Below are 72,089 nucleotides of genomic sequence, written 5' to 3'. Positions count from 1 at the left end.
CGGAGAGTGTCTCGACGTCGACGGAAGCCTCGACGTCGACGGAGACAGTTCAGATGTCACCAGACTAGCAGCCTTCGAGCCCGAAGGGCCGCCTCTCGACGCCGACTTACTTTTGCGCGGCGGAGACTCTTGATGGTGGGATGAATCCCTTGACGCCGAAGTTCTCTGCCTCTTCGCCGGCATCCTCGACGTCGACGGCGAACCTCTTGGACTCCTGGTCTTCTTGGAGCCCGGGGAGCTGGTATGTCGCCGTTTCTGTACTTGCGTAGCTGAAGAAGGTGGTCTTGATGAGGAATGCTCGCCTTCACGACGGCTTCGTTCCTTCTCCAGTCTTGCATGCAGTTTAATGCGCTCTCTGTCCCTCAGAGTGCGCTTTGAGAACTTCTGGCAGTGGGGACACTGGTCAGGATCGTGTTTTGATGGTAAACACACAATACACACCGAGTGTGGATCCAGCAGTGCCATTTTATTACCACAAGAAGGGCATTTCCTAAATAAAGGAGACATTCTGACTGGAAAAAAATTGGAAAATTCACTGGAACCAGCAGAATTAGCCCTTATAAGCCAGAAAACGTCGAAAAAAGCTAGAAAAAGCTGTAATTCAAAATTTCAGTCAAAAAACTGAAGAGCTCAAGCTCCAGGATCCTCACAGAAGGAGCCGGAAAAAAGAACTGGCCCAACTGTCACCTGTAGTGCATCATGGGAGCAGGGGGTCACGGGCAGGCCTTAAAGGCACGGTCCCCCTACTCTAATGCCTTAAAGGCAAGGTGTCAGTTTTCTTGGATTCTTGATACTCTACTGCAGCCTACTGGCGAATGCCTACAATTACATGTTGCTTTATGGCAATAAAGCAGTGCTGTGTTATAATTTGCCTGATGCTTCCTTTTTTCCTTACGGGTTACGGGGGCACTACTATGCAAAAATATGTAATTTACAGCATTGCCATGTTTTGAACATTATTAGGCTGCATTTATATGTTTTCACATATGTATATATATATATATTTATATATATGTATTTTCTATATGCTCCGGGATCCCGCACATGGGCGGGGATTATTCATAGATTATGACTATTGATGAGTATCCCCTGGATGAGAAGCCAGTCTTATCAGAACCAGGGGTGCAGCTCTGGTATTGTGGGAAAACAGCCTTGGATGTCGCAGAGCTCCTATCCAGGGTAGCCTTTTAATCAGTGCATTCTTTGGGCCCCTAACATGTGGGGGGTGCGCAGGGCTGTAAGGCTTCTCTGGCTTCTTGTGCTATGTAATACTTTACAGACATTGTGTCCAATTAACACCTCACATGTACAATCCGTAATTCGCAAACGGATCCTCGACGAATCGAGCAATGGCTGTCGATGTGGTAAAGCTAACAAGCATTGACTATGCCAATAGGTCTTGCCGAATAAGATACTTTAGAGGAGTGAAGAGTAGTGTTATTAAGTAGCTTAAGGTGTTGTGAACTGTGTTGTAGAGGGAGTATAGGGCCACATGCATAAACATTTGGATTTGCATTTCCTGTATATCGATTTTTAAGGAATCGCAAATCCTAATGCATGTATGAATCGCAAAACAAATTACAATTCCTTATTACCCATTAGCGATCCGCGAATTGCAAATAGCTATTAGATAATGTTACTCCATTCATTCCTATGGGCCTATAGATCCAAAGGAATGAATAGCAACGCATTTGAAAATTGCGATTACCAAATTGGTAATCACAAATTGCGAATGCAATTCCGAGGGTGCAAGGGGGCCTAAGGCCCCCCTGTTGCACCACCACATCAAAAAGGTAAGTGTGTACATGTGGTGCACACGCCACATGTCACTTTGAAAAATGCACTTTTGTGCATTTTTTCAAAGAATGAGAAAATTTCCATCAACTTCAAGTTGATGGTAATTAGCGTTTCCTAAATGCACAGTGTGCATTTAGGAAAGGCTTAATGCATTGCCTTTAGGAAATCGCAAATTGCGATTCCCTAAATTCATTTGCAACTTAGGTAATCGCAAAAAATTGTGATTACCTTATTTGCAAATGGAAATGGCTTCATGATTCAGAAACGAGCTCTGGCCATTCGCAAACGGGCCGATTTGCGAAAAAAGTTTGATGCATGTGGTCCATAGTGTTGCAGAGTAGACTATAGTATTACAATTGAATATAGTGCTGTGTAGCGTATACTGTAGTAGTGGAGAGGGTGTGGTGCAGAGCGTTGTAAAGTACAGTGAGTAGAATGGAGTATATTGTTATATACTGTAGGAGTACAGAGTTTTATAATATAGTGAAGTAAAGTGATATGTAGTGGATAGATGGAGTTGTGTACATTGTTGAATAGTGGATTATTGCAGTAGCCCCCAATCTGCCCCCCAAAGCCCACTAGAAACCAGGGGATTTTTTTATTGACATTGGGGTGTGGGCTGGCCAAAAAGGGCATGGCAATGCCATCTCCCCTCCCCCCAGAGAAATGGTAGTCTTTCCACCCCCAGGGGGCAGACAGGGGCAGTAGCCCCCAATCTACCCCGAGGGGGCAGAAAGCCCACTAGAAACCAGGGATTTTTTTTTATTGATGTTTGCGTGGGGGCTGCACAAAATGGTCATGACAATGCTCCCACCCCAGTGAAATTCCAGTTTTTCTGCCCCACCGGGGGCAGATGGGTCAGTAGACCTTAATCTGCCCACTCGGTGGGGGGGGGGGCAGATAGCCCATCAGAAACCAGGGATTTTTTTTATTGATGTAGGGGTGGGGGCTGCCCAAGATGGGCAGGGAATGTCCCCACCCCCAAAAATTGCAAGCCTTTCTTCTCCCCCCAGGGGCAGATGGGGGCAATAGCCCCTGATCTCCCCGGGGGGCAGAAAGCCCACTAGGACTCAGGAATATATATATGTTTTTAATTCAGGGATGAGGTCAGTTGAGAATGGGCATGCCAATACTCTGACCTAACCAAAAAAATGCCAGTTTTTCTGCCCCCTTGGGAAACCTAGCAAACCTATGCATTTTTTAAAACTAGACACCAGGGGAATCAAGGATGGGGTGACTTGTCTGGCTCTCACCAGATTCTGTTACCCAGAATCCCTTGCAAACCTCAGAATTTGTCAAAAAACATTTTCCTCACAGTTGTGGTGGAAAGTTCTGGAATCTACATGGATCCATAAAATTCCACCTACCCCGCATTCCCAAAAGTCTTATGGGAAAAATGGTACCTCACTTGTGTGGGTGGGCCTAGTGCCCGCGGATGGAAACGGCCCAAAACGCTACGTACATGGACACTGTTAGACCTGGCACCATTGGCATGCGTCTCCCTTCCATCTTTCGCTGGTGTCTCCTCTGTTTTTGCTGGTATTAGATGCTCTGGGCGCTGTGCCACTGCCATTCAGTGCCACAGTGCGAATGCTCCCTGTGTAAATATGACATGTGAATTGGTATACCCATGATTGGCTTATTTGGTTTACCTGTTAGTCCCTAGTAGCGTGACCGGTGTGTGCCCAGAGTAGACCAAATGCTGCTGGTGGGCCTGCAGCGCTGGTTTGCGCCACCCACAGAAGCAGCTTGTAAAGTGTGTGTCAGACCTGCCACTGCAGAGTCTGTGTGCTGTCCACAACTGCCATCTTGGCTGTGAAGTGCACCCACTTCCCAGCCCCTGTACCTTCCCTTGGCATCATGTAAGTCACCCCTATGGTAGGGTGCATTGTATGTGTAAGGTAGGACATGCCTTGGTGTGTGTAGCATGTCCTGGTAGTGAATTACACCCAGTTTCGTTTTTCACTACTGTAAGGCTACCTGTTCTCCATAGGCCAGAATGGGCAGTTTGACTATTACACTCTATAGTCCTAACTAACCCCAGGAACATGGTAGAAAAACAAATTTAGTATGCCTGAGCTCAGAATATTAAAATACATCTTTTATTGAAGGTTATTTTTATATTCTGTGTTTGAAAATACCACTTTTAGAAAGTAGGTATTTTCTTGCCTAAGCCTTCCAGTGTGCTCTGCTGTTATGTATATTGGCTGTCTGGTTTTGGAGGGACAGGGCAGGCTGAGTCAGACCTGGGTTGAATAGAGAGATCTGCATTTGGAGTATGGGGAGGGGTAGCTCCTTGACCTGAATAGGGCTGTGCCTGGCAAGGTGAATGCTGGCTCCACCTCCTACTGTGCATCTGATGGCAGACCCCCTCTTCCTGAAAGGAAGGATGCAGCCTGGTAAACAAAATGCTCCAGGACTGGGCAGAACTGGTTCTGGCTGGGTTCAGTGACTTGTAGCTTTTGAGAACAAATACTTTTGGGGTATAAACATCTGTGCTGAACCCCCTACAATTTGTATTGCTCCTGGACATCAAGAAGAACCTCTGTTCATGTAACTGAAGGAATCTGCAGGAGGTGACTATCCTTGTGCTTGTGTGCTGTTTCCTGGATTGGCCTGCAGTGGTTACTATTGGACTTGGAAGAAGAGGGAAAAGGACTTGAGAGAACTTTTATTTAGCTTGGTAAAGCAATCACCCAAGGGCTAGAAGAGAGCTAGCCTCCTGCTGAAGTCTCAGGCACACCAGACTTCACCACCAGCCTCCTGATTCCTCACAGCGAGGATTTCTATCTGCAGGTGAGGCTCCTGTGAGTTCCAGGGCCTCTAGTTCTACTACAGAGAAGAGAGTGCTGAAATCGTCGCTAACGCCCGTTTGCGAAATACCGCAGCCAAAAGCGCTCGGAAAATCATCGCGCTGCTGCCGCTGAGTGCTCGCAACCAAAGATCAACTAATCGCACGTTTGCGGGCCGCCAAGTGCTCGCTAACTCCTAGAGATCATCGCATCGAGATCGTCGCTTCACGACATCGCAGCGCGGACGCTGGGCGTCCGCCATTTTCATCGCATCAGGATCGTAGCTCCCTCGCGGAGCGCCATTTCTTCGCATCGCAACCTGTCGCGTCGCATTGTCTCCTCCCTCGCAGCAAGGAGTCATCGCATCAACGGCCTAGCATGCAGAAGTTTGTCGCATCGTCTCCGCACGTATCAGCAGATCGGCGCATCAGCCTCCATAGCGGCAAGGATTCAACACATCGCCAGCCTCTCGTGTGCAGAAAATCATCGCTACAGCTCCTTTGTGACATTTTGGTTGTTTTGCTACGAAATCCAGGTACTTTGTAAGTAAAAGGGTCGCAGAGACCACTGCTTAGAACTGAACTCCTCTTTGCACACTTTGAACTATTTTTGCATCATTTCAAGAATAATCCTATTTTACAGTATTGTGGCTTTTTACCGTTATGGATCTTGTTTTAAGTCTATATATAAAGATACTTTTCTTCACTGTGTTACTGTGTATGGTCATAAATGCTTCACACACTGCCTCTGAGATAAGCCTAGCTGCTCGTGCTACCTTACCACAGGGTTGAGCAGGGGTTATCAAAGGGTATAGCCCTCTTACTCTGACTTAGGAAGAAGGGTCCATATTTGGACGGTGGCCAGCCATTGCCAACTAGAGACCCCCATTTCTAACATTGGTGGTCAGCGGTGAGGATCTGGACTTGCATTTATGATCGCATACAGTAATTATAGTGTACACTACTAATGCGTGCAGACCATAACGCAACCACATACGTTTTGAGTTTTTTTTAAATTCTATTTTTGATTGATATTGCCAGTTATTGCTACAATGGGCAAGCCCAGATCCAATGCCTCGGAGGATCTCTACTGGGAGGAAGAGAAATTAGAAACCTACACTTCCAAGCAGCTCATATATTTCTGCAAGCAATTCACAGTCCCCATCACAGGTCTCACTAGAAGGGAGGAGTATTACAAGGAGCTGAAGGCCTGGCTAGAAGCCAGGGATGCCCCTAGGAATGTGGGAGAGCCTGTGGAGGAGGGAGAGAATGCAGTAAAGCAGCAGGGGGAAGTAGTAGATTTGGTGGGAGATAAAGCAATTTCCAGCCCGGGCACTAGGGTGTCCGCAAGGGGTCTGTCCCCAGAAGAGATGGAGGACAGGGAGAGAGATAGGCGGCATAATATGGAGATGGCTACGCTTAAAATAGATGGTCAGAGGGACCTAGAGAACAAAAAGTTAGAATTTGAGATTATGAAGATGAAACTTGAGCATGAGAGAATATTGAGGGAGTTGGAGATTAAAGCAAAGTGTGTAGACATCTTCCCCTCTGGTGGCAGCATACCTGTAGTGCATACTGAGAGTAGAGTGTATATACCCAAGGAGGTTATTAAGGATTTCCACAAAAGTGAAGATATTGGGCAATGGTTTGCAGCTTATGAATTAGCCATGGTGTCCCACCGGGTCCCTGAGAAGGATTGGGGAGCGGGGTTGTGGGGACGCTTTGTGAGTGAGGGGAGGGATACCTTGTTGGGCCTTCCCCCAGAATGTAGGATGGTTTATGCCCACATGAAAGAAGCTTTGATTACCCGCTATGGTTTGACCCCTGAGATGTATAGGCAGAGGTTTAGGACCTGCAAGAAGCTAGAGGGTACCACGTGGGTTGAATGTTTGTCTCTTTTTTGCAGAGCTGGGTAAAAGGTAGCAAAGTAGAAACTTTTGAGCAGCTTTATGATTTGATTGCATGGGAGCATTTATCTAGTAACTGTTTTCCTGAGCTACGCCAGCACCTGATTGATTGTAAGCTGACTAACCCTAGGAAGCTTGCTGAGGAGGCAGACTGCTGGGTGAGCAAGGGTCCAGTGGGAGACTTCGCCAAAGGTAGGCAGGGTCCCCAGCAGAGAAGTGGGGGGGGGGGGACAGGGGTAAACCAAGGGAGTTCCACAGAGGGACCTAAAGTAATTCCCAAGGGAACCAAGCAGTGGTGTCCCAGTCTCCGCAAGATAAGAAGCCAGTGCATCCCGGCAGGTAGGCCTGTTTAGAGGGGGGCCCCTCACTTGTTATAAGTGTGGTCAAGTGGGCCACAGGTACTTTGATCCCCAGTGTCCTCAGAAGGATACCAATGCACCACCCCGTGCACCACCCCGCCAGCTTGTTCGTGTAGCCCTGGGAGGGGAGGAGATTGGTGCCCAAGGTGAGTGGGATCCCGTAGAATTTACCCTTGTCTCATTAGGAGACTTTGAGATGGTCCCTAAGCCTGCACTGCCTGAAGACACTCAAAAGTACAGGCAGTGGGTGACCAACAATGGCCATAGAGTGGAAGCTCTAAGAGACACAGGAGCCAGTGTAACTGCTATCAGCTCCCAGTTGGTGTCCAAAGAGCAGGTTGTCCCTCATGCATTCTACCCAGTAGTGTCCGTAGACAACTGAGAGCCAATGTGAGGTGGCTCAGATTCCCTTTGAGTGGGGGGGGTCTCAGGAACTCTTCATGTGACTGTGAGGCCCGCCATGCCTGTAGACTGTCTGTTGGGAAATGATTTAGAGAACTCCCCATGGGCTACGGTGGAGAGGAGATCTCACTTAGAAATGTTGGGTCTGCCCGAGTGGGCGTGTGCTACCACTCAGTCCATGGCAGCCAAGAAGGGTGTTGAGAAGGACCTGGAGCCTGAGAGTATGGCCCAGATCCCTGCCTTACAGAGAAGGGGCAGGTGCGCAGGAAGCCGGCCCCCTTGGTTCCCACGGCCCAGGAGGGAGCAGACCCTGAGGGGGATGCCCTGGAGCCTACCGGGGAGCAGATCCCCGAACTGGGGGACCTGCCTGAGCTGACCCATTGGCAGCAGGAAGGAGGACCCACCAGGGAGGAGTTGTGTGAGCAGTAAAGAGTTTGCCCTTCTCTTGAGGGTATGCGGCGACAGGCTGCAGCCCAGGCAGCAGGTGACATGTCTGGTTCACATCTGATTTATTGGGAGAACAGTCTCCTGTATAGCGAGCCTAAGGCTGCTGAGCCGGGGTCAGCCCGTGTGCTGGTGGTACCCTACTGGGGTTGGCTCATGACATTCCATTGGCAGGACATCTGGGGCAGACCAAGACCTTTGAGATGCTGGCTACCCACTTTTATTGGCCCCAGATGCGCAAGAGCTCAGACACTTATTGCAGAACATGTGAGACTTGCCAGGCAAGTGTGAAGAGTGGGGGGGAGATCAAGGCCCCACTCCAGCCCTTTCCAGTTGTTAGTACCCCATTCGAGCGAGTGGGCATTGACATTGTGGGGCCTCTGGAACCCAAGACAGCCATGGACAACAAGTACATCCTGGTCTTGGTCGACCATGCCACCCGGTACCCTGAAGCCATCCTGCTCAGGACAGTGACTGCCCCCGTGGTGGGACGTGCACTGATGGGGATCTTCTCCTGTGTGGGGTTCCCCAGAGAGGTGTTGTCTGACAGGGGGACCAACTTCATCTCCCACTATATGAAGTCTCTGTGGAAGGAGTGTGTAATGGTCTGGTTGAAAGGTTCAACCGGACCTTGAAGGGCATGATGATGGGCCTAGAAGAGCCCCTGAGGCATAAGTGGGACGTCCTCTTGCCATGCCTGTTTGCCTACCGTGAGGTGCCACAGAAGTCCTTACGGTTCAGTCCCTTTGAACTGCTCTATGGCCATCCGGTAAGAGGGCCTCTGAGTCTGGTCAAGGAAGGCTGGGAGCAATCTCCCAGGAAACCTCCCCAAGATGTATTTAGCTACATGTTGGCCTTCAGGAACCAGACTCAGCGTTTCAGAAAAATAGCTGAGCCAAATCTGGAAGCCAGCCAGGAGGAGATGAAACGCTGGCACGACCAGAATGCCACTCTGGTCCAGTTTCAACCTGGTCAGAAGGTTTGGGTACTGGCCCCAGTGGAGCCTTGTGCACTCCAAGACAAGTGGACAGGTCAATTTGAGGTGGTAGAGCACAAAAGTCCATTTACCTACTTGGTGGACTTTAAGTCTCCCAGGAACCCCCTGTGGGTCCTGCATGTGAACCGCCTGAAGCCCCACTTTGAGAGGTCTGAAGTGGGCATGCTTCTTGCCATAGATGCAGGGATGGAGGAGGAGAGTGAGCCTCTTCCTGACCTCCTGTGTGCAGGAGAGACGGATGGGTCAGTGGAGGGTGTGGTCCTCTCCACCACACTGACCCCTGAGCAGCAGAAAGATTGCCACCAGCTGTTGGGGCAATTTCCTGATTTGTTTTCCCTGGTGTCCGGTGTCACTGATTGGTGCGTCCATGAGGTAGACACCAGGGACAGTCCTCCTGTTAACCACAAGGCTTACAGAGAGACTGACAGGGTCAGGGCCTACGCTAAGGAGGAAGTCTCCAAAATGTTTTCCCTAGGGGTGATTGAGTCCTCTAGCAGCCCCTGGTCCAGCCCCGTGGTCTTGGTACCAAAAGCTGCAGCGCCTTGTGACACTCCTGAACTTAGGTTCTGTGTGGACTATCGAGGTCTCAATGCGGTCATGAAGACCGACGCGCACCCCATTGGGCAGATTGGGCAGGGATCTGTGGTGTACTTGGGACACCAGGTGGGGAGTGGCCAGTAAAGTGCACCAGGAGTGCCCAGGGCTTGTAAATACAAATGATGCTGGTGGGCTTGCAGCACTGGTTGTGCCACCCACCGAAGCGACCTGGTAAAATGTGTCTAAGGTCTGCCACTGCAGGACCTGCGTGCAGTCTGGTACTGTCATGCTGACTGGGCAAGTGAACCCACTTGCCAGTCCCTAAACCTTCCCTTAACTTCATATTAGTCACCCCTATGGTAGGCCCAAGGGCAGGGTGCATTGTAAGCATAAGGTAAAACAAGCCCTGATGTGTGTGGCATGTCCTAATAGTGAATTACAGCCATTTTCGTTTTTCACTATTGCAAGGCTACCTGTTCTCATAGGCCAGAATGGGCTGTTAGAATTGTTACATTCTATGATCCTAACAGACCCAGGGAACATGGTAGAAATTCGAGTTTAGTATGCCTGAACTCAGAATAATAAAATATATCTTTTAGTAAAGTTTATTTTAATATTCTGTGTTTGCAAATGCCACTTTTAGAAAGCTGGTATTTGCTTGCCTTACCATTTCAGCCCGCCTCTGCTAGGATGTGTATCTGCTGTCTGGTTTCTGTGAGTGACAGGGCTGGGGAATTCCAGGAGACAGGCTGGTGCAGCCCAGTGGTGAATAGAGAGATTTACATCCAGATGGGTGGGAGGAGTACACCTGTACTCTGAATAGGGCTGTGCTCTGCCACCACAATGCTGGCTCCACCTCCTGTGGAGCGGCTGATGTCTCTGCCCTGCACTCTGAATGGAAAGTCAGAGACATATCAACAAAGTGCTCAGGAACTGGTTTGGACACCCCAGAGGAACAAAGGAATTAGGAGTATAAGTATTGGGACCCTGCTCCCAAGAAATTAGATCCTGCTTGACAAGAAGAACCTCTGCCTGAGGAGAAGGAACTGGGAAAGCTGTAAGGAGGAGTACTGTCCCTGACCTGGGGGATTGGCCTGCAGTGGTTGCCTTGCTGCTGAAGGAGAGGAGAAAGACTACAAAAGACTTTATTTCAACTTGTGCTTAAAAAGATCTCCAAGGGCCTGAGTAGAGCTGGCCTCCTGTTAAGAAGTCCCAGGAACAAAAGGACTTCGCCCCCAGCTTCCCCCTGAACTCTGCTGTGTGAGTTCTGCCCCTCCTAGAGTGCTGGAGCCAGTTTTGGGGCCTCTGGGAGCTGTGCCTGCTGTGGGAAGCTGGCCAAGAAGAAAGAAACCAATGATCTCCACTTTTTCATGCACAGCCGGCTTAGCGAGAAAATTCCCGTCGCACCACTCGTTAATTTTATCGCTGAAGACATCGTCACAGAGCCTGCTGCCACTGAGCTCGATCAGCGCTGGAAAAATCGTCGCCCCGCTCGTTAGCGGACCGAGTTTGATCGCTACCAGCCCAGATCCCCGCTCTGCCTGTTAGTGGGCAGAATTCTATCGCTGCGAACATCGTTGCAGAGCCTGCTGCCGCTGAACCCGATCAGCGCTGGGAAAATCGTCGCCCCGCTCGTTAGCGGGCCGAATTTGATCGCTACCAGCCCAAGATCCACACTCCGCCTGTTAGCGGGAAGAATTCTATCGCTGCGAACTTCGTCGCAGAGCCTGCCGCTGCTGTGTGAAATCGTCGCAGAACAAGCCAAGATCATCGCACCGCTCGTTAGCGTGAGTAATTTTATAGCTGCGAAAATCGTCGCAGAACCCAACCAAGATAACTGCTGGTGAAGTTGTCGCCCCGCTCGTTAGCGGGCCGAAGTTTGTCGCATTGTGCCTTAGCGAGTACATTTCTACCGGATAAGCTACACCTTGATTTTCAACCCTGGAGTGCCGCTAGGAACTTTTTATCGCATCATAAGGTACTGTGGGTTAAAACAGATGCTAAGGTGAATTATTTTGGCACTAACCTAGGAACTCTTTCTGAAATCATATTCTTGAACTGGGTATGTCATTTTGGTCGTTATTTGGTCTTGTGCTAAGTCTTTATATAAAAGATCACTATTTTTTATATAAATCTAGTGTGGTGTCCATTTGTGGTGTTGTCACTGAGTTACTGTATGTGGTCACAAATGCTTAACCTATAACGCTCTGAGAAGCCTTGTCTGCTCGCGCCAAGCTACCTAGAGGGTGAGCAGGGGTTGTGTTAGGAGTGTAACCCCTTACCCTGACTAGAGGAGAGGGTCCCTGCTTGTCACAAGTACCTACCTGTGCCAACCAGAGATCCCCAATTCGAACATTGGTGGTCAGCGGTGAGGATCCTGAATTTGCATTTGTGATTCATGTACAGTGATTGGTGAACACCACATAGTGAGTTCAGACCATAACGCAGCTACATACCTTTTGATTTTTGGTTGCCAACCAGAGATCCCCAATTCTAACAAGCGCAAAAGTCCAGTTACCTACTTGGTGGACTTTGTCTCCCAGGAACCCATTGCGGGTCATGCATGTGAACCACCTGAAGCCCCACTTTGAGAGGTCTGAAGTTTGCATGCTTCTTGCCACAGATGCTGGGATGGAGGAGAGGGAGCCTCTTCCTGACCTCCTGTGTGCAGGAGAGAAGGATGGGTCAGTGGAGGGTGTGGTCCTCTCCACCACACTGACCCCTGAGCAGCGGAGAGATTGTCACCAACTGTTGGGGCAATTTTCTGATTTGTTGTGCCTGGTTTCACTGATTGGTGCGTCCATGAGGTGGACACCAGGGACAGTCTTCCTGTCAAGCACAAGGCTTACAGAGTGACTGACAGGTTCAGGGCCTACATTAAGGAGGAGGTCTCCAAAATGTTTGTCCTAGGGGTGATTGAGTCCTCTAGCAGCCCCTGGTCCAGCCCCGTGGTCTTGGTACCAAAAGCTGCAGCGCCTGGTGCCACCCCTGAACTTAGGTTCTGTGTGGACTACCGAGGTCTCAATTCGGTCACGAAGACCGATGCGCATCCCATCCCCAGAGCTAATGAGCTCATAGATCGGTTAGGGGCTGCCCGGTACCTCAGCACGTTTGATCTGACATCAAGGCAGATCGCCTTGACTGAAGGGGCAAAGGAGAGGTCAGCATTCTCCACACCAGATGGGCACTACCAGTTCCGAGTGATGCCCTTTGCGATGAAGAATGCCCCTGCCACCTTTCAGAGGTTGGTCAACCAGGTGTTGGTTGGGCTGGAAGATTTCAAGGCAGCCTACCTGGATGACACTGCAGTGTTTAGTTCCTCCTGGGAGGACCACTTGCGCCTCTCCTCTGGGAAGTGTTGATGGCGCTGCGCAGAGCAGGCCTCACAATCAAGGCCAGTAAGTGCCAGATTGGGCAGGGTTCTGTGGTGTTCTTGGGACACCAGGTTGGGAGTGGCCAGGTGGCACCCCTGCAGCCCAAGATTGAAACCATTCCGGCTTGGGAGCCCCCCAAGGTCCCAGACCCAGGTGAGGGCATTCTCAAGACTCACGGGTTACTACAGGAGGTTTTTCAAGGGGTATGGCAACATTGTTGCACCCTTGACTGAGCTGACTTCCAAGAAGCAGCCAAGGATTGTGAACTGGACTGACACCGGTCAGAAAGCTTTTGATGCCCTCAAGACTGCCATGTGTACAGCACCCGTACTCCAGGCGCCCAATATTGCTAAGGAATATATTGTCCAGACAGACGCTTCAGAGCATGAGGTGGGGGCCATTCTGTCACAGAAAAATGAGGAGGGACTAGACCAACCTGTAGCCTTCATCAGTAGGAGGTTACTTCCACGGGAACAGAGGTGGAGTGCAATTGAGCGTGAGGCATTCGCTGTGGTCTGGGCACTGAAGAAGCCGAGACCATACCTGTTTGGGACTCACTTCCGGGTTCAGACAGACCACAGGCTCCTCAGATGCTTGATGCAGATGAGGGGTGAGAATCCCAAGTTGTTGAGGTGGTCCATTTCCCTACAGGGTATGGACTTCACGGTGGAACACCGTCCTGGTACAGAACACGCCAATGCTGATGGTCTGTACAGATGTTTCCACCTTAGTGATGAGAACTTCCAAGGGGATGGGTAGTTCTCCCCACATTTCAGCTGGAGGGTACCACGTCAATGGTGTTAGACCTGGCACCATTGACGTGGGTCTCCCTTCCATTTTTCGCTGTTGTCTCCTCTGTTTTGCTGGTATTAGATGCTCTGGGCGCTGTGCCACTGCCATTCAGTGCCACAGCGCCAATGCTCCCTGTGTAAATAGGACATGTGAATTGGTATACCCATGATTGGCTTATTTGGTTTACCTGTTAGTCCCTAGTAGCGAGGTCTGTGTGCGCCTGAGAAAATTCGATTTTCGATCGTGATCGAATCGACCCGCCATTTTGTGCTCCACCGCCATTTTGTGTTGCCCTCACTTAGGCCGAAAAGCGTTACAACAAACAAATGATGGACGGAATACTGACAATGCATACATTCTCCCCCAGTCAAGAGATCTGGGTTAAATCCATCGTTCTTTTGCCCACTACACCACCCCAGTTTGGACATGGCCATATGCAAATCAGTCTTGACCCTGTGCCTCATGGGAACAGTCCAGCCCGAACTGCCAAGCTATGTCTTCCCTGGACCGGAATCAAGCATCCTAGGACCGGTTTCTGGCTATCAGCCGTCATCAGCCAGGATAGCTTGACTCCAGTGGCGTAGTGAGCACGGGTCCCACGTCTGGGAATACCCATACCACTTAGGGCGAAAAGCGTTACAACAAACAAATGATGGACGGAATACTGACAATGCATACATTCTCCCCCAGTCAAGAGATCTGGGTTAAATCCATCGTTCTTTTGCCCACTACACCACCCCAGTTTGGACATGGCCATATGCAAATCAGTCTTGACCCTGTGCCTCATGGGAACAGTCCAGCCCGAACTGCCAAGCTATGTCTTCCCTGGACCGGAATCAAGCATCCTAGGACCGGTTTCTGGCTATCAGCCGTCATCAGCCAGGATAGCTTGACTCCAGTGGCGTAGTGAGCACGGGTCCCACGTCTGGGTGGTGTAGTGGGCAAAAGAACGATGGATTTAACCCAGATCTCTTGACTGGGGGAGAATGTATGCATTGTCAGTATTCCGTCCATCATTTGTTTGTTGTAACGCTTTTCGCCCTAAGTGGTATGGGTATTCCCAGACGTGGGACCCGTGCTCACTACGCCACTGGAGTCAAGCTATCCTGGCTGATGACGGCTGATAGCCAGAAACCGGTCCTAGGATGCTTGATTCCGGTCCAGGGAAGACATGGCTTGGCAGTTCGGGCTGGACTGTTCCCATGAGGCACAGGGTCAAGACTGATTTGCATATGGCCATGTCCAAACTGGGGTGGTGTAGTGGGCAAAAGAACGATGGATTTAACCCAGATCTCTTGACTGGGGGAGAATGTATGCATTGTCAGTATTCCGTCCATCATTTGTTTGTTGTAACGCTTTTCGCCCTAAGTGGTATGGGTATTCCCAGACGTGGGACCCGTGCTCACTACGCCACTGGAGTCAAGCTATCCTGGCTGATGACGGCTGATAGCCAGAAACCGGTCCTAGGATGCTTGATTCCGGTCCAGGGAAGACATGGCTTGGCAGTTCGGGCTGGACTGTTCCCATGAGGCACAGGGTCAAGACTGATTTGCATATGGCCATGTCCAAACTGGGGTGGTGTAGTGGGCAAAAGAACGATGGATTTAACCCAGATCTCTTGACTGGGGGAGAATGTATGCATTGTCAGTATTCCGTCCATCATTTGTTTGTTGTAACGCTTTTCGCCCTAAGTGGTATGGGTATTCCCAGACGTGGGACCCGTGCTCACTACGCCACTGGAGTCAAGCTATCCTGGCTGATGACGGCTGATAGCCAGAAACCGGTCCTAGGATGCTTGATTCCGGTCCAGGGAAGACATGGCTTGGCAGTTCGGGCTGGACTGTTCCCATGAGGCACAGGGTCAAGACTGATTTGCATATGGCCATGTCCAAACTGGGGTGGTGTAGTGGGCAAAAGAACGATGGATTTAACCCAGATCTCTTGACTGGGGGAGAATGTATGCATTGTCAGTATTCCGTCCATCATTTGTTTGTTGTAACGCTTTTCGCCCTAAGTGGTATGGGTATTCCCAGACGTGGGACCCGTGCTCACTACGCCACTGGAGTCAAGCTATCCTGGCTGATGACGGCTGATAGCCAGAAACCGGTCCTAGGATGCTTGATTCCGGTCCAGGGAAGACATGGCTTGGCAGTTCGGGCTGGACTGTTCCCATGAGGCACAGGGTCAAGACTGATTTGCATATGGCCATGTCCAAACTGGGGTGGTGTAGTGGGCAAAAGAACGATGGATTTAACCCAGATCTCTTGACTGGGGGAGAATGTATGCATTGTCAGTATTCCGTCCATCATTTGTTTGTTGTAACGCTTTTCGCCCTAAGTGGTATGGGTATTCCCAGACGTGGGACCCGTGCTCACTACGCCACTGGAGTCAAGCTATCCTGGCTGATGACGGCTGATAGCCAGAAACCGGTCCTAGGATGCTTGATTCCGGTCCAGGGAAGACATGGCTTGGCAGTTCGGGCTGGACTGTTCCCATGAGGCACAGGGTCAAGACTGATTTGCATATGGCCATGTCCAAACTGGGGTGGTGTAGTGGGCAAAAGAACGATGGATTTAACCCAGATCTCTTGACTGGGGGAGAATGTATGCATTGTCAGTATTCCGTCCATCATTTGTTTGTTGTAACGCTTTTCGCCCTAAGTGGTATGGGTATTCCCAGACGTGGGACCCGTGCTCACTACGCCACTGGAGTCAAGCTATCCTGGCTGATGACGGCTGATAGCCAGAAACCGGTCCTAGGATGCTTGATTCCGGTCCAGGGAAGACATGGCTTGGCAGTTCGGGCTGGACTGTTCCCATGAGGCACAGGGTCAAGACTGATTTGCATATGGCCATGTCCAAACTGGGGTGGTGTAGTGGGCAAAAGAACGATGGATTTAACCCAGATCTCTTGACTGGGGGAGAATGTATGCATTGTCAGTATTCCGTCCATCATTTGTTTGTTGTAACGCTTTTCGCCCTAAGTGGTATGGGTATTCCCAGACGTGGGACCCGTGCTCACTACGCCACTGGAGTCAAGCTATCCTGGCTGATGACGGCTGATAGCCAGAAACCGGTCCTAGGATGCTTGATTCCGGTCCAGGGAAGACATGGCTTGGCAGTTCGGGCTGGACTGTTCCCATGAGGCACAGGGTCAAGACTGATTTGCATATGGCCATGTCCAAACTGGGGTGGTGTAGTGGGCAAAAGAACGATGGATTTAACCCAGATCTCTTGACTGGGGGAGAATGTATGCATTGTCAGTATTCCGTCCATCATTTGTTTGTTGTAACGCTTTTCGCCCTAAGTGGTATGGGTATTCCCAGACGTGGGACCCGTGCTCACTACGCCACTGGAGTCAAGCTATCCTGGCTGATGACGGCTGATAGCCAGAAACCGGTCCTAGGATGCTTGATTCCGGTCCAGGGAAGACATGGCTTGGCAGTTCGGGCTGGACTGTTCCCATGAGGCACAGGGTCAAGACTGATTTGCATATGGCCATGTCCAAACTGGGGTGGTGTAGTGGGCAAAAGAACGATGGATTTAACCCAGATCTCTTGACTGGGGGAGAATGTATGCATTGTCAGTATTCCGTCCATCATTTGTTTGTTGTAACGCTTTTCGCCCTAAGTGGTATGGGTATTCCCAGACGTGGGACCCGTGCTCACTACGCCACTGGAGTCAAGCTATCCTGGCTGATGACGGCTGATAGCCAGAAACCGGTCCTAGGATGCTTGATTCCGGTCCAGGGAAGACATGGCTTGGCAGTTCGGGCTGGACTGTTCCCATGAGGCACAGGGTCAAGACTGATTTGCATATGGCCATGTCCAAACTGGGGTGGTGTAGTGGGCAAAAGAACGATGGATTTAACCCAGATCTCTTGACTGGGGGAGAATGTATGCATTGTCAGTATTCCGTCCATCATTTGTTTGTTGTAACGCTTTTCGCCCTAAGTGGTATGGGTATTCCCAGACGTGGGACCCGTGCTCACTACGCCACTGGAGTCAAGCTATCCTGGCTGATGACGGCTGATAGCCAGAAACCGGTCCTAGGATGCTTGATTCCGGTCCAGGGAAGACATGGCTTGGCAGTTCGGGCTGGACTGTTCCCATGAGGCACAGGGTCAAGACTGATTTGCATATGGCCATGTCCAAACTGGGGTGGTGTAGTGGGCAAAAGAACGATGGATTTAACCCAGATCTCTTGACTGGGGGAGAATGTATGCATTGTCAGTATTCCGTCCATCATTTGTTTGTTGTAACGCTTTTCGCCCTAAGTGGTATGGGTATTCCCAGACGTGGGACCCGTGCTCACTACGCCACTGGAGTCAAGCTATCCTGGCTGATGACGGCTGATAGCCAGAAACCGGTCCTAGGATGCTTGATTCCGGTCCAGGGAAGACATGGCTTGGCAGTTCGGGCTGGACTGTTCCCATGAGGCACAGGGTCAAGACTGATTTGCATATGGCCATGTCCAAACTGGGGTGGTGTAGTGGGCAAAAGAACGATGGATTTAACCCAGATCTCTTGACTGGGGGAGAATGTATGCATTGTCAGTATTCCGTCCATCATTTGTTTGTTGTAACGCTTTTCGCCCTAAGTGGTATGGGTATTCCCAGACGTGGGACCCGTGCTCACTACGCCACTGGAGTCAAGCTATCCTGGCTGATGACGGCTGATAGCCAGAAACCGGTCCTAGGATGCTTGATTCCGGTCCAGGGAAGACATGGCTTGGCAGTTCGGGCTGGACTGTTCCCATGAGGCACAGGGTCAAGACTGATTTGCATATGGCCATGTCCAAACTGGGGTGGTGTAGTGGGCAAAAGAACGATGGATTTAACCCAGATCTCTTGACTGGGGGAGAATGTATGCATTGTCAGTATTCCGTCCATCATTTGTTTGTTGTAACGCTTTTCGCCCTAAGTGGTATGGGTATTCCCAGACGTGGGACCCGTGCTCACTACGCCACTGGAGTCAAGCTATCCTGGCTGATGACGGCTGATAGCCAGAAACCGGTCCTAGGATGCTTGATTCCGGTCCAGGGAAGACATGGCTTGGCAGTTCGGGCTGGACTGTTCCCATGAGGCACAGGGTCAAGACTGATTTGCATATGGCCATGTCCAAACTGGGGTGGTGTAGTGGGCAAAAGAACGATGGATTTAACCCAGATCTCTTGACTGGGGGAGAATGTATGCATTGTCAGTATTCCGTCCATCATTTGTTTGTTGTAACGCTTTTCGCCCTAAGTGGTATGGGTATTCCCAGACGTGGGACCCGTGCTCACTACGCCACTGGAGTCAAGCTATCCTGGCTGATGACGGCTGATAGCCAGAAACCGGTCCTAGGATGCTTGATTCCGGTCCAGGGAAGACATGGCTTGGCAGTTCGGGCTGGACTGTTCCCATGAGGCACAGGGTCAAGACTGATTTGCATATGGCCATGTCCAAACTGGGGTGGTGTAGTGGGCAAAAGAACGATGGATTTAACCCAGATCTCTTGACTGGGGGAGAATGTATGCATTGTCAGTATTCCGTCCATCATTTGTTTGTTGTAACGCTTTTCGCCCTAAGTGGTATGGGTATTCCCAGACGTGGGACCCGTGCTCACTACGCCACTGGAGTCAAGCTATCCTGGCTGATGACGGCTGATAGCCAGAAACCGGTCCTAGGATGCTTGATTCCGGTCCAGGGAAGACATGGCTTGGCAGTTCGGGCTGGACTGTTCCCATGAGGCACAGGGTCAAGACTGATTTGCATATGGCCATGTCCAAACTGGGGTGGTGTAGTGGGCAAAAGAACGATGGATTTAACCCAGATCTCTTGACTGGGGGAGAATGTATGCATTGTCAGTATTCCGTCCATCATTTGTTTGTTGTAACGCTTTTCGCCCTAAGTGGTATGGGTATTCCCAGACGTGGGACCCGTGCTCACTACGCCACTGGAGTCAAGCTATCCTGGCTGATGACGGCTGATAGCCAGAAACCGGTCCTAGGATGCTTGATTCCGGTCCAGGGAAGACATGGCTTGGCAGTTCGGGCTGGACTGTTCCCATGAGGCACAGGGTCAAGACTGATTTGCATATGGCCATGTCCAAACTGGGGTGGTGTAGTGGGCAAAAGAACGATGGATTTAACCCAGATCTCTTGACTGGGGGAGAATGTATGCATTGTCAGTATTCCGTCCATCATTTGTTTGTTGTAACGCTTTTCGCCCTAAGTGGTATGGGTATTCCCAGACGTGGGACCCGTGCTCACTACGCCACTGGAGTCAAGCTATCCTGGCTGATGACGGCTGATAGCCAGAAACCGGTCCTAGGATGCTTGATTCCGGTCCAGGGAAGACATGGCTTGGCAGTTCGGGCTGGACTGTTCCCATGAGGCACAGGGTCAAGACTGATTTGCATATGGCCATGTCCAAACTGGGGTGGTGTAGTGGGCAAAAGAACGATGGATTTAACCCAGATCTCTTGACTGGGGGAGAATGTATGCATTGTCAGTATTCCGTCCATCATTTGTTTGTTGTAACGCTTTTCGCCCTAAGTGGTATGGGTATTCCCAGACGTGGGACCCGTGCTCACTACGCCACTGGAGTCAAGCTATCCTGGCTGATGACGGCTGATAGCCAGAAACCGGTCCTAGGATGCTTGATTCCGGTCCAGGGAAGACATGGCTTGGCAGTTCGGGCTGGACTGTTCCCATGAGGCACAGGGTCAAGACTGATTTGCATATGGCCATGTCCAAACTGGGGTGGTGTAGTGGGCAAAAGAACGATGGATTTAACCCAGATCTCTTGACTGGGGGAGAATGTATGCATTGTCAGTATTCCGTCCATCATTTGTTTGTTGTAACGCTTTTCGCCCTAAGTGGTATGGGTATTCCCAGACGTGGGACCCGTGCTCACTACGCCACTGGAGTCAAGCTATCCTGGCTGATGACGGCTGATAGCCAGAAACCGGTCCTAGGATGCTTGATTCCGGTCCAGGGAAGACATGGCTTGGCAGTTCGGGCTGGACTGTTCCCATGAGGCACAGGGTCAAGACTGATTTGCATATGGCCATGTCCAAACTGGGGTGGTGTAGTGGGCAAAAGAACGATGGATTTAACCCAGATCTCTTGACTGGGGGAGAATGTATGCATTGTCAGTATTCCGTCCATCATTTGTTTGTTGTAACGCTTTTCGCCCTAAGTGGTATGGGTATTCCCAGACGTGGGACCCGTGCTCACTACGCCACTGGAGTCAAGCTATCCTGGCTGATGACGGCTGATAGCCAGAAACCGGTCCTAGGATGCTTGATTCCGGTCCAGGGAAGACATGGCTTGGCAGTTCGGGCTGGACTGTTCCCATGAGGCACAGGGTCAAGACTGATTTGCATATGGCCATGTCCAAACTGGGGTGGTGTAGTGGGCAAAAGAACGATGGATTTAACCCAGATCTCTTGACTGGGGGAGAATGTATGCATTGTCAGTATTCCGTCCATCATTTGTTTGTTGTAACGCTTTTCGCCCTAAGTGGTATGGGTATTCCCAGACGTGGGACCCGTGCTCACTACGCCACTGGAGTCAAGCTATCCTGGCTGATGACGGCTGATAGCCAGAAACCGGTCCTAGGATGCTTGATTCCGGTCCAGGGAAGACATGGCTTGGCAGTTCGGGCTGGACTGTTCCCATGAGGCACAGGGTCAAGACTGATTTGCATATGGCCATGTCCAAACTGGGGTGGTGTAGTGGGCAAAAGAACGATGGATTTAACCCAGATCTCTTGACTGGGGGAGAATGTATGCATTGTCAGTATTCCGTCCATCATTTGTTTGTTGTAACGCTTTTCGCCCTAAGTGGTATGGGTATTCCCAGACGTGGGACCCGTGCTCACTACGCCACTGGAGTCAAGCTATCCTGGCTGATGACGGCTGATAGCCAGAAACCGGTCCTAGGATGCTTGATTCCGGTCCAGGGAAGACATGGCTTGGCAGTTCGGGCTGGACTGTTCCCATGAGGCACAGGGTCAAGACTGATTTGCATATGGCCATGTCCAAACTGGGGTGGTGTAGTGGGCAAAAGAACGATGGATTTAACCCAGATCTCTTGACTGGGGGAGAATGTATGCATTGTCAGTATTCCGTCCATCATTTGTTTGTTGTAACGCTTTTCGCCCTAAGTGGTATGGGTATTCCCAGACGTGGGACCCGTGCTCACTACGCCACTGGAGTCAAGCTATCCTGGCTGATGACGGCTGATAGCCAGAAACCGGTCCTAGGATGCTTGATTCCGGTCCAGGGAAGACATGGCTTGGCAGTTCGGGCTGGACTGTTCCCATGAGGCACAGGGTCAAGACTGATTTGCATATGGCCATGTCCAAACTGGGGTGGTGTAGTGGGCAAAAGAACGATGGATTTAACCCAGATCTCTTGACTGGGGGAGAATGTATGCATTGTCAGTATTCCGTCCATCATTTGTTTGTTGTAACGCTTTTCGCCCTAAGTGGTATGGGTATTCCCAGACGTGGGACCCGTGCTCACTACGCCACTGGAGTCAAGCTATCCTGGCTGATGACGGCTGATAGCCAGAAACCGGTCCTAGGATGCTTGATTCCGGTCCAGGGAAGACATGGCTTGGCAGTTCGGGCTGGACTGTTCCCATGAGGCACAGGGTCAAGACTGATTTGCATATGGCCATGTCCAAACTGGGGTGGTGTAGTGGGCAAAAGAACGATGGATTTAACCCAGATCTCTTGACTGGGGGAGAATGTATGCATTGTCAGTATTCCGTCCATCATTTGTTTGTTGTAACGCTTTTCGCCCTAAGTGGTATGGGTATTCCCAGACGTGGGACCCGTGCTCACTACGCCACTGGAGTCAAGCTATCCTGGCTGATGACGGCTGATAGCCAGAAACCGGTCCTAGGATGCTTGATTCCGGTCCAGGGAAGACATGGCTTGGCAGTTCGGGCTGGACTGTTCCCATGAGGCACAGGGTCAAGACTGATTTGCATATGGCCATGTCCAAACTGGGGTGGTGTAGTGGGCAAAAGAACGATGGATTTAACCCAGATCTCTTGACTGGGGGAGAATGTATGCATTGTCAGTATTCCGTCCATCATTTGTTTGTTGTAACGCTTTTCGCCCTAAGTGGTATGGGTATTCCCAGACGTGGGACCCGTGCTCACTACGCCACTGGAGTCAAGCTATCCTGGCTGATGACGGCTGATAGCCAGAAACCGGTCCTAGGATGCTTGATTCCGGTCCAGGGAAGACATGGCTTGGCAGTTCGGGCTGGACTGTTCCCATGAGGCACAGGGTCAAGACTGATTTGCATATGGCCATGTCCAAACTGGGGTGGTGTAGTGGGCAAAAGAACGATGGATTTAACCCAGATCTCTTGACTGGGGGAGAATGTATGCATTGTCAGTATTCCGTCCATCATTTGTTTGTTGTAACGCTTTTCGCCCTAAGTGGTATGGGTATTCCCAGACGTGGGACCCGTGCTCACTACGCCACTGGAGTCAAGCTATCCTGGCTGATGACGGCTGATAGCCAGAAACCGGTCCTAGGATGCTTGATTCCGGTCCAGGGAAGACATGGCTTGGCAGTTCGGGCTGGACTGTTCCCATGAGGCACAGGGTCAAGACTGATTTGCATATGGCCATGTCCAAACTGGGGTGGTGTAGTGGGCAAAAGAACGATGGATTTAACCCAGATCTCTTGACTGGGGGAGAATGTATGCATTGTCAGTATTCCGTCCATCATTTGTTTGTTGTAACGCTTTTCGCCCTAAGTGGTATGGGTATTCCCAGACGTGGGACCCGTGCTCACTACGCCACTGGAGTCAAGCTATCCTGGCTGATGACGGCTGATAGCCAGAAACCGGTCCTAGGATGCTTGATTCCGGTCCAGGGAAGACATGGCTTGGCAGTTCGGGCTGGACTGTTCCCATGAGGCACAGGGTCAAGACTGATTTGCATATGGCCATGTCCAAACTGGGGTGGTGTAGTGGGCAAAAGAACGATGGATTTAACCCAGATCTCTTGACTGGGGGAGAATGTATGCATTGTCAGTATTCCGTCCATCATTTGTTTGTTGTAACGCTTTTCGCCCTAAGTGGTATGGGTATTCCCAGACGTGGGACCCGTGCTCACTACGCCACTGGAGTCAAGCTATCCTGGCTGATGACGGCTGATAGCCAGAAACCGGTCCTAGGATGCTTGATTCCGGTCCAGGGAAGACATGGCTTGGCAGTTCGGGCTGGACTGTTCCCATGAGGCACAGGGTCAAGACTGATTTGCATATGGCCATGTCCAAACTGGGGTGGTGTAGTGGGCAAAAGAACGATGGATTTAACCCAGATCTCTTGACTGGGGGAGAATGTATGCATTGTCAGTATTCCGTCCATCATTTGTTTGTTGTAACGCTTTTCGCCCTAAGTGGTATGGGTATTCCCAGACGTGGGACCCGTGCTCACTACGCCACTGGAGTCAAGCTATCCTGGCTGATGACGGCTGATAGCCAGAAACCGGTCCTAGGATGCTTGATTCCGGTCCAGGGAAGACATGGCTTGGCAGTTCGGGCTGGACTGTTCCCATGAGGCACAGGGTCAAGACTGATTTGCATATGGCCATGTCCAAACTGGGGTGGTGTAGTGGGCAAAAGAACGATGGATTTAACCCAGATCTCTTGACTGGGGGAGAATGTATGCATTGTCAGTATTCCGTCCATCATTTGTTTGTTGTAACGCTTTTCGCCCTAAGTGGTATGGGTATTCCCAGACGTGGGACCCGTGCTCACTACGCCACTGGAGTCAAGCTATCCTGGCTGATGACGGCTGATAGCCAGAAACCGGTCCTAGGATGCTTGATTCCGGTCCAGGGAAGACATGGCTTGGCAGTTCGGGCTGGACTGTTCCCATGAGGCACAGGGTCAAGACTGATTTGCATATGGCCATGTCCAAACTGGGGTGGTGTAGTGGGCAAAAGAACGATGGATTTAACCCAGATCTCTTGACTGGGGGAGAATGTATGCATTGTCAGTATTCCGTCCATCATTTGTTTGTTGTAACGCTTTTCGCCCTAAGTGGTATGGGTATTCCCAGACGTGGGACCCGTGCTCACTACGCCACTGGAGTCAAGCTATCCTGGCTGATGACGGCTGATAGCCAGAAACCGGTCCTAGGATGCTTGATTCCGGTCCAGGGAAGACATGGCTTGGCAGTTCGGGCTGGACTGTTCCCATGAGGCACAGGGTCAAGACTGATTTGCATATGGCCATGTCCAAACTGGGGTGGTGTAGTGGGCAAAAGAACGATGGATTTAACCCAGATCTCTTGACTGGGGGAGAATGTATGCATTGTCAGTATTCCGTCCATCATTTGTTTGTTGTAACGCTTTTCGCCCTAAGTGGTATGGGTATTCCCAGACGTGGGACCCGTGCTCACTACGCCACTGGAGTCAAGCTATCCTGGCTGATGACGGCTGATAGCCAGAAACCGGTCCTAGGATGCTTGATTCCGGTCCAGGGAAGACATGGCTTGGCAGTTCGGGCTGGACTGTTCCCATGAGGCACAGGGTCAAGACTGATTTGCATATGGCCATGTCCAAACTGGGGTGGTGTAGTGGGCAAAAGAACGATGGATTTAACCCAGATCTCTTGACTGGGGGAGAATGTATGCATTGTCAGTATTCCGTCCATCATTTGTTTGTTGTAACGCTTTTCGCCCTAAGTGGTATGGGTATTCCCAGACGTGGGACCCGTGCTCACTACGCCACTGGAGTCAAGCTATCCTGGCTGATGACGGCTGATAGCCAGAAACCGGTCCTAGGATGCTTGATTCCGGTCCAGGGAAGACATGGCTTGGCAGTTCGGGCTGGACTGTTCCCATGAGGCACAGGGTCAAGACTGATTTGCATATGGCCATGTCCAAACTGGGGTGGTGTAGTGGGCAAAAGAACGATGGATTTAACCCAGATCTCTTGACTGGGGGAGAATGTATGCATTGTCAGTATTCCGTCCATCATTTGTTTGTTGTAACGCTTTTCGCCCTAAGTGGTATGGGTATTCCCAGACGTGGGACCCGTGCTCACTACGCCACTGGAGTCAAGCTATCCTGGCTGATGACGGCTGATAGCCAGAAACCGGTCCTAGGATGCTTGATTCCGGTCCAGGGAAGACATGGCTTGGCAGTTCGGGCTGGACTGTTCCCATGAGGCACAGGGTCAAGACTGATTTGCATATGGCCATGTCCAAACTGGGGTGGTGTAGTGGGCAAAAGAACGATGGATTTAACCCAGATCTCTTGACTGGGGGAGAATGTATGCATTGTCAGTATTCCGTCCATCATTTGTTTGTTGTAACGCTTTTCGCCCTAAGTGGTATGGGTATTCCCAGACGTGGGACCCGTGCTCACTACGCCACTGGAGTCAAGCTATCCTGGCTGATGACGGCTGATAGCCAGAAACCGGTCCTAGGATGCTTGATTCCGGTCCAGGGAAGACATGGCTTGGCAGTTCGGGCTGGACTGTTCCCATGAGGCACAGGGTCAAGACTGATTTGCATATGGCCATGTCCAAACTGGGGTGGTGTAGTGGGCAAAAGAACGATGGATTTAACCCAGATCTCTTGACTGGGGGAGAATGTATGCATTGTCAGTATTCCGTCCATCATTTGTTTGTTGTAACGCTTTTCGCCCTAAGTGGTATGGGTATTCCCAGACGTGGGACCCGTGCTCACTACGCCACTGGAGTCAAGCTATCCTGGCTGATGACGGCTGATAGCCAGAAACCGGTCCTAGGATGCTTGATTCCGGTCCAGGGAAGACATGGCTTGGCAGTTCGGGCTGGACTGTTCCCATGAGGCACAGGGTCAAGACTGATTTGCATATGGCCATGTCCAAACTGGGGTGGTGTAGTGGGCAAAAGAACGATGGATTTAACCCAGATCTCTTGACTGGGGGAGAATGTATGCATTGTCAGTATTCCGTCCATCATTTGTTTGTTGTAACGCTTTTCGCCCTAAGTGGTATGGGTATTCCCAGACGTGGGACCCGTGCTCACTACGCCACTGGAGTCAAGCTATCCTGGCTGATGACGGCTGATAGCCAGAAACCGGTCCTAGGATGCTTGATTCCGGTCCAGGGAAGACATGGCTTGGCAGTTCGGGCTGGACTGTTCCCATGAGGCACAGGGTCAAGACTGATTTGCATATGGCCATGTCCAAACTGGGGTGGTGTAGTGGGCAAAAGAACGATGGATTTAACCCAGATCTCTTGACTGGGGGAGAATGTATGCATTGTCAGTATTCCGTCCATCATTTGTTTGTTGTAACGCTTTTCGCCCTAAGTGGTATGGGTATTCCCAGACGTGGGACCCGTGCTCACTACGCCACTGGAGTCAAGCTATCCTGGCTGATGACGGCTGATAGCCAGAAACCGGTCCTAGGATGCTTGATTCCGGTCCAGGGAAGACATGGCTTGGCAGTTCGGGCTGGACTGTTCCCATGAGGCACAGGGTCAAGACTGATTTGCATATGGCCATGTCCAAACTGGGGTGGTGTAGTGGGCAAAAGAACGATGGATTTAACCCAGATCTCTTGACTGGGGGAGAATGTATGCATTGTCAGTATTCCGTCCATCATTTGTTTGTTGTAACGCTTTTCGCCCTAAGTGGTATGGGTATTCCCAGACGTGGGACCCGTGCTCACTACGCCACTGGAGTCAAGCTATCCTGGCTGATGACGGCTGATAGCCAGAAACCGGTCCTAGGATGCTTGATTCCGGTCCAGGGAAGACATGGCTTGGCAGTTCGGGCTGGACTGTTCCCATGAGGCACAGGGTCAAGACTGATTTGCATATGGCCATGTCCAAACTGGGGTGGTGTAGTGGGCAAAAGAACGATGGATTTAACCCAGATCTCTTGACTGGGGGAGAATGTATGCATTGTCAGTATTCCGTCCATCATTTGTTTGTTGTAACGCTTTTCGCCCTAAGTGGTATGGGTATTCCCAGACGTGGGACCCGTGCTCACTACGCCACTGGAGTCAAGCTATCCTGGCTGATGACGGCTGATAGCCAGAAACCGGTCCTAGGATGCTTGATTCCGGTCCAGGGAAGACATGGCTTGGCAGTTCGGGCTGGACTGTTCCCATGAGGCACAGGGTCAAGACTGATTTGCATATGGCCATGTCCAAACTGGGGTGGTGTAGTGGGCAAAAGAACGATGGATTTAACCCAGATCTCTTGACTGGGGGAGAATGTATGCATTGTCAGTATTCCGTCCATCATTTGTTTGTTGTAACGCTTTTCGCCCTAAGTGGTATGGGTATTCCCAGACGTGGGACCCGTGCTCACTACGCCACTGGAGTCAAGCTATCCTGGCTGATGACGGCTGATAGCCAGAAACCGGTCCTAGGATGCTTGATTCCGGTCCAGGGAAGACATGGCTTGGCAGTTCGGGCTGGACTGTTCCCATGAGGCACAGGGTCAAGACTGATTTGCATATGGCCATGTCCAAACTGGGGTGGTGTAGTGGGCAAAAGAACGATGGATTTAACCCAGATCTCTTGACTGGGGGAGAATGTATGCATTGTCAGTATTCCGTCCATCATTTGTTTGTTGTAACGCTTTTCGCCCTAAGTGGTATGGGTATTCCCAGACGTGGGACCCGTGCTCACTACGCCACTGGAGTCAAGCTATCCTGGCTGATGACGGCTGATAGCCAGAAACCGGTCCTAGGATGCTTGATTCCGGTCCAGGGAAGACATGGCTTGGCAGTTCGGGCTGGACTGTTCCCATGAGGCACAGGGTCAAGACTGATTTGCATATGGCCATGTCCAAACTGGGGTGGTGTAGTGGGCAAAAGAACGATGGATTTAACCCAGATCTCTTGACTGGGGGAGAATGTATGCATTGTCAGTATTCCGTCCATCATTTGTTTGTTGTAACGCTTTTCGCCCTAAGTGGTATGGGTATTCCCAGACGTGGGACCCGTGCTCACTACGCCACTGGAGTCAAGCTATCCTGGCTGATGACGGCTGATAGCCAGAAACCGGTCCTAGGATGCTTGATTCCGGTCCAGGGAAGACATGGCTTGGCAGTTCGGGCTGGACTGTTCCCATGAGGCACAGGGTCAAGACTGATTTGCATATGGCCATGTCCAAACTGGGGTGGTGTAGTGGGCAAAAGAACGATGGATTTAACCCAGATCTCTTGACTGGGGGAGAATGTATGCATTGTCAGTATTCCGTCCATCATTTGTTTGTTGTAACGCTTTTCGCCCTAAGTGGTATGGGTATTCCCAGACGTGGGACCCGTGCTCACTACGCCACTGGAGTCAAGCTATCCTGGCTGATGACGGCTGATAGCCAGAAACCGGTCCTAGGATGCTTGATTCCGGTCCAGGGAAGACATGGCTTGGCAGTTCGGGCTGGACTGTTCCCATGAGGCACAGGGTCAAGACTGATTTGCATATGGCCATGTCCAAACTGGGGTGGTGTAGTGGGCAAAAGAACGATGGATTTAACCCAGATCTCTTGACTGGGGGAGAATGTATGCATTGTCAGTATTCCGTCCATCATTTGTTTGTTGTAACGCTTTTCGCCCTAAGTGGTATGGGTATTCCCAGACGTGGGACCCGTGCTCACTACGCCACTGGAGTCAAGCTATCCTGGCTGATGACGGCTGATAGCCAGAAACCGGTCCTAGGATGCTTGATTCCGGTCCAGGGAAGACATGGCTTGGCAGTTCGGGCTGGACTGTTCCCATGAGGCACAGGGTCAAGACTGATTTGCATATGGCCATGTCCAAACTGGGGTGGTGTAGTGGGCAAAAGAACGATGGATTTAACCCAGATCTCTTGACTGGGGGAGAATGTATGCATTGTCAGTATTCCGTCCATCATTTGTTTGTTGTAACGCTTTTCGCCCTAAGTGGTATGGGTATTCCCAGACGTGGGACCCGTGCTCACTACGCCACTGGAGTCAAGCTATCCTGGCTGATGACGGCTGATAGCCAGAAACCGGTCCTAGGATGCTTGATTCCGGTCCAGGGAAGACATGGCTTGGCAGTTCGGGCTGGACTGTTCCCATGAGGCACAGGGTCAAGACTGATTTGCATATGGCCATGTCCAAACTGGGGTGGTGTAGTGGGCAAAAGAACGATGGATTTAACCCAGATCTCTTGACTGGGGGAGAATGTATGCATTGTCAGTATTCCGTCCATCATTTGTTTGTTGTAACGCTTTTCGCCCTAAGTGGTATGGGTATTCCCAGACGTGGGACCCGTGCTCACTACGCCACTGGAGTCAAGCTATCCTGGCTGATGACGGCTGATAGCCAGAAACCGGTCCTAGGATGCTTGATTCCGGTCCAGGGAAGACATGGCTTGGCAGTTCGGGCTGGACTGTTCCCATGAGGCACAGGGTCAAGACTGATTTGCATATGGCCATGTCCAAACTGGGGTGGTGTAGTGGGCAAAAGAACGATGGATTTAACCCAGATCTCTTGACTGGGGGAGAATGTATGCATTGTCAGTATTCCGTCCATCATTTGTTTGTTGTAACGCTTTTCGCCCTAAGTGGTATGGGTATTCCCAGACGTGGGACCCGTGCTCACTACGCCACTGGAGTCAAGCTATCCTGGCTGATGACGGCTGATAGCCAGAAACCGGTCCTAGGATGCTTGATTCCGGTCCAGGGAAGACATGGCTTGGCAGTTCGGGCTGGACTGTTCCCATGAGGCACAGGGTCAAGACTGATTTGCATATGGCCATGTCCAAACTGGGGTGGTGTAGTGGGCAAAAGAACGATGGATTTAACCCAGATCTCTTGACTGGGGGAGAATGTATGCATTGTCAGTATTCCGTCCATCATTTGTTTGTTGTAACGCTTTTCGCCCTAAGTGGTATGGGTATTCCCAGACGTGGGACCCGTGCTCACTACGCCACTGGAGTCAAGCTATCCTGGCTGATGACGGCTGATAGCCAGAAACCGGTCCTAGGATGCTTGATTCCGGTCCAGGGAAGACATAGCTTGGCAGTTCGGGCTGGACTGTTCCCATGAGGCACAGGGTCAAGACTGATTTGCATATGGCCATGTCCAAACTGGGGTGGTGTAGTGGGCAAAAGAACGATGGATTTAACCCAGATCTCTTGACTGGGGGAGAATGTATGCATTGTCAGTATTCCGTCCATCATTTGTTTGTTGTCTTTTCTGCTTTTCCTGCAGCATCGTGTCAAAATAAGCCTTCTGCCTCTATTTACAAAGCTGGTGTTAGGACTGGCCGAGTACACTAATCCCCGTCTGGTTTTTCTAATCCCTGTCTCAACTATCTGTTGGTTCACACTATTCTCTTCTGACTTTATCTTATCGTCTGGCCTTGTTATGTTATGAGAATTTCTATAGCACGCGAATCACCCGGGGGCATCTCGGCGCTTGCTTGTCGTTACTGAAAGAGAGGAAGGAGGGAAGGGCACTACGTTCAGCTTTACAGAGTCAGGAATAGAAAGGTTTTCAGTTTTTTCCTAAATACAGCGAGAGAGGGGCATTTCAGGATGGCGATAGAAAGTGAATTCCAGTAGCGCGGAGCAAGACTAGAAAAGGACTTAGCCCCTGAGCGGGCGCGGCAAACTCTAGGGGTCTTTAGCAATTCCATGGCATTGGACCGTAAGTTAAAGATTGAGGTCTTGTTTATTAATTTGTTAGTCAAGTATTTGGGGCCCAAGCCGTTCAGGGCTTTTTACGTGAGACAGCAGGTCTTAAACTGGGCACGCTTCCTAATTGGCAGCCAGTGGAGCTCTGATAAGATGGGGGCAGAAGGTGAGCTGGCAGGGCGATAAAGAATCATTCGGGCAGCCGTGTTCTGGATGACCTGTAATTTTCTTAGCAGGGAAGGACCGAGTTCGGCAAGCATCGCGTTGCCGTAATCAAGACGACAGATCACCATTGCCTGTACTAGCGTTCTACGGTGTTTAGTGGGAAGATAAGGGAGCATCTTTCGCAACAATTGCAGGCTGTAATAACAGGAGCTAGTGATTGTGGCAGCATGGTCTTTCCTAGAAAGTGCCTGGTCTAGTGTGAATCTTAGGTTCTTCACACTTTTCTTCGGAACCGGGGCACTTCCGAGATCCTTAGACCACCATTCTGTGGACCAGGAAAGAGGCTTTTCCTACAAGCAGGATCTCCATCTTGCTTGGGTTCAGCTGGAGGAGATTCTCTGTCATCCAGTTGGAGATTGCAGACATACCTTCTGCGAAACGTAGGTTTTCTAATGAGGCATTAGGGTCGATTTAAAAAAAAAGTTGGGTATCGTCCGCGCATGAGACAATCTCAAACCCGCAGGATTCCACTATTTTGACTAACGGGGACATATAAAGATTGAACAAAGTAGGACTTAGGCAAGAACCCTGAGGGACACCTTTGTCCAGGCCATGTTTGCTTGATCTAAATGGCCCTAGCATAGTTGTTTGGTTTCTTTCTATCAGGAAGTTTTGGAGCCACTTCAGGGCTTGATCTTGAATGCCACAATATCTCAGTCTTTCTAGCAGTTTGGAATGTGATAGCGTGTCAAATGCAGCGGAGAGATCTAGGAGGACCAGAATGGCTGATCCTCCCGCATCTATTTCTAGCCTCAGGGAATCTGTGACCGCAAGGATAGCAGTTTCCGTACTGAAACCCGGTCTGAAGCATGATTGAGAAGGATGTAGATGTTCGTTCACTTCGAGATAATGGCTCAGCTGTTTGTTTATGGCTGCTTCCAGTGACTTAGCCAGCAAAGGGAGTAGTGATACAGGCCGGTAATTAGCGAGGGTAAGGGGGTCTGCCGTTGTTTTTTTCAAGATGGGGCGGACAAAGGCTTCCTTCCAACTCGGAGGGATAGTGCCTGTTTCTATGGAACTATTGAAAATCGCTCGGACTTCTGAGGCACAGCATGGTGCTATTAGGGCCATAACCCTCGGAGGGCATAGGTCACCGGGTGACCCTGACTTAGCCGATGAGAGCAAGGAGTGTACTTCCGTGACAGTAGACGGTGCAAATTGTCTAAGCTTGCTCGAAGGTTGTGACTTCGGTTCGGCACAGCTTGAGAGTAGGGTGTTGGTGTAGGTTTGTGTAGGAGCAAAATTTGCGTAGATCGGGTTGATTTTTTCCTCAAAGTGGATTGCTAATGAGTCGCATAGGGTTTGCGACTCTGTTTGAGGCAGTCTACACGCCTGAGGATTAACAAAGTCTTTGACTATGGTGAAAAGGGTTTTTGAGGAGTTGGACGCTAGGTCGATTTGTTTTAGTATAAACGCTTTCCTGGCTGATTTTATATTCTGGTGGTAATTTGTCAGAGAAAGTTTATACATCCTTCGGTCCGAAGGAGTTTGACTGGTTCTCCAGGATCTCTCTAGGACTTTGCATCTTGATTTTTCTGACCTAAGCTCTTCTGTGTACCATAGGGCAGATTTACGTTGTTTGGCGGGACCAAACTTTTTTATAGGGATTAGAGCGTCAAATACTATGGTAAGTTTGGTCGAAAAAAACTTCAACAGCTCTGACGTGTCTGCGCCTGAAGGTAGAGGCGCCGAGGGTAGGGCGTTGTAGGCAGCCGTAAAGGCTTCTAGCGATAGGTTGTTCCAGGGTCTCCGACATTGAGAGGAGCGAGGTTCCGCTTTAGTTAGAATAGTGGGGTTATGTTGTTGAAGAGTAAAAGGGACCATAAAATGTTCAGACCATGTTAGAGGAAGGGGGGAGAGAACAGTGAGATTCGTCATAGAAGAGAAGATCAAATCAAGAGCGTGGCCTGCTCTATGCGTGGGGGCATTAGAGAGGAGAGAGAGGCCGTCCTCGCTGTCCTCTACTCTTATTCTCTCGTTTCACAACTGTCCTCCAAAACACATGAACGTATCTCGCCACCTGCAAACCAGTTACAAACAAGTTAATACCTTAACCTGTGGGAGGGATGGCAAACACCGTTGGAGGAGAGGTTTCTTCGAGTTACCTGAAACTTTATTTTCAAACCTTTCCTATTGGTTCTGTTCTGTTTTCTAACCTTTCCTATTGGATGTTTTAGGTGTGTTTTCTGGTTAATGTATATGTCTTCTACACCAATATAAGATTGTGCGCCACGGAGTGAAGTGGCAGTCTCCTGAGAACATACCGTGTGTGTACTTCTAGGACAACTGTACTAGCTGCAGCTAATAAAATCTGATCTTTTACGCCGACAGAGTGTCCCCGTGTCTCTGTGTAGCTGAGCAGGAGAACCTAGGAGATTAAGGCGTACCCTGCGCCGCCAGACCCAAAAGGTTCTGGTTCTTCAACTGGCGCCCATTGTGGGGTGGCTTCAGAGGTAGTGGTTCTGACTGAAGGTCGTGAGGAACCCCGCATGAAAATTCTGGAGGAATCGCGAGCCACGTCAAGCGACCCCTGTATGTCGAAAGTGGCCCGAAGGTCTTTCGCAGCGTGGTTACTCCTTCCTGACGGCTACTGACGACTGCTGCCCTGACTGCCGCCCTGCCTTGGCCCTCTTTCGATGATGTATGGTAAGGCGAGACAATAGACGGGGTCTCTGTTGGTGTAAGAAGACATCCTTAGTTAAGTATTTGGTGGCTCGCTCCCACAATTTTGGTTCTTTGTTCCTTTGTTTCCTTTGGTCCTTAGATTCGACTATTGCAATAGCCGAAGCCGAGGGGCAAGTGCATTTGTGCTGCGTAAACTGAGTTTGCCCCCTTGATGTTTGTGAACAGTCCGGTGAAATCACGAGATGCCTGGTCTGACTACGTTTGGAAAGCTTTGTTGCTTTGGTTGTAATAGGGATTCCCAGATTGAGGACTCGTCCGATTCCTTTGGTTGGAACTCCCACTTATGAGCTCTATTCTAAACATGGTGTTGGCCCCATTGCCTTTAATGAGGCATGGATCCGATACACGAAGAATGATGGTGTTTTAAAATGGCCAGAAAATGGTAGTTTTGAGCCTGATATATTAGATAATTTAGAAGCAGTTCTATTCAAAAGAAAAGCCCGGCCGGCAATGATTGACTCTTTCCGCCTTTGGCGTAAGGAAGCCAAACAGAGGACAATTAAGCAAGAAAAACGAGATAAGAAAGCACAGGGTATGACCATTATACAGGCTGCTCAACAATTTAAAGATGATGAGGTCGACAATGCGATGGAAATTTCAGAGAGACAGCATCGTATGGCGATAGATAAATGCTATCCGATGTTGCCAGCTTCCTCTTCCGATAAAAGAAAGGTCTCAGAGGAAGATCCCTTGATGTCTCACTTATTGAGATTGCCTCCGCCCTATGAACAAGGTGCTAATGCACCCCAGTTGTTACAGCCTGTTCAGCCACCAGTTGCGCCTCCGCTTGCTCCGGCTCTTCCACATTTGCCCCCTCAAGTATTGCCGCCTCTACCGGCCTTACCTTCGACTCCTTTGCCTTCATCTTCTTTGCCTTCCGCTCCTCTGGTAATTACCGATTTCCTTTCCGTTAGTTCGCCTAATACTTTGTTACCTATTCTTATGTCCAATTCTCCGTCTATGCGTAAACGACTCACAGATACGGTCTCTGGTCTTTTATCACCTTTCTTTGAAGCGTTAAATGTGTCCCAGCTTCCGAAGAACAAGAAATGTTAGACTCTCTTGCCCGTAAATGGATTGAAAAGGGTCCTCGGTATAGTGTACCTGACATTATGCCTACCATCTCACAGTGGAATGCGCCTACGCAGAGATATGTCTTCAATGCTATGTGTGATACTCTAGTCAAAGGATGGGAGGATATGGATTTGGGTTCAGTTCCTCAGGGTCTGTTAGACATTCAGGCTGACTTTGATAAGGCTCTCATTGTGGGTTCTAAGGTTGAGGACGCTGTAAAGACACTTGTTACCTTTAGAACCTTATTTTCCTCACAGACTTTTCTAGATTCCGATCCTTCAATTAGGTTAACACTGAAACATTATCGAATGAGAGAGGTTCCTCCAGTGTGGAGAGAAGAGGTTGCGGGAGTTGGTGGTAATCAACCTATTCCTGCTAATTTCCAGCGTATATGGGTACATGTTCCCTGGAAAAGATCTGAAGTTTTAGCCCTTAAACAGTCTCTACCGGATCCTCGTAAGAACCCTGCAGGTTATTATAAAGAGTTGTCACAAACTGTTGAAGCCTGCATCAAGAATTTAGAAGATATCGATATGTTGATGGGGAATGTAGTTCCACAAGCATTATGGGCTAGGATTCGTAAAGAAAATCATGCCCAAGAATTAGGTGGAGACTGGGATGCTATAATTGCCGCAGACAGAAACCAAGTGGGTGGTGAGAAGCCTGATGCTTTGATTTCAGAACTCCCTGGTAGGATTATTACATTAATGAAAACAATGATGCCTGCCTTGAGAGTTAACTGAGATAAACTAGCCGCGTGTAAACAGAAGAAAGATGAGTGTCTCTGATTTCTTTACTCGTTTCGAAGAGATATTCATTGATCACAGTGGTCAGGATATGACTACAGAGGGTGGACAGCGATTATTTGTAGACAAGTTCGTATTTAATTTGCTTTGTTGCATAAGTTGAAAGACTCCGAAAGTTCATGGGCTGTCTCTTCTTCAGCTCAGATATTGGCTACTGCTCAATATTATGAAAATAGAGATAAAGAAGAAAGAGATAAGCAAGAGAAATAGACTAAAGAATTAAAAACGAAGGTTCTCTTGCAACAGGCTTATCCACCTCGTTATGCTCAGCCCCAGTTTCAACAGCCTCCACAGTTTCAGAGGGTGTATCAAAGCCTGAGCCATATATTCCGCGACCTTTGTTAGGTCCTAATCAATGTGCCTATTGTAGAGAGGAAGGTCACTTCAAGAATAGTTGTCCGGTTTTATTGCAGCGAAATGGGACACCATCTGCTCCACAAGGTCGTGCTGGCCTCCAGTCAGCAAACAGAGGTAGAGGTCGAGGTATGTTGACCCAAGAACAGCGTTCCCTTCCTCCTCCTAATTCAGTGAATTACTTTGATCAGCAAAACGCTCGGTCTACACAGTACTACAATGAGGATTATTACATTGAAGACGGGAATTAAAGTCTTCATGCTAACTAGGACAGCCATGGACAACGTTAGGGAGTTGTGTCGATTCCAGTAGATCAGAATGGACCTTATGTTAATGTCACTACAATGGGTGTTTCAGAGCCATTTCTTTTAGATACTGGTGCGATGAGAAGTTCTATCATTCATTCTAAACTCCCCGGGGCACCTTTGTCTGGCTTAACGAATGAATCTGTAGGATTTTCTGGCGCCCCTGTTCGTAATCCGGTTTCTTGCCCTTTGCCTATTGCAATTGGCCCTTATGATTTGGAAGCTCCGCTTCTTTTGACGAATGGTTGTGGTGAGAATCTATTGGGCTTGGATCTATTGAAAAGATTGCATGCAACAATATCTTGTTCTCCTTCTGGTGTACATCTTACTTTAGGACAGAAACTGACTTCTCCAATGTATTTGCCCAAAGATCAGTTTCCACCTGAATTGCTTTCTCTTCCGGCAACGCTTTGGGCCACGGGTCCGAACGATGTTGGCTGTCTTGAGATTCCACCTTATGTTGTCACTCTCAAGCCTAATGTTGAATTGCCACGTATTCCGCAGTACAGAATTTCTACTGACGGTGAAAAAGCGCTTTTGGAAATCATTCATGATTTGATTCAGAAGGGTGTGGTTGAAGAAACGAGAGGAAACATATGCAATAGTCCTATTCTTCCTGTTCTTAAACGCACAGATCCTTCTCAGCTTCCTGTATATCGTTTCGTAATTGATCTTCGGGAGGTAAACAAAATTGTTGTACCACAATTTCCTGTTGTCCCAGATATTACTGCTCTGTTGACAATGATACCTTCCACAGCGACTTGGTTTTCTGTGATCGATCTAAAGAATGCTTTCTTTAGTATTCCCATTGCTGAAGAGAGTAGGGATGTTTTTGGCTTCTCTCTTGGAGGCCGAAGCTTCCGGTTCAAGCGCGCACCTCAGGGCTATTGTGAAAGTCCTATTTATAGTCAAGCTTTGAAATGTCATCTTGAGGCTTTTCATTTGCCGTCTGGTGCTGCTCTTATCCAGTACATGGACGACCTGTTAATCGCTGCTGATTCAGAAGCTATTTGCAAAAATGTGACTGTTGCATTGTTACGCCATTTGTTTTATCTGAATCATAAGGTTTCACCTTCCAAACTACAATATGTTCGTCAAGAGGTTACCTATTTGGGTCATCTCCTATCAAAGGAGGGACGGCGGTTAAACCCAGAACGCATCCAAGCTATTGCGCAAATGTCCGTGCCATCCACACAAAGGGAGGTCCGTGCCTTCCTAGGTATTACTTCCTATTGTAGGCAGTGGATCCCTAACTTCTCTCTATTGGCCAAACCTTTGTTGGCACTCACTTTGAAAGATACGCCTCAGCCCCTTCCATGGACTGACTAATGTCAGAAGAGTTTCACTGACTTACGTACTGCGCTATGTTCTGCTCCTGTATTGGGTACTCCCGATTACAGTAAGCCAGTCACGCTTTATGTTCATGAGAAAGAGGGTTGTGCGTTGTCAGTTTTAACACAGCGTTTTGGAGACAAACGACCATGTGCATATTTTTCAGCTACGTTAGATCCAGTAGCCAAAAGCATTACCTAGTTGTCTTAAAGCGACAGCAGCAGCAGCAGCAATTTCTATTCGACAGTCTGCTGGAATAGTGTTAGATAACACACTTATTGTTATGGTGCCGCATGCAGTGGATACCTTACTAAACCGAACGAAAACACAACATCTTACGAGTGCTCGCTTGACTGGATATGAGCTGACACTTTTGGCTAGTCATGTGCACATCAAACGATGTAACACTTTAAATCCAGCTACTTTGTTGCCTCTTCCAGTAGATAAGGGTGTTCAAAACCAACATGATTGTTTCCTCCGTACTGAGGACGAGACAAAAGGAAGAATTGATCTGACAGATACGCCATTAGTGAATCCGGATGGAACGCTATGGGTAGATGGTTCTTGTTTCAAGCTCCCTAACGGAGATACAGTTTCAGGCTATGCTGTTACTACTTTGCATACAGTTGTGGAAGCAGCACGCATCAAACACAATTTAGCTCAAGCAGCAGAACTGATAACCCTAACTAGAGCATGGGTGTTGTCAAAAGGAAAAAGAGTGAATGTGTATACTGACAGTCAGTATGCGTTTGGTGTAGCGTTCAATTTTGGGCGTCTTTGGAAAGAGAGGGGATTCCTTACTTCACATGGCACTAAAATACAACATGGTCAGTTGGTGACTGATCTTCTTGAGTCAATTTCTTTACCTGCTCAGATAGCAATTGTGAAGTGTAGTGCACACAAGAAGATTACAGATGATGTTGGTCGAGAAAATGCATTTGCAGATGAAGTAGCTAAAAAGACAGCGAGAGATGCTACAAGTCGAATGTATGTTGCTGGTCCTGCGAACTGGGTTAGAGAGAGGAATGTATGAGAATACAGTAGAAAGTGTAAGGTCAATTCAGGAAGAGGCTACAGAGAAAGAATTGAGCAAGTGGAAAGAAAGTACAGGAAATTAGACGAGATGGGATGTTGGGTGGAATTATCTGAACACCAACGTTGGCTGTTAATAGATGCCTATGTACTCCCAGTAGTTACTATGGCGCATGGTCCAGCCCACTTAAGTGCGAAAGGTATATGCAAGCTTCTGGCTCCAGTGTGGCAAAATGAAGGAATCCCAAAGTGTGCAGACAATGTAGTGAAACATTGTATTGTATGTTTGATGTACAATCCGGGAAAGGGAACCCCAACTCCAACTTTGCTCCTCAGACATATCCATTTGAGGTGTTGCAGATCGATTACATTCATATAAAACGATGCAACAACCTCAAATGTGTTCTGGTGGTGGTATGCGCCGTTTCTAGGTGGATAGAAGCATACCCTCTAAAATACAATACAGGGGGCGTGGCCAAGATGGCGGGGTGAGCGGACGCTTCCTCCCGTAGCTCCTCCGGCCCGGCCAAGCTTGAGCCCTTTTCTTATGCTTTTCTCCCCCCGCTGAGGTTCGGCGTGGGAGAGGAGCGTGGCGGAGCACCTGGGGCGCACGTTGTTGCCGTTTTGGTTCGGATCGCCTCGGGGGAAGCCCCCCACAAGTCCGATCGAGTTCGAGGAGCGACGGAGGGCCTGAGAGGCGGAGCGCATCGGAGTGCTGTCCGGGCGCCTCGGCTGGGCCTGGTGCTGAAAGTTGCGATCTGGAGGGAATCTGGCCCGCCGCTCGACGGAGGTTGAAGGAGACTTGCGGGAGGGGACCCGACGGTGCGGAAGGCTTAGGACGGGTGCTTTGGCACTCGGACTTGTGTCGACGACACTTCGCACTGCGGGGCCCCTACCCCTTAGCCGAGGTACGGCGGACTCTCTGATGGGGTCGGACCATCTGGGCCCCTGCGGGTGACAGACTGAAGCCGGCGGTGGAACCTATTTGATTGTTGTGCGTTTTGGGGGCCCCGGTGGTGTCGCCGGGCCTGGTCGTTCTGCCCTGCTCCGCCCTGCCGCCATCTTGTCCCCGAGGGAGCAGTGGTGGTGGCCTTCGCCGGAGCCCTTGCTGTTGGATGTATGTGACCGCCGCTGCTGCCGGGCTGACTTTCTGGGGGATGTGCTGATGAGGCCCCCCCCACTGTGGCTCCCTTTGCTGTCTCGAATGGGCGCCCGCGGCTGACGGTGACCGGACTGGGCCGCCATTTTGTCACCTGTGATGCAGCGACTCTGCTTGTGGGGGGACACCCACGTCGAGCGCTTGCCAGCGGCTGGGCATCCCTGGGGCGGCTGGACCTGTGCCCGACCGCGGTGCTTGCGATGTCTGGAAGAGGCGGCCCGAAGAAGGGGGACCGCACCCTGCCGGACATGCTTGGCAGGGCCCAGCAACTGCGGGACAGAACACAGCCCTCGCCGGGGTCCTCCCGGGCCCCGGCGGATGTGACTGGGGGGGAGCCACCCGTCACGAGGACCTTTATGGAGGAACTGTTTAGCTCCCTCAGGGAGGACTTCCAGACACTGAAGCGGGAGGTGGCCAGCGAGGTCCGGGAAGTGCGCAGGGAAGTGGAGGGCCTTGGCGAGCGCGTTGAAACGGTGGAGACGGAGGCCCAACACCGAGCGGAGGAGATAGTCCATCTTCAACAGGACGTTCTCCGCCTCCGGGAGCAGTGTGTGGAGTTCCAGGCCCACTCTGAGGACCTTGAGAACAGATCACGGAGGAACAACATTCGAGTGCGTGGTGTGCCGACTGCGGACGAGGGGTCCGATCTGGGGGGCTACCTGCGGGCCCTGTTCCGAGAGATCCTGGGGGAAGCTGCGGACTTCCCCATCAGCATTGATAGGGCGCATAGGGTCGGCCGGCAGCGCCAGTCATCGGCACCTCCACCGGACATTCTGGCCTTCCTGCCCGACTTCCCGCTGAAGGAACGCATCATGGCTGAGGCCCGCAGGAAACAGCCCCTGACTTTCCGGGATCGGCCGGTGGCGCTTTACCAGGACCTCTCCGCCATCACGCTGCAGAAACGCAGGTCCTTTAGGATTGCCACTGACTTTTTGCGCGAACACGAGACGCCGTACTCTTGGGGTCATCCCTTCCGCCTGATCTTCCGGTGGAACGGGGTGCTACACCAGCTACGCTCCTTGCAGGACATTTGTGGTGTCCTGGGGCTTACGGCGGCGGAGGAGGAAGGAGCTACACCGTCGTGGAGGTCCTCTGAGAGACGGAGCCGGCGGAGGTCGACGAGGCGACGCTCAGCGGCCAGCGCAGGGCGTCCTGACTCCCCTACCATCAGGGCGGACATGGCCGACGCTTTGAGGGCGGCGGCCAGGGACTCGGCCGGCTCCTCCGGCGTGGCCTTGACGGCCTAACACTCACTCCGGGGGGAGATGCCTTTAGCTTCTTTAAATGCTGGGTACGGGGCGGGGGGGTCGGGGGGGAGCGGATGGAGGTGAGTGGCTGGACGTCCACTTCGTTCTTTTCTACGGACTTGCCCGTTTTGGGGCTTGACTGGGACAATGGGGTGTTTGAGTTTGCGTTTGACTAGTTGCCTGGGTTGTGTTTTGGGTGGGTGTATGGGTTGTTTTGGGGTTGGGGAGGTCCCGTCCGATGTTGTCCATGCCCACGCTTGGTCTGTTTTGGCTTGTCCTGCGCGGCTGCCCCGCGCGCCCCACCCGCTGATCCCCTGCCCATTGCACGGCGCTCCCGATCCCCGAGAGGAATGTCGGGCCTAAAGGTAGTGACCCTTAATGTTCAGGGTCTGAATAACCCCGTGAAGCGCAGAGCGATCTTATCTTTGCTGGAGGGGACGCAGGCGGACATTTGCCTTTTGCAGGAGACCCACTTATTGTCCCGGGATTGCCATAGGCTGCGCTCTGCTAAGTTCCCTACCCAGGTCTTTTCCTCGGCAGCGAACAAGACGGCGGGGGTAGCCATTCTTCTAGCGAGCTCCTTTAGGGGGGAGGTTTTGTATAAGTGTGCTGAACAGAAGGGGAGGCTTCTTGCATATCGCATGCGCTTAGGAGGCATAGCGTTTACGGTCGGCTCCGTTTATAGCCCAAACGACCACCAAGAGCGTTTCCTAGACTCCGTGTTGGTGGATGTCACTGCTTCTCCCGACCGCCACGTCATTTTGGGGGAAGACCTTAATATTGTCTTCGATTCTGTGATGGACAGATCGGCGCAGCGCTTTCCGCAGACGGGGGAACTGTCCCAGGCTGTGAAGGCCCGGATTGCGGAAATGGACTTACACGACCTTTGGCGCTCCATGCACCCCACGGATAGGGACTACTCTTACTTTTCGCACGCACACCGAACCTACTCACGGCTGGACTACCTTCTGGTGAGTGGACCGATGCGTGCCGCTGCCACGGCGGCGGACATCGGGGTCCTGACCCTGTCTGACCATTCACCAGTCACCGGCGTTTTCCAGTGGCCGGCGGCCTCCCCCTCTCGGGGGGTGTGGCGCCTCCGGGATACCCTTTTACACAAAAAGTCTGTAGTGCAGCGCATTGGGGAGGTCATACAGGACTACCTAACTCACAATAGCAACACCGACACTTCGCAGGCGACACAGTGGGCGGCATTGAAGGCAGTCCTCAGGGGGGAATTTATCTCTATCTCCGCCGCCGAAAATAGGGAGCGGCAACGGAAGAGGGACGAGCTGACCGTTCAGGTCCGGGAGCTTGAGCAGGTTCACCGCCGCACGGGGGCGCCAAGGGTGTGGAGGCAGTTGAAGGCTGCGAGGAAGCTCCTGTCGGCACTGGATCTTGACAGGGCGGAGTATGCCGCCTTGCGCTTGAAACATGCCTTCTACACTGGGGGGGACAAATGTGGCAAGCTCCTAGCACACCGGCTCCGGGTCACGCAGCAGCGTGGCGTCGTGAAGGAATTGGCGGGCACGGACGGGGTGGTCGTCTCCGGGGACGCAGAGGTAGCGGAATCTTTCCGCGGCTTCTACGAGGCGCTGTACGCTGAGGAGCCCTCCTCGCCACGGGACGCCGCAGGCTATTTGGAGTCGGTGACTCTTCCGGTGCTGGATCCGGCTCAGGCGGACCACCTGGAGCGGGATATCCATGTTGAGGAAGTGATTTCCGCTATCGCGCGGCTGAAGCATGGTAAGGCCCCGGGCCCGGACGGGTACACGTCTTTGTTTTACAAGACTTTTTGCACGGCTGTGGCCCCTGTCCTTACTCGGCTATTTAACTACTTTTCTGAACCGGGAGCCATCCCACCGGATCTCCTGAGGGCGACGGTCGCGGTAATCCCGAAACCTGGGAAGGACCGGGCCCTCTGCGGCTCGTACCGACCCATCTCGCTCTTAAATGTTGACCTCAAGTTGTATACAGGAATTCTAGCGTCCAGGCTGGGTCCGCACCTCCCCGGATTGGTGGAGGCGGACCAGGCCGGCTTCGTACCTGGCAGACAGACGGTTGACAATACCAAGCGGGTGGCGCATGTTCTGGAGAAGGCCTCGCGGGTCCCGGGGGAGCGGATGTTGCTGTCCGTTGATGCGGAGAAGGCCTTCGACAGAGTTCACTGGCCGTATCTCGAGCTGGTTCTCAAGAAATTGGGAATCGGTGATAAGTTCCGCACCATGGTATTCAACTGTTATAAGCATCCTTCAGCGTCGGTGCGGGTCAACGGGTGTAGCTCCGGTGCATTTGCCATCGAACGCGGCACGAGGCAGGGCTGCCCCCTCTCACCGCTCTTGTTTGCCCTCTACATGGAGCCGTTTGCTCAGAGGATTCGCGATAACCCGGACGCTGTAGGGGTCCGGATGGGCCAGTATGTCCACACTGTCAGTCTCTACGCGGACGATGTCCTGTTGACCTTGGACGACCCTAGGAGGTCGCTGCCTGCTTGCCTCCAGGAACTGGACGCCTTTGCCTGTGTGGCCGGCTTCAAAATGAATATGAGCAAGTCGGTGGCGTTAGACGTGTCCCTGGCTGCGGACACCAGGAGGGACCTTCAGCGACTCTTCCCCATGCAGTGGTCCTCGTCCACGGTGCCATACCTGGGGATTCTGCTGGCGCCCACATTACCGGAGATGGTTACGGCCAATTATGCCTCCCTCAGCAGGAAGATCAAGGAGGAGCTTGGTCGCTGGAGCAAGGGCCTGCTGTCCTGGCTGGGGCGAATCGCGGCGGTTAAGATGACGGTGTTGCCCCAGATACTGTATCTTTTCCGGGCCCTCCCTCTCCAGCCCCCGGTGGGCTGGATACGACAAATACAGGCTGACATCTCCCGCTTTGTCTGGCAGGGCCGCAAGCCACGAATGAAGAGGGTCCTCTCCACGCTTGCTCCGGAGGCGGGGGGTCTCGGTATTCCGGACCTCCGTAAGTACTTTCAGGCGGCACAGCTGCGATATCTGGTGGAGTGGAGCAGGTGGGAGTCCGACAAACACTGGCTCTTTCAAGACCAGGCAGTGGCGGGCCGCACCCTACAAGAGGTTCCATTCCTGCGCCGCGCGCACCGCCCACCTAACCTTTACGCTTCTTTTGTTACGCGGGTCCCCCTGCGGGTGTGGGACGCAGTCTGTGAAGTTCGGGGCCTCACCACCTTCCCTTCGCCGTTCACACCCATAGTGGGCAACCCGGACTTCTCCCCAGGGACGGAGCCGGGAGTTTTCTCCCATTGGGTGCAGGCGGGCTGCAGGGCGCTCTTCCAGATCTATGGCCCGGAGGGAGTGATTCCGTTTCAGCAACTTCGCCAGGAGTTCGGACTGACGGAGCTGGACAGATTGCGCTATATGCAGGTTCGGCATTGGGCCCTCCAGCCCCAGGTGCGTGACACAGCGGCTCGTCAAATTACACCGTATGAGAGGTGGCTGGTCACCCGGACCTCCGACGCTAAGCTAATTACCGATCTGTACAAGCACCTACAACCCCCGCCGTCTCACTATTACAACCCGGGGAGGGAGCGCTGGCACAGGGAATTGGGTAGAACACTCAGCCACAAGGAATGGGACAAAATTGCGTATCGGGCGCGGCACTCTGCATATCACACGGGCCTTACGGAGACCTTTACTAAAGTGTCCACTTATTGGTACTACACCCCGGAGAGACTGTATGAAATGCATAAACACACTGACAAGGGGTGCTGGCGGGGCTGCGGGCAGGAGGGTAACCTCTCACACATTTTTTGGGATTGCCCCGTGCTGACCGCTTACTGGAAGGAAGTTTTGGACGAGGTGGATAAGCACTTTGGGATAGAGCTGCCGCGCTTCCCGGCGTATGTCCTGCTGGGCCTCCCCAATGACCTAATGTACCCACTGAAGTCCCGCAGAGGTAAGCAGATCGCGATTGCGCTGGGGTCTGCGGTCCAGAACATCCTTATCCACTGGCGCACCACCACTGTCCCCTCCATCACGGGTTGGTTGCATAGGCTTTGGCATGTGCTGGGAATGGAGAAGCTGTCGCTCACGGTGGCGGGGGAGATAGACCAATTTGAAGAGCAGTGGCAACCCTTTCTAGCGCTGCTGTCCACTGAATTCCGGGAGCTCACCTGCCCGAGGTATCTTAGGCTTCTCAGGTTGACGCCGCCGGTGACCCCGGCGGACTAGTTCACATGTGAGACGGGGACCTCCCGGGGGGGGGGTGCGGGGCTTCTTGGTGAGGATTAATCTGGCGCGGGACCATAGGACGGGGGGGGGGGGGGGGTGTTGTTTTTTCGTTACTGGGGGGATGGGGGATGGGGGGGGGAATTGTGCTTTGTTGAGTTGCTGCTGGCTTTCATTGCTTAGATTTGGGGTGTCGGATATGCATGCAGGGATTCCACAGATTACTGTGTTTTTCCCCTGGCCCACCGAGCTATCCATCGCCAACCCTCTTGAGTTGCACCCTTTTTCTTTGATTGTATTCTATGTATCCTAACCTCCTATCCCCCTCCCCCATGGTTTGTTTTGTTTCAATAAAAACGTTTTAAACATAAAATACAATACAGCCTTATCCACAGCCAAAGCTCTACTAAAAGAATTCTTCCCCAGGTTTGGTTTGCCGCGCATTGTCTGGAGTGACAATGGGAGCGAGTTCGTGGGCCAAGTCATGCAAAAAGTTTGTGCGGGTCTTGGTATCAAGCAAAAGTTCCATGCGGTAAACCATCCACAGTCAGCGGGTTTAGTGGAATGCTACAATGGAACTTTGAAACGTAAACTAGCGAAAGTGCAGGCTAGTACAGACTTAATTGGCCCGATGCTTTACCATTGGCTCTTCTATCCACCAGAACTGCTGTACACTCGTTTGGGACTTGGCCCTTACGAGGTGGTTTTTGGGCACCCAGCTAATATATGGGGAGTCCCTCGCCGTAAGAAATACTCAGACTTGCCATATCCAATGTTGATTGATTACTTGCATGAACTTACAACTAAATTGCGTGTTCTCCATCAACAGGTTCAGAGTGCTTTGCCAGAGGCTTCCACAGACCAAGGTCATTCCAGCCGACCAGGTGACTGGGTCTGCATAAAGAATTTCCAAAGGACGAAGAATTTGGAGCCCAGGTGGAGGGAGCCTCGGTTGGTTCTCTTAACCACGAGAATAGCAGTAAAAGTCGAAGGGAAGAAAAACTGGATTCACGGCGTGCATTGTAAGAAAGTGCCTTTGCCTCTACCCTTCGATCAATGGGTGCGTAAGGGTAATAGTGACTCAGAGTGAGAAGGTTCCACGATTTGTACCTTTTAGCGATGCACGCCTGAAAGGAACATTGTCTGAGAAAGAGGACGACGATATTCTTCAGGAAGCGATAACACCACATTGTCGCTTGAATACGACAAATCTGCGAACATTGTTCCGAGACCAAACTGCACCTGATAAAGAACACTATAATCTAAGACCTAGACCAAAGAACACTTAAGATTTTTCTCTCTCCTATGTAGTATTCTATCTCGGTTGCAGGGTCACGGTAGGAGTCTTGGTAGTGACCTGAGTAGTGGCAATAGGCCTGCAGGACGTGCAGTGTCATAGGACGGCAGATAATCATAATCAAGTGATTGGGGAAGATTGCCGTGAGCATCCATTTAGAAAGATGGAAACTACATTAGGAAAAAGAGAGAGAAAGGATATAATAAAAAAAGAATTCTGTAGATTAATGTACAGTCGTTTTAGTATAGCCTTATGTATATTATTGTGTATCCTTTTGGCGTGTATAAGTTGGATTATTTATGCTCTGCAGCAAAAAGTGGTCTCTCCTTCTACCTTTTCGCCTTCTTCTACTGTCTCTCCACATCTATGTCATACCCTTCCCCAACATGAACTCATTAGACGAACCGAATATTACAACAATTCGTTTGTCCAGTTATTACATCAACACCAATTAGTGATAAATACAACTGACTGTTGGGTGTGTGGACTTATGCCACATACCACAGAAAAAGGAATGCCGTATTTAGTACTTCCGTTCTCCTATGAGGGTTATGCTTGGGCTTATTTTGTTATCTTCTCCAATGCCTATCAAAGCAAATTCAGACGATCCGTTAGTTCACATATTGGTGGTCCGGATTTCAGCCATAGTTCATTGATAAAGGGAATGGTAGCTATGCCTAAAATCATGGAAAATAGTAAAATTTCCATTGACGAAAGAAAAGCGTACACTAACTGGAACGTCACCCATTATGTCACTAGCCTTAGTGATAAGGGTAAACAAGGAAAATCTCCACCGATTTGGACTATTCCTCATCAGGGAAATTTTTGTCTGCAAATAAATGGTCACTGTACTGACACCGTACAAAGAAACAACTGTTCCCACACATACGTCTACTCCTCTCAAAACTCACCGCCTCTAGTACCATCTCAAGGCACGTATTTTATCTGCCACAATAGGGCTTACACGTGGTTGCCAACTGGTTTTTCTGGTACCTGTTATATAGCTTTTCTTCTTCCCCCTACATACACCGCTTCTGCAAACCATCATCGAAACAGATATGGCAGAGGGATTATTGATTCTAAAGACACAGCAGGACAAGAGGGAGGAGATTTCCTCAAAGGATTTCTTCCTTTCTGGGGTCCAATGGCCAACAGCAGAAACATAAGGCAACTGGTTCGTGTCGTAGAAACCACTATAGTCATCACTGTAGGAGCCTTAAGTAATATCACGGCAGAACTACAGGCGGATCGTCTTATGACTTTACAAAACCGAGTTGCCTTAGACTTTGTTCTTGCGGACCGTGGTGGATTGTGTAAATTGATCGGGTCAAGTTGCTGTATTTTCATACCTGATGACGCTCCGACAGTATACCAAGCTATCTCTAAGTTACATATATTCTCTGAGTCGATTCATCAGGACAAAGGAGATTGGTCATTATTGGAGTGGTTTTGGGGACTACTGTCCAAATGGGGTTGGAAGGTATTGACATTCCTTGGAGTAGTTTTGGCCATCATTTTTTCTTGTTGCCTATGTATGTACTGTGGTCCCGCCATCTGCGACCTTTGTGCTACTATGTGCATCCCTAAACCCAAATCACAAAGAACAGAGAATATTAGAATGATGCTACAGCAACAGCTCGATGACCTCATGGCCATCGACATTGACTCAGATTAACGTGAGTAAGTATCTTGCCTGAGTTCTGGCAAAAGGAGGGTCTGAGAAAATTCGATTTTCGATCGTGATCGAATCGACCCGCCATTTTGTGCTCCGCCGCCATTTTGTGTTGCCCTCACTCAGGCAGCACGGTGAACAAAGTCTTTTCTGCTTTTCCTGCAGCATCGTGTCAAAATAAGCCTTCTGCCTCTATTTACAAAGCTGGTGTTAGGACTGGCCGAGTACCCTAATCCCCATCTGGTTTTTCTAATCCCTGTCTCAACTATCTGTTGGTTCACACTATTCTCTTCTGACTTTATGTTATCGTCTGGCCTTCGCTGTCCTCTGCTCGTATTCTCTCGTTTCACAACTGTCCTCCAAAACACACGAACGTATCTCGCCACCTGCAAACCAGTTACAAACAAGTTAATACCTTAACCTGTGGGAGGGATGGCAAACACCGTTGGAGAAGTTTCTTCGAGTTACCTGATACTTTATTTTCAAACCTTTCCTATTGGCTCTGTTCTGTTTTCTAACCTTTCCTATTGGATGTTTTAGGTGTGTTTTCTATGTAATGTATATGTCTTCTACACCAATATAAGATTGTGCGCCACGGAGTGAAGTGGCAGTCTCCTGAGAACATACCGTGTGTGTACTTCTAGGACAACTGTACTAGCTGCAGCTAATAAAATCTGATCTTTTACGCCGACAGAGTGTCCCCGTGTCTCCGTGTAGCTGAGCAGGAGAACCTAGGATATTAAGGCGTACCCTGCGCCGCCAGACCCAAAAGGTTCTGGTTCTTCACGCCCAGGGCTGGTAGACCAGATGCTGCTGGTGGGCCTGCAGCGCTGGTTTGCGCCACCCACAGAAGCAGCTTGTAAAGTGTGTCTCAAACCTGCCACTGCAGAGTTTGTGTGCAGTCCAGAACTGCCATCTTGGCTGTGAAGTGCACCCACTTCTCAGCTCCTGGACCTTCCCTTGGCATCATGTAATTCACCCCTATGGTAGGGTGGCATTGTATGTGTAAGGTAGGACATGCCTTGGTGTGTGTAGCATGTCCTGGTAGTGAATTACAGCAAATTTCGTTTTTCACTACTGTAAGGCTACCTGTTCTCCATAGGCCAGAATGGGCAGTTTGACTATTACACTCTATAGTCCTAACTGACCCCAGGAACATGGTAGAAAAACGAATTTAGTATGCCTGAGCTCAGAATATTAAAACACACATTTTATTGAAGTTTATTTTTATCTGTGTTTGAAAATACCACTTTTAGAAAGTAGGTATTTTCTTGCCTAAGCCTTCCAGTGTGCTCTGCTGTTATGTGTATTGGCTGTCTGGTTTTGGAGGGACAGGGCAGGCTGAGTCAGACCTGGGTTGAATAGAGAGATCTGCATTTGGAGTATGGGGAGGGGTAGCTCCTTGACCTGAATAGGGCTGTGCCTGGCAAGGTGAATGCTGGCTCCACCTCCCACTGTGCGTCTGATGGCTGACCCCCTCTTTCTGAAAGGAAGGATGCAGCCTGGTAAACAAAGTGCTCCAGGACCGAGCAGAACTGGTTCTGGCTAGGTTCAGTGACTTGCAGATTTTGAGAACAAAGACTTTTGGGGTATAAATATCTGTGCTGAAAGAAACCCCTACAATTTGTATTGCTCCTGGACATCAAGAAGAACCTCTGTCCGTGTAACTGAAGGAATCTGCAGGAGGTGACTATCCTTGTGCTTGTGTGCGGTTTCCTGGATTGGCCTGCAGTGGTTACTATTGTACTTGGAAGAAGAGGGAAAAGGACTTGAGAGAACTTTTATTTATCTTGCTAAAGCAATCACCCAGGGGCTAGAAGAGAGCTAGCCTCCTGCTGAAGTCTCAGGCACATCAGACTTCACCACCAGCCTCCTGATTCCTCCCAGCGAGGATTTCTATCTGCAGGTGAGGCTCCTGTGTGTTCCAGGGCCTCTAGTTCTACTACAGAGAAGAGAGTGCTGAAATCGTTGCTAACGCCCGTTTGCGAGCCGACGCAGCCGAAAGCACTCGGAAAATCGTCGCGCTGCTGCCACTGAGTGCTCGCAACCAAAGATCAACCCGTTGCACGTTTGTGGGCTTCCAAGTGCTCGCTAACTCCAAGAGATCATCGCATCGAGATAGTCGCTTCACGACATCGCAACGCGGACGCCAGGCGTCCGCGATTTTCATAGCACCCCATCAGGATCGCCACTCTCTCGCAGAGCGCCATTTCGTCGTCGCATCATCTCCTCTCTCGCAGCAAGGAGTCATCGCATCAACAGCCTAGCGTGCAGAAGTTTGTCGCATCGTCTCCGCACGCATCAGCAGGTCGGCGCATCATCCTCCCTAGTGACAAGAATTCAACGCATCGCCAGCCTCGCGTGCAGAAAATCATCGCTACAGCTCCTTTGCGACATTTTGGTTGTTTTGCTACGAAATCCAGGTACTTTGTAAGTAAAAGGCTCGCAGAGACCACTGCTTTGAACTGAACTCCTCTTTGCACACTTTGAACTATTTTTGCAGCATTTGAAGAATAATCCTATTTTACAGTATTGTGGCTTTTACCGTAATTGGTCTTGTGTTAAGTCTATATATAAAGATACTTATTTTTTTATAACTACTTGTGTGGTGTCCCTTTGTAGTGTTCTTCACTGTGTTACTGTGTATGGTCATAAATGCTTCACACACTGCCTCTGAGATAAGCCTACCTGCTCGTGCTACGTTACCACAGGGTTGAGTAGGGGTAATCAAAGGGTGTACCCCTCTTACTCGGACTTAGGAAGAAGGGTCCCTACTTGGACGGTGGCCAGCCATTGCCAACTAGAGACCCCCACTTCTAACAGACCCACCACATATTCACAGTGAAAACTGACACTTTTTTTTGCAAAGTGCCTAGCTGTAGATTTTGAACCCTAGTTCTCCTGCAGCTAGGAAAACCTAGCAACCCTATACATTTCTGAAAACTAGACACCCAGGGGAATCCAGGATGGGGTGACTTGTCTGGCTCTCACCAGGTTCTGTTACCCAGAATCCCTTGCAAACCTCAAAATTTGTTTTAAAAAAAAAACACAATTTTAGAGCAACAATCATTACCTATTGACTTTTGATGCATTTCTGTCTTCAAAATGAAAGAATGTGTTATGGGTATGATTACAATTCCTTATGTCAGCCCTTCCCAGTATTAAGTGCCATGATATTGGTAGGTCTGAGTATCGCAGAATATTGAATACAATAAGAAGCATTGTTAACACTTTACCAAGATAGTAAAAGCATGTTTTATTTGGTGTATTATATTGTTACACAATGGTTAACACTAGACGCCAGGGATTTTTTTTATAGGCCAGGGGTGGGAGCTGAGCTGAATGGGCATGCCAATGCCCCCTCCCTATCCCCCCAAAGCAGGCATAAGACTTTCTGCCACCCCCAGGAGGCAGATGAGGCAACAGCCACTGATCTGCCCCCCCCTCCCGAGGGGGCAGAAAGCCAACTAAACCCCAGCAACTTTCTTCCTTCAACGTTCGGGTGGGAGCTGCCCAGAATAGGCATGTCAATGCGCCAACCCTCAAAAACGTACGTCTTTCTGCCCCCCCCCCCCAAGGCAGATGGGGCAATAGTCCCTTATTTGCCGCCTCGGGGCAGAATCCCACTAGGCACCAGGGGTATCGTTTTTCAAATTTCAGGGGTGGGGGCTGCCCAGAATGGGCATGCATGCCAATGCCCCAACCCCCCAAAAAAGCCAGTCTTTCTGCCCTCCAGAACGCAGTTGGGGGCAGTAGCCCCTCCACCGCGTCCACCACCACCACCACCACGTCCACCACCACCACCACGTCCACCACCACCACCACGTCCACCACAACCACCACCACAACCACCACCACGTCCACCACGTCCACCACAACCACCATCACGTCCACCACAACCACCACCACGTGCACCACAACCACCACCACGTCCACCACAACCACCACCAAGTCCACCACAACCACCACCACGTCCCCCACAACCACCACCACGTCCCCCACAACCACCACCACGTCGTCCACCACAACCACCACATCCAACACCACCACCCGTGACAGGTAAAGTGTCACTGGAGGGCAGGGGTAATAGGAGTGTCAACCCCGGCTGTACATGGGACATTTAAGGATGCATTGGGTGCGAGAAGACAGGAATAGGGGCTAGAAGTATTACACCAGACCCAAGATACATTTTGAAGAGGCGCAATGTCACAGGGGCTCCTGTAAAATTACTCACAGCATCACTACCTCACAGTGGCATACCTGCACGAGCCACTCACTCAAAACAAGCATTGGCATAGCCAATAGGTCTCGCCTTTGGGACCTTATAAATGTTTAGCCATGCAACACGATGTTGTTGCACCAAGGATATTGTGCTGGATAACTAAACACTTATAAGGTCCCAAAGGCGAGACCTATTGGCTATGCCAATGCTTGTTGGGAGACCTGGGGGAACGCTGGGTGGTAGAAAATTTGTGGATCCACGCAGATTCCAGAAATTTCCATCACAGAAATGAGGCAAATGTCTTTTTTTTTTTTTACAAAGTTTGAGGTTTGCAAAGGGTTCTGGGTAACAGACCCTGGTGAGAGCCAGACAAGTCACCCAATCCTGGATTCCCCTGGGAGTCTAGTTTTCAAAAATGTATAGGTTTGCTGGGTTTCCTAGGTGGCGGCAGAGCTAGGGTTCAAAATCTACAGCTAGGCACTTTGCAAAAAAAGGGTCAGTTTTCACTGTGAAAATGGGTTATGTCCACATTGCGTGTTAGGCCGTTTCCGGTCACAGGTACTAGGCCTACCGACACAAGTGAAGTACCATTTTTATTGGAGACTTAGGGTAACACAGAATTGTAGAGCAACTGTTACCTATTGACTTTCGATGCATTTCTGACCTCCAAATTTAAGACAATGTGTAAAAAAGAAGTCACTTTGAAAAATGTCCCATAATTCTCATGCTAGTTTGGGTACTTACAATTTCGGATATGTGCCAATAGCTACTGTTTCTAAAATCTATTTTATTCCAATTTCAGAAATTCATAAGTGTCTTTCATCCCGATTTTTCACTTTATATATTTTCCCAAATTAATTGCTATATACTCGGTACATAATAATAAAAAAACATTGCAAGACGCTGCTCATTATTGGCTTTGGGTTAGTCAGGTTCTTGGTGAACCTCTAACTCCTATATATCCCCACAACCAGAAAGGTCCAGTGGATGTAACTGTATATTGCTTTCAAACATCTGTCATAATTAGAAGTTACAGGTGAAAACGTTGGCACAAATGTCTGTTTTTTTTTTAACTCATTTTCGATTTTTCCTATTTTCAACTGTTATTTTCTTTAAAGAAACCTTGAAGGAGCTACACTAATGACACCTTGCTGGATTCTGAATTGTGTCTACTTTTCTAAAATGTATAGCTTTCCAGGATCCATTATTGATTTCATACCCATTTTGACCATTAACGGAAAGAAGGTTGAAAGCACAAAAAAATAGCAAAAATAGGCGATGTCCCAGTAAAATGCCAAAACTGTGAAAAAATGTGGGTTTTCTGACAAAAGTGGGTCAGCTCCTGAAAGCTGGCAAAATTGTGATATCAGCCCCACAAACCCTTTGCAGGGAAAAACAGATGCTTTCATTTGTAGCACTTTCCCTTCATTTTTCCCCAAAAAATGTAGCTGTATTTTGGCTAATTTCTGGGTCCGCTCCAAGGGAATCCACAAACCCTGGGTACCTTGAGAATCCCCAAGATGTTGGAAGAAAAGGATGCAATTTTGGCGTGGATACCTTTTGTGGCCAAAAAGTTACAGGGGCCTAAGCGCAAACAACTCCAAATAGCCAAAAAAAGGCTTAGCACAGGGGGGAAAAGGCCTAGTAGCGAAGGGGATAGAGTGCTGTGGTATAGTGTACAGCAGTGTAAAGTATATTGTAGTTGTATACAGTGCAATGGTGTAGAGTGTTATAGAATTATAGTTTTATAGAGTGGATTGGTGCAGAGTAGTGTTGGGTACAGTGTAGTGACATTAAGTGCAGTAGAGTTGAGGTGCTGAGTGAAGTAATATAGAATGTAGTGGCATACAGTGTAGTTATGCAGAATGGAGCGTTGGAGTGTGTTTAAATAGGGTTGTGTTGCACTGTGGCTAAGTATAGTGGTGCAGAAAGGAGTGAAGTAGAGTACTGTGGTGCATAATAGAATACAGTAATATGTAGTGACAGATAATGTAAAGGAGTAGAGTGATGTAGTGTGCTGTAGTATATAGTAGAATGTCGTTCCTGGCCTGAGTGATCCTGAGGTGGTGGTGTGCTGGTGCGAAGGCGATGCAGAGTGATACTGAGGCGATGCTTAGTGATGCTGAGTTGGTGCTGAGTGGTGGAGGAAAAGAAACTGAATACATGCAAAAAGGGAGAAAGCGGTAACCTCTTAGAATGATGGGCAGGGTGTGCCTGACAAGAGACCCGGAGTGGATCAGGACTACGCAGCCTTGATTATTGCTGCACCAACATTTAGTAGAGCCAACCTCTGGCTCTTGAGCCAAATTGTTGTAATTTTTAATCTTAAGGCTTCACATCAATATTTATCACCAAAAACGTATGTGAGCTCTGGCAAATGACCCATCGGCTCCATAGTGCTGGAGGCCCCCGCGTGTGTCTGGGGCTTTCTTTAGTCCCGGCCCCTGGAGATTCTGCCTGTATGGTCTCAGGCGCTCAGACAAACCTCCTAAAAGCGGTGAGGCAACCTCCCACCCGGCCCCTGCCGAAAGGACCATAATTAATCTTCCTGCACCCCTGACCCTAAAATGGCAGCTAATAGGTAGCAAGGAGGAGTATCCTACTGTGACAGCCCTGGAGACACCTAAAGAACTGCGCAAATTACCCTTGAGGCCCCTGAGAATACAAAGGGGAAAGGTAAAAATGGGGTCCGGCCGAATGGAACACCAGGGGCAGAACCTCTTGCCTGACCCCAAGATGGCCACCACAGTGGTCCTTTACCACGATGAGCTACTACTCTTGGGACAAAAATTGGACATCGTCCAGACCTCAAGCATATCCCCCATCCGGCTCGCCCATCAGGACACTAAACCTGTGATCTTGCCACCGACCATTGAGACCTAGCATTTTGGCCAATGCCCGGTGGAGCTACCTTGCTAGCTAAAGAGGAGATGAGCTGTTGACTTCCCCCTCGGCCGTCACCTACCCAGCCAGACTTTGGGCAGACTTTCCTTCGTCTCTCCACCTTATCTCCCTCTTACCCTTCTTCCTTACCCCCTTACCCTTCTACTCTCCACTTATCTCATCTTCTATGCTCATTAAATGTTTCTAGCAACAGATGTAACTTGTAACTGATGTAACTTTGTAACAATGTGGAACCTCATGTAAAGCGCTCTGATACCTCGGGTCTAGCCAGCGCTATATAAAACTCAAATAAATAAAAATAAATGTCTATTTATACAAAAGGTCCCATACACATGGCAGTTGCTCTGTTCCGTGAGAAAGCCGGTGATGCACACAGACATGGGATAAAGGTGGGACAAAGCATGCCACTGATTCCAACAATATATGCACAATGTTCCCATAATTAAATCAGGACCAGCATGTTTTCAAGGGTGGGTACCATTCTGCAATCAATAGCCACAAAATGCTAAGAATCACCATTATTATTTAATGGATACCATTTGCCAGGGCAGCCACCATCGCGCCAAGCATGCCTGCAATATGAAATGATCTAACAGAAGTAATCCAGGGCCAGCATAATATCCAGGGCGGGACTAACCACAAGACTACATTTACACAAACTTGTGCAAACATACAGCCAGAAGCACATACAGACATACAAACACATACACAAGTATACCTATTTCTATCATGTATTACTTATATTTTTCGAAAATGTACTGTGTGATGGGAACCTGCACGTATTCCTGTCAGACTACCTTACTTCTCCTTGGCCATTCTCCATTTTTGGTTCCGATGACATGGCAAGCCCTGCACCCATTCCACTGATCACAAAAAGCCCAATTAGACCCTGTCCAGTCAAAGTGAACTGGAAAGATGAGGGGCATGATTTATACTCCACATGGGGGAAGCACTCCCAAAGGAGTCCGACTAAGCACAGATATGGACCAAATCAGAAGCATACAGCGTACTCTAAACTGTTGTAACTGATTATGTCACGTTGAGGCATCAGTGGCTTATACCTTGAAAACTAGTTAATTTGAACCATATGGTTTGGTTGACCTTAGTCCATATACTGAGTATTGTTAGCCTTGAGTACTGAAGGTAAAGTCTATGTTATAACCCTTTATGAATATGTACCACACCCACTGCACAGTTTCTATGCCATTCATGGTTTCTGGCAGGGCCTCAGACCGTTCCTTACTTGTAACACATCAACTCTTGTGGTACAGACAATACATTTAGATAGTTCATGTGATGAAGAAAATGGTAGCTAACTAAATGCAGTTTTCATAGGTGTATCAGAGACACATGTAATAATGCTCATCAAAAAGTGGGTCTGAGGACAATCTTGAGGATGGGCATCAAAAGGGAATATATTTCGAGAATCTAGTCAATCACAAACGTTCTTGACCTGTGGCACCTCTGGCTTCAATAATGAGCTTGACTCCTATGTCAAGGACAGGGTCCTTACAGGTGTCAAGAACAACCTGAGCATGGTGTACATAGGTTGCTGCATGACTGTCCTCAAGTTGACATTCCACTTTCCTTGAGAGCCTAGGCTCATATATAGAAATATATTCATTAGTTTGCCAATAGTTTCCACAAGAGCCATTTCATTAACTATGATAAAAAGGTACACTTACATGTGGATATAAACTCTTTCCCTGCCTGTAGCACACTCTAAAAAAAATTGCAAGTCCCACTCCTCACATTTGATAAGGAATATTACTACTGTGTAGGAGGGGTAGCATTGCTGGCACACCCATAAGTCTCCAGTGTGCATGCCGAAGGGGACACATCCCACTATCTCAATGGTATTCATATGCTCACAATGGCCTCACTCACTTCTAATTAAGCATTAGGACTATTGATCCAAACTTGTTCATTTGAACAACAGATCATAAATGCTACAGACATAGCATGGCATGTGCACAGAGGCCTGCAGTACTCCTTGAGTAGGAACAATTAGTGCATCTGTTTAAGATCATTTGGCATGTTCCTGCTTTATAAGAATTAACTCGTCTTAAAATACCCATCCATCATTCTATATATGTAAAACAGTTCTGTCGGTGCATTACAGAAAGATTTCCAGAGTTTGCAACCGAGTATGGATTTCACAGGTCTCTGCATAGCTCATCTAACAGCTTACACTATAACAAACAAATGCCACAGCTCAGTCCAACCATCAGGACCTAACTGCCCAAGGATTATGCTGTGAAATGGTGGGCGCCCCTCCATATAAGAGCTGATTTGCATCTTCAGTTTAGCTGTCTCCGTCTCAATTGTTTGATCCTTCAGTCTCAATCAAAGGAGCACCTACACAAACATTAATTTGTGAAAATGTATATCCAGGGCTTTAAGTGGACCGGGTCCTGCCAGTGCTCACCACCGGAAGTTCTAAAAAAAAAAAAAACAAAGCTGGTGCCGACGAGACAGGTCACTATCCAGCTCTCCAGGTTTGCCCTCACCGTCAAAATCTTAATTCTGCCGCACTAACACCCTTCAACTGCCACTGATGTAACTTCAAAAATACTCGTTATATTGCTTTCAGTCTAACCATATCACAACTTGCAGTATTTCCAATTTTATGTACAACGAAGCCATAGTTGTTGCTTATTTATCTTTAAATATCGGGCCATGTATTTAAATTAGAAAATAGTGTTGGAACCTCGGAACAGTCCGCGAAAAAAGGGTCTGACCGGGAAAATCCGTGATGTCTGGTCGCCCTAGACAATGCCAAGATACAAAAGTCATGCAAAAACAGTCATCCCAAAAGGATTTAGAATGTTGTGTTGCTCATCTAGCTTAACTTCTCCAGTACTGAGCATGCACACCTCTTTTTAACACCTGCGTGCATGCTCAACCTAGACAGTACCCGAAAACCTGGACATTTATGCAATTAGGAGAAAAGTGTGGTAACACCTCTCCATAAACCATGACGTATGGTCACCCTAGTTGTAGCTCTGACGTTACGTGTTGTATTATATATATCTGCAGGCAATGACATAAGAAGCAAAATGCTAGTCGAGTGGCAAACTATGCTAAGCAGACTTTAACCTGCGTGTTTTTAAGCAACGCCCTTAATTACATCGGCCAGGCCTCAGAGAGACACGGTTTTTTTCATCCCCTTAAATCCCTGTGTAAATCCATTGAATGCACCCACTCCAGAGGAAGCAGGATTCTGCTCAGGGTGCCATCAGACAAGAATCCCACGCAATACCCCTCTGATATTACTTACATTCCTGAAACGACTGCTGTTTATGCGTGCTTTTTACAGCTACGCCCAGGGACATCTTAAGGATTTTGGGGGCCCTGGGCCAAACATATTTTGGGGGCCCCTGTTCAGAACAGCTTTGAATTTATGATCCAATTTGAGCCCCTGTGTCCCATGCCGTTTCCGCTTCCTCAGCTGCATTAGCGATTAATTTTGCATACTAGGCATTAGCCTATTTATTCCTGATTTAAACTGATGCGCGCAGCTGACAGCAGTAGGATTTAGTGTTTCCTGCCCTGCTACTAGGTTTTTAATACTTTTTAAATTGTATATGTGTGGCTGAATTACTCTGTGCTTTTAAATAATTTCTCCTACCTATGCGCACTTGCACTTTACTTGATTCTGCTTGCCTACACCTCCTTAGCTGCTCCGATTCGCATCTCGCTTTTCCTCCAGTCCTGGTCCGCCGTGGCTGATACATCGATTGTGCGGAGGGCTGGGGCTACTATCGGGCTCCTCACTTTTGCCCACGCAGTTTCCGCTGCATTAGCGATCCAGTTTGCATCATAGACATTAGCCTATATATTCCCGTTGCAAACGTGGGCGTGCAGCGGGTGTGCTGCTGGCATGCCAAAGGCATGCCAAAGGCAAGCCTGTCTGTGCCTGTCAGCGTCTCGGAGGCGTCCAGCGCCGGCCATGCTGCCCAGTTCCCCTCCAGTGAGTTTCTTCCACTATATTACACTAGCGAAAAAGTGCTTAGCCTTAGGCGGCTACCATTATATCAGTGTACAGCGGCTGATCCGAGCTTGGAGGTAGACTTTCGATGCAATAAGTGCAACTTGTCTCTCCTCCAGCCCAGGAAACTCACACCTATGATCCTCCCAAGCAACAATATGTGTAAAAACAATGGGAAAACAGAGGACCTAAAGGCCACCCTTTTAAATTGTTGCGCTTTGCAAAAGCATGAACCACACATTTATGACCTACTTTCAGACGAACAGCCTGATCTTTTATTTTCACTGAGACCTGGCTGTCTGAAGCCTCCAACCCTATCACCTCGGCCATCCCTACGGGTTATAAAATCCTTAGGAGGGACCGACTGAGTGGGAAGGGGGCGGTGTTGCCATAATTTACAATCAAAAACTATACTGCTCTCCCATCCTGATGGAAAACATCGAGGATGCAGAGTCCTTTGGCTTCTGCTGTACCTTATCCCCCCATCATAGCATAGCTGTTCTTCTGATTTACAGACCTCCCGGTGCAATTGGAAATTGTATTACTACACTTAATACAGCCACTACCTCCCTGGACTTAAAATACAACAACTGCCTTATTCTGGGAGATTTCAATATACATATGGACAACGGAAAAGACCCTCAAACTATTTACTTGTTGGAGACGCTGCAGGCCTGTAACATGTCTCCATCTATTTCTTCTGCCACCCATGAGAAGGACCAAATCTTTCACAACTTTTACATATCATAAGCCTAGCTTTTCCCATTACCTGGTCTGACCACCTCCTATTAAAATTCGTCATTCCCAACTCTGCCACAGCTCCTTGGGCTAACGCAGGGCAGATGGTCCCTAATTACATGATGTTCCATAAAATATCCATCCCGATGTTAGCAGACGCCCTCGGTTGTTCCTTACCGGAGCTGTCTGGCTGCCCCGACTCGGACGCCCTCTCAATAGATTCATGGCTCCGAACCAACATTGGTACAGCGGTATTGGTTGTTTCCCGCTCCTCAGAGAGGTTGGCCCCACCATCTCCATGGTTTAACGATTTCCTCAGATCTAGCAAATAAATTGTAGAAAAAGGGAACGGAAATGGTGTAAATCCTATCTACCTGAGGACAGGAAGGTGTGTAAAGACACCTTAAATGCTCATTACATTCTCGTGAAGGCAGCAAAGAAAAACTTCTTTCAATCCAAGACAGAAAATGCCCAAAATAAGAGTAAGAAAATCATTAGCATAGTTAAATCCTTCACCGCCCCGAAAGCCGGCACAAAGGAAGGGCCATTCACGGAAGAATTGTCTAAGCAAATAGCTCAATTCTTCCACAAAAAGATCTCTGTGATCCAACAAGCCTTAACTAACATCTCAGAGGAAGAACTGACCTTCTGCCTTAGTTCTAATAGCAATTTTCACCTCTTGGATCCTGCATCTTTACTAGCTTTCCCTCAGTTTCAGCTTGAAGAGTCACTGACCCTTCTCCAAAGCATTAAGTCTGGCTCTCCTACCGACCCATTGCCAGCGAATATCCTGCACCTATTAGCTCCCACCATACACCCCACGGTAAACCGGCTCTTTAATGCTTCCCTCTCCTAAGGCAACATGCCGAAATTATGGAAGAATGCTAAGATTCTTCCACTGATAAAAAAGGCTAACGCCAAACCGACAGACCCTGCCAACTACAGGCCAATCTCCCTTCTTTCGGCCCTCTCCAAAGTATTAGAGAAGCATGTAAACAAGGCCCTGCAAAAACACGTTAAAGATGGGAAGCTCCTTCATGAGTCCCTATCCGGTTTTAGCGCTAACTACAGTACGGAGTCTGCTCTGCTGAAAGTGACTGAATTTCTTAAGGGTAAGCTGGACCAGGGAGGCAAGGCTGTTCTGTTACTGCTCGATCTGTTGGCGGCCTTCGATATGGTCCCACATGAGAAGTTCCTAGAGAGACTTGCTAACATCGGCCTGGGGGGACCGCCTTAACATGGATGTCATCCTTCTTGGCGAATAGATCTCAGGCCATCTGCCCCCCCCCACCCACTTTCCCATCCCCGGATCCGGGAATGAATGTAGGTGTCCCTCAGGGCTCCATTCTCAGTCCTGCCCTTTTTAATATATATCTATCCCTCCTTGTATTTCTGGTAGAGGAAGAGGGCGCCAAAAGTGTTTCTTATGCTGATGACACTCAGCTGATTTTTACATGTGAAAAAAGGAACCCACTTTGACTGGGCAATGATTAGGTCTTGCCTCACAAAGGTTTTTAACTAGCATAAGATCAATCAGCTGAAGTGCAATCCTGACAAAACTGAAGTTGTTTTCTTTGGTAATCCAGAAACGCCTGACTGGAGCTCTTGGTGGCAAAAAGATCTGCTGCCCCTGCCCGCGGAAAAAGACGAAAGTTAAAAACTTAGGAATTGTCATAGACAAGACACTCTCCATGCGCTTTCAAATCCAAAATCTAACTGGCGCTTGCTTTGGCATACTCCGGATGCAAATAAAGTTCCTGCCACTGTCACCGCTTGAGAGCAGAAAGATCGTGGTGCAGGCTCTGGTGACATCAAAGCTTGACTATGTCAACAGCGTGTACCTCGATCTTCCCAAATCCCTTATCCAGCTCTGAGAAGTGGTACAGAACGTGGTGGCCAGAGCCATCCTGAGACCTAAACCCAGATCTAGTATGACCCCTATTCTTAAGTCTCTACACTGGCTCCGCAAAAAAGAAAAGATTGATTTCAAAGCGATGACCATCTTCTTCAATGCTTTCCACGGCTTACCTAAATAAGCGCTTTAATCACTACACAACATCTAGACCCCTAAGATCTTCCAATGCCAACCTGGCTATTGTGCCTAAAATATGCCGTGCCCGCACTGGATGCAGTTCCCTTGGCTTTCTGGGCGCAATGGAATAGACTCCCTGAGTTTCTGAGACTAATCACAGACTCTTTCAGGAAGAACTTAAAAACCTGGCTTTTTAAAAACATATGGGTATTTTACGCACGTTTTCCTCCCGCTGTCACGCGCTAGGACACTCTAGTCTGAGTAGCTGCGCGCTTTATAAAATACACTATTTCATTTCATTTCATTTCAATAGGTTCCTGACAGTGCAAAGGAACACTCATCCAATTTCTAAGGGCCTTATTTATGGTCTTGCTTCAGTTTTATGCCGCCGGTGCGTCCCTTTTTGTGATGCACGGGCAGCGTAAAAAAAAGTGCCATGTTGCGCCCTATTTACAAAGTGACGCAACTAGGCAGATGCGTCACTTTGTAAACCGCTGCACCACATTATACCTGCGCCAGGTATAATGTATGCAGGGTGGGTGTTCCCCCGCAAAAAGCCTCGTAGAAGTGGCACATTGAAATATATGAGATTTCACTGCGCCACTTCTAGGACGCCATTGCGTCAATATCTTACACCTGCCTCACAGCAGGCGTAAGACTGATGCAGGCCCTTTCACATGGGGCTTGCCCCATGTGAAAAGACACATTGCTGGAGTTTATTTTCAGACACACCCCAGCAATGCATCACTTTTGCATCTACAGATACGTCAGATATACTGACGTATCTGTAACTCCTTGCGACGTGATGTGTCATACAGTAAATATGACGCATGCATCATATCGCAGGGAGGGCGCACTAAGAAGTGACGCATCCCTGTTTTCACACAGCGATGCGTCACTTCTCATAAATAAGGCCCTAAATGTGTTTACAACTAATATTCAGGGATAGTTATGTGTGTTTTCAATGTTTTCAATATTGTAACACAGCAGCGGCTCACCAATATTACTACAAATAGTCTGTGTGATACCTTACCATTTCTTATATGTTAGGCCTTGTTTTAATCTAAAAGAAACTTTATGTATATTGCATGAAACAGAAGTACAACATTTCTCTGCAAAATGGCTGTACTATACTCTCACACATCAGGCATGTAAAAAATAATTTAAAGGAAAACAGTATTTAAAACAATCTGTTTAAGAAATATTCAAGGTCATTAGGGCAAAACTCTGGAGAACGTAGCTGACTCTGTCAGGGGGCCCCCTGAAAGGCTGGGGCCCTGGGCCAGAGCCCACTTTGCCCATGATTTAAACGTCTCTGTTTGAAGGATGCCCTGAGTCTGCCTCTAAGGCAGGCTGGGGTAACAAAATGGGGAGACCTAATAACAGCAGGCAAATTGGTCCCTTGGGAAGTTCTGAACATTAAGACAGGAAACAGCCTATCTAGGTTTAAAGTATCTGGAGTTCACTTCATGGGTCTGTTCAGTAAAGAAGCAAGTAAGAGGGAACTGGGAATTTGAGGCTTTGCTTCATGATTATGGCCAGAAGGAGAAAGAAGTTGCAACCTCGTACAGATATCTGGTGGAATCAGAGGAAGAGGTCACGAGAAGGTCTACAGAAGTTTGGGAGGACATTTTGAAATGGCCAGGCTGATAAGTACTAGAGAGGCCATGGTTGCAGGTAAAATCTTGTCCAATGATTACATCAAGCCATGGATAGAGGCAGTTTTGAAGGCTCTGAGCCCCATCCGCTACTATTGTAGGCCGTATGGTGCAGTGGTACTGGCCGGGTACTATTTGAACCATCGATGGTCTCGAGGGTGTATACAACCTGTTCAAAATGCAGTTACCATGGTGTAATGAGGACAAAAAAAAGGAAAAAAAACACCAAAATATCGTTTAACAATAACATCGATAACAGTATTATCGAACACAAATATCGTTATTTAAAATATCGAACATTGTTTAAAAATATACCACGTCAAAAATATTGATCACAATAATATAGACAGCAATATTAAATATTGACATCTTAAAAACAAATAAAACAAACAAAACTTAACACCATAAATATACTTAAATAAATAAAAATACACTGCATACAAAATAAATCAAATACAATAAATTTAGAAAATAGTAAAACATATTATAAAACATTTAATCATAAATACACTATTAATAACTATTTATATTTAAATAATATACACACACTATTTTACATCTCATATAATATAATCCACATTTAAATAATTCAACCTCTTTAAAAAAAAAAAAACAGTAACTGACTCTTAATTAGTGTTTTCCATATACGGAAACCAACTACCAAAACAATTAAAACAATAAAGATCAACCAATCAAATAAACACAATATTAAAATAAACCAATAACGTTAACCAAACAATTATTTAAACACTATAAAGAAGAAAAAGGTTATCTTATTTTCCACCTTAAACCGAAAAGACTAAAGAAGACGAAACTCTGCCGGATTTCTGCCAGAAGCAAAGACTTCATTAAAGAAAAACCTATTTCATACTTCAAAAAGTATATTAAAATACCATTTATAATATAACAGTAATGCTAATCTTTAAAAACTACTATTTATCATGCACAAATAATTAATATATATCTTTTTTCAATTTATGTCTCCTCTACAGATAATTCTCAAAGCATTCAAACAATTACAGAGCAGCTTCTAAAATCATGTAACAAATAAAGTATTCAGCAAAAAGCATTTTAAAAATTATCTAAAACACCCAACCAAACCCCAACTTTATCCCAAACCCCCACCCCACACCATATACAATTGAACAAAATAATTAAAACTTTGGGGTCCATTAGGATAACGGATGGCGGTGGCGATCCGCCCGCCAAAAACCTCCACCCGCTGCAAATTCCGCCGCCACATTACCATGGCGGGGGGGGGGGTCCCGGCGGACGTGAAGACTGTCCGATGGTTTTCCGCCGATTTTCCGCCGGTAGGCAATCCGCCCGATTGCCTACCGGGCAGAAAAGCAGTTTATATGGTGGCGGTGTCTGGTAGACACCGCCATCCATATTACTATGCGGGCGGGGACCTGCCTTTCTGTGGCGGCAACGCGGCCACATAAAGGCAGGCGGTTTTTGCCATTGGGGGCCCGTAGTGGGCCCTTAGGGATTCTGGGGGTTGGGGGGTGCACATGGGGGGTACCTATGGTACCCCCCTGCAGTTCCATGCACAACATGGCAGGCACCGCGCGGTTCCTGCCACGTTGTGCATGGAGTTGCACGACATGCCTTCTTGGCATTGCAGCGGGTGGTGCTGAGAGCACTGCCCGCCGCAATGTCAGGAATTCAGGATAATACCACCAGTGTGCGGGCGCATCCTAATTTCACCAACAGGACCCACGCACCAATGGCGGGCAGTCCCATTCCACGACAGGATCCGCCTGCCATCCTAATGACCCTCTTTGTGTTTTTCTACCAACAGAAACATCAGCAATAAAACAGAATTCATCTAACAAAGAAAGGACATCTACATTGAAAACAAGATCAAAATCGACACCGTAAGTATATTAATAACAATGTGTATGTAAACCTGTACATTATTCATTTTATTAATTTTTATATACATTTTTCGTAGCATTTAAAACATCACAATGACAGAAGGCGCCCAATTTATCAGTTCCCAAAAAGGAAAGTTTTTGCTATGTTACATGGGGTATATCTATACCCAGGAAAAGCAAAGTGGACTTAAAGTAAATTGGAAATGTAGCAAGTACTATTCGAATAAGTGTTATGGGAGGGCAACAACTAGAGAAACAACTGTTTTGTATACAAGGGAGCATAACCACCCCCCAAATGTTACTGAAATAGAGGTTAGGAATGCCCTAGACAACATTAGAGAAGCTAGCACTAGCTCACAGAAACCTACCACTCAAATACTTAAAGAATTGATGCCCAAAGTACCCAAACATGCTACTGGCCAAATGCCCTCTATTTCTTCATTAAAAAGAACTACAGCTCGAACGAAAAAAGCCACAACCACCACCACAACTGCCCCAAAAACATTTGAAGAGGTAGAAATTCCCCCAGAACTATCTATAACTCATAACGAAGAACCCTTTGTTCTTTATAACAACAAATCTAAAGAGAAAAGAATAATTATGTGTGCAACCGCAAATAATTCAATCAAACTACAACAGTCAGAAACATGGATGATGGATGGGACTTTTAAAACTTGTCCCAAACCATTCTATCAATTATATACTATCCATGCCCTATATCAAAACACTAGCATCCCTTTTATCTTCCCCTTACTACCGAATAAACAACTCTACATATATGCAAATACTAAATAAAATTAAACAAGAAAAAATAATTATTTTCCACAGAAAATAATTATTGATTTTGAACAGGCAATGCTAAATGCAATTCTAAAATCCTACCTACACGCATCAATTCAGGGGTGCTACTATCATTTCAATCAGTGTACATGGAGACATCTACAGAAATCAACACTAAGGGGTCGATTCGGATCCGGGTCGGACAGCTCTCCGAGAGCTGTTCACAGCCTTACCGTGCGACCGACACGTACCCGTAGACGGTCAGTCCTGTAGATGAAGTACGATGCGCATAACTGCCAAAAACACAACCGACACGTAGGCTGTGATTCAAGCTTCATTCTCCGTCCGAACCGTAACTCCGAACGCCGAACCGAGTCGCCTGGAAGCAGTATCCATAGCAATTTCCGCCCTGACAAATACGATGCGCACTGCCTACGCGCCGGACGGGTCGCCACGTACGGCACAGCATCCGCAAAACAAGCATATCAGCTACGATTCGCGCCACAACTCAATCCACAGCTACGAGACGGACCAGCTTGCAGTGGGTACGAGACGGAGCAACAAGCAGCGTGTATGACACGAACACATCATGAATCCCATCGCACAGGTCATACCAGTACTCTACATCTATGACCGAATCAGGAACCGACGCCGACGGCACAACCGGTAAGACAGACACCTACCACACAAACAAACGACACATACCCGCAAAATGGTACACACACACACAGGGGAACCACATCCTGGCCACTAACAACAGGCCACCATAGGGGTTGCATGGCCAGCACCACTACCACCCCCACCCATAGGGCCTATGTTGCACATCACCCCTGCCAGCCCCACTCATAGGCTTATGTTGCCCATCACCCCTGCCACCCCCACTCATAGGGGACCTGTTGCCCATCACCCCTGCCACCCCCACCCATAGGGGACCTGTTGCTCAGCACCCCTGTCATCCCCACCCATAGGGGACCTGTTGCCCATCACCCCTGCCACCCCCACTCATAGGGCTTATGTTGCCCATCACCCCTAGCACCCCCACTCAGAGGGGACCTGTTGCCCAGCACTACTGCCACCCCCACCCATAGGGGACCTGTGCCCAGCACTCCTGCCACCCCACTCATAGGGCTTATGTTGCCCATCACCCCTGCCACCCCCACCCATAGGGGACCTGTTGCCCAGCACTACTGCCACCCCCACCCATAGAGGACCTGTTGCCCAGCACTCCTGCCACCCCCACTCATAGGGCTTATGTTGCCCATCACCCCTGCCACCCCCACCCATAGGGGACCTGTTGCCTATCACCCCTGCCACCCCCACCCATAGAAGACCTGTTACCCAGCACTACTACTACCCCACCCATAGTGGACCTGTTGCCCAGCACTCCTGCCACCCCCACTCATAGGGCTTATGTTGCCCATCACCCCTGCCACCCCCACGCTTAAGGGACCTGTTGCCCATCACCCCTGCCATCCCCACTCCTAGAGCTTATATTGCACATCACCCCTGGCACCCCCACTCATAGGGCTTATGTTGCCCATCACCCCTGCCACCCCCACTCATAGGGCTTATGTTGCCCATCGTCCCTGCCACCCCCACCCATAGGGGACCTGTTGCCCATCACCCCTGCCACCCCCACTCATAGGGTTTATGTTGCCCATCGTCCCTGCCACCCCCACCCATAGGGGACCTGTTGCCCATCACCCTTGGCACCCCCACTCATAGGGCTTATGTTGTCCATCACCCCTGCCACCCCCACCCATAGGGGACCTGTTGCCCATCACCCCTGCCACCCCCACTCATAGGGCTTATGTTGCCCATCACCCCTGGCACCCCCACTCATAGGGCTTATGTTGCCCATCACCCCTGCCACCCGCACCCATAGGGGAATTGTTGCCTATCACCCCTGCCACCCCCACTCATAGGGCTTATGTTGCACATCATCCCTGGCACCCCCACTCATAGGGCTGATGTTGCCCATCACCCCTGCCACCCCCACTCACAGGGATTATGTTGCCCATCACCCCTGCCACTCCCACCCATAGGGGACCTGTTGCCCATCACCCCTGCCACCCCCATTCATAGAGCTTATGTTGCACACCAATCCTGTCACCCCCACTCATAGGGCTTATGTTGCCCATCACCCCTGCCACCCCCAACTCATAGGGCTTATGTTGCCCAGAACCCCTGCCACCCCCACCCATAGGGGACCTGTTGCCCATCGACCCTGCCACCCACACTCATAGGGCTTATGTTGCACATAATCCCTGGCACCCCCACTCATAGGGCTGATGTTGCTCATCACCCCTGCCACCCCCACTCGCAGGGCTTATGTTGCCTATTATCCCTGCCACCCCCACTGTTGGAAGGCGGACCCCGAGGAGTCGGCGAGACCACCAAGGGGGGCCCTCACACTGTACGAAGTAGCCGAGCGCTGCCGAGAAGTCTCCTGAGAGATCCTTCTCCTATCACGTACTAGCACAGTAACACCACCACACAGGACTCAAGGAGGTTGTCTTACGACAAGCAATTCTTTATCAGCAATAAAAAGGTTACGAGGTCAATATTTACACGAAGGGATCGAGGGATCCACCAAAAGTCTCAGTGTCTCTTTGGAAGGGTAGGGGTAGCGGGACAGTCTTTGGCAGGAGTGCGGTACGAGGGTACCTGGGGCCCAGTTCTTATCCTCAAGCTGGAGGACCTCCGGATCTCGGAGGGGGTCGAGCCGCGACGGCGTCAGCAGGGCTCTGGCGTACAGTTCGTGGAGAGCCGCGATCCAATCAGCAGGGCTCTCAAGATGGTTTCTGCTCAGCTCGAGCCGCGACGTCGTCAGCAGGGCTCCGAGGGAGGTTTCAGCGAGGTTGGGCCGCGACAGCATCAGCAGGGCTCCGATGTTCCAGGTGGTTCCAAGGGTTCACAAGAAGGAGCCGCGACGCAGTCAGCAGGGCTCGTGATGGTTCCGACAAGAGTTCTTCTCCGTAGGGTCAGCCGCGATTCAATCAGCAGGGCTCTCGACTCCGGGATACAACTGCCGATCTGTGGCGGGGTCGCCCCAGATATAGGTCTGGAGCCCTTTGATGTCCGGACCCAGGCGCCCGGGGGGGGGGCGGAGAGGCCGGGTGGAGGTGGCCAGACGCCCAGCAGGAGAGGCGCCAGGCCCAAGGGAGTTGCAGGGCGATCACACCTCGAGAGGGGAGGACAGTTGGGGGTCCCATCGATACTGTCCTCCGCCGGGGGCGATGAATGGTTCCTGCGGCACCCCCTGGCCAGTTTGTGGTGCCTCGATGTCGGGGCTTCGCTGGGGTCGAGGCCGGGTTGAGCGGGGTCGCACTGGCTGGTGCACAGAGTCACGTGGATGCCAACAAGATGGCGGAGCCACGAGGGGTATGCGACTTCGTGCAGCTCCGGATGAAGGGCCTCAGTGCAGTTCTGAAGGGTGGCCCGTGAAGGCCGGGGCGGGGAATGGGCACAATCCACGGGGTTAAGGACCACGCCACGAGGCCGGGTCCAGCACCCACCCATAGGGGACCTGTTGCCCAGCACCCCTGTCATCCACACCCATAGGGGACCTGTTGGCCATCACCCCTGCCACCCCCACTCATAGGGCTTATGTTGCACATCACCCCTGGCCCCCCACTCATAGGGCTTATGTTGCCCATCACCCCTGCCACCCCCACTCATAGGGCTTATGTTGCACATCACCCCTGGCCCCCCACTCATAGGGCTTATGTTGCCCATCACCCCTGCCACTCCCACCCATAGGGGACCTGCTGCCCATCACCCCTGCCACCCCAACTCATAGGGCTTATGTTGCACATCACCCCTGCCACCCCCACTCATAGGGCTTATGTTGCCCATCACCCCTGCCACCCCCACTCATAGGGCTTATGTTGCCCATCACCCCTGCCATCCCCACTCATAGGGCATATGTTGCCCATCACCCCTGCCACCTCCACTCATAGGATGGGTGATGCACCACACATCCATCATACTCCAACATTAGGTATGTCAGCAAAATACATCCCCCCTAACATCATGACAACAGTGTGTAGTCTGTGACAAATGCCCACAACAGTGATTATGACTTTAAACATACAATGCAAACTAACAGCACATGTGTGACCAACAAATGAGTGTGCCCTACACAAGGCAAACGTCACTTTAGCACTGTGTCAATATAAAAACAACACCCCCTCACTGTGTAGAACAAAAGTTAAGTGTGGGCTTCCAAACTGCAGCAAATGTCGATCATTGTGGTGATGGGGTCTAAACCCCCCTTCATCACAGTGACCAAAAGGTAAGTGTCATCATGGTCAAAGCTGCAAATGCAAAACAGCACGTATGATTCCCGGTCCCAACACATCAAACACTTCTGGGGCAAAGTAGTGGTTATGTCCTATACCCACAGAGATGTGGTGAGGCTAACAGTGCTGTGAAAATATAACCTACTCTCGGCCATGTGCAGACAAGCACCACCCATGGGGGCTGACAATGGATACAGTGTACAATGACACAACAGCAGAAGTGACCATCACAAAGCATACACACATCTCGAAAATAGACACACTAATCAAAACAACCTGTGGAGACTGTAGGTGTCAGGTCACAAACTCCCTTTCCATGCCAGCAATGGCACCTAACAACCAGGATGAATGTGCACAATGATGTGATATGACTCACAGGGACAGCAGGGAAAATCACAGAAACAGCATCCAGACAATGGCCCACAACAGCAATACCAATGCACTGATGCAGATGCACAAACACAAACAGGCAACCTCACACTGCACATCTGACACAACATGTGTGTGTGTGTGTGTCTCAGTATCCCCAGACAACTACACAACACATGAGGGGGGCTGAACCACAGTGACACAGATGTGGACATTGTGCCATACAAAAGTAAACCATCATTGGGACACCCTTAGTGGGCAATCTGGCATTGTGAGATGAGAGGGAGCACAACAGACATGTGACACAAGTTGGAATGAACACCAACTAACACAGCAAGAGACTGGCACACAAAAGCACTACCCCAGGGACCAGACATTGGGGTGTCACAAGCATGCATGACACCTCCACTGTGATGACAAAGGTAGATGTCATACAAACTGGGAAACCCAGACATGTGTCCTGTTCCACAAACGTACATCACACATACACAAACAGAAATCACTCAGCATGGCCCGTCATCCATGGACAAACGGGAGCTAGGGGCCCATCCAAGCAAATATTTACATCAGTCCACCCTCAACACCACACACCCTGAACTGCAACAATGTGCATCTGTGAAGCACATATGGACAGGTGACATTGCACATGCACCCATGACAAACAGGAATATTGGGAGGAACTAAGGTGCACAGACTCATCACACAAGGACAGTTTACAACCCTGGTGAATGACAGGCATACTGCACAGTATGCGGTACATGCCCATGACGTCAATGCTCACGTAACCTTCAGAATACCTGCCACAGTCCC

Source organism: Triturus cristatus, chromosome 12 (genome assembly GCF_964204655.1).
Source record: "Triturus cristatus chromosome 12, aTriCri1.1, whole genome shotgun sequence".
Lineage (NCBI taxonomy): Eukaryota > Metazoa > Chordata > Amphibia > Caudata > Salamandridae > Triturus > Triturus cristatus.
The sequence above is the reverse complement of the archived record's forward strand: the minus strand, read 5'-3'. Positions refer to the sequence as shown.